Consider the following 72089-nt stretch of genomic DNA (forward strand, 5'->3'; position numbering starts at 1 on the left):
ATATAACAATCAACAAGGAAGAGAATCTTGTCTAGGTGACTTGGAAAATAGAAAAGCCGTGAGGAATCCAGAAAGGAGAAGCTCTTTCTGAAACTTACAGCCTTATCTGCCATCTGATGAAAAGCATGCATAGTGGTTATCCCACCAGACTGAAGAGATCTTCAGTCCCATGCAGTATAACTTCGGCCACGGCCATGCCCCTTCCACAATGTGCACGTTTGGTCCCCACCACCAGCACCCACTGAAGAAGGGCAACTGCACAATGCAGATGACAACAGTACAGCATCACTGACCTCCATGGTGGTCCGGGGTGGGGGAGAAGGTATTTGCCAGCTGCCTTTTCTGCTTTCAGCTCCCTCTTCCTGACCCACCCCATTGCAACCAAGAGTTGGGCAAAACACTTCCAATGACATGAGCCAGCACGAATTGAATTCACATAGAGTGTCCCCAGAGTCACCCCAGTTGCACAGCTCCCAGAGAGGGAGCTGACCAGGAGCCCTCGTCCAGTGGAAAGCGGCAGGGTATGTGGGCACCTGCAGGAATGGGACAAGAGAGGCCTTGAGGAGCCCTGGGCTGGCCCAAGACGCTATGCCTAGAACAGGCTCTCAGGGGGATGCCGAGCCCCACCTCCCTGCCAGCGGGATGCTAGGAAGCGCCTGCAGCAAGAAGAGCTCCTAGGGGAGATCAGCCTCTGAGCCGGGGAGCCTGGGCGGAGCCCTGGAGGGCCTGGGCTCCTGGGGAGGGAGTGGCTGGAATGCCAGCTCTGCCACCCCCGTCCATCCAAGCAAGCCCTCCTGCTTCACTAGGCCTCAGTATCCTCTGCTCTAAAAGAGGGAGTGTAGCTGCACCTACCTCCTTGGACAACTGGGAGGATTAAAAAAGCATCCAGAAAGCGCTCAGCACTGTGCAGGCAACTGGAGAGTGCAAGCTAACAGTTGGTTATTGTCATTCCCATGTGCCCAGCTCCAGCCCTTACACTGACTTCAACTGCCTCTGCCTCTATCATTCCACTCTGATCCATTTCCCCTTAAGAAAAGGAAAACTAAAGTAAATTATTACCCTGCTTATTTAACTTCTATGCAGAGTACATCATGAGAAACGCTGGGCTGGAAGAAGCACAAGCTGGAATCAAGATTTCCGGGAGAAATATCAATCACCTCAGATAGGCAGATGACACCACCCTTATGGCAGAAAGTGAAGAGGAACTAAAATAGCCTCTTGATGAAAGTGAAAGAGGAGAATGAAAAAGTTGGCTTAAAGCTCAACATTCGAAAACTAAGATCATGGCATCTGGTCCCATCACTTCATGGGAAATAGATGGGGAAACAGTGGAAACAGTGTCAGACTTTATTTTGGGGGGCTCCAAAATCACTGCAGATGGTGACTGCAGCCATGAAATTAAAAGACGCTTACCCCTTGGAAGGAAACTTATGACCAACCTAGAGAGAATATTGAAAAGCAGAGACATTACTTTGCCAACAAAGGTCCGTCTAGTCAAGGCTATGGTTTTTCCAGTGGTCATGTATGGATGTGAGAGTTGGACTGTGAAGAAAGCTGAGCGCTGAAGAATTGATGCTTTTGAACTGTGGCGTTGGAGAGGACCCTTGGACGGCAAGGAGATCCAACCAGTCCATCCTAAAGAAGATCAGTCCTGGGTATTTATTGGAAGGACTGATGCTGAAGCTGAAACTCCAGTACTTTGGCCACCTCATGTGAATAATTGACTCATTGGAAAAGACCCTGATGCTGGGAAAAATTGACAGCAGGAGGAGAAGGGGACAACAGAAGATGAGATGGCTGGATGGCATCATTGACTCGATGGACATGAGTTTGGGTAAATTCCAGGAGTTGGTGATGGACAGGGAGGCCTGGCCTGCTGCGATTCATGGGGTCGCAAAGAGTCGGACATGTCTGTGCGACTGAACTGAGCTGACTGAAAATATAAATTGCCTTCTGCATTCAGGAAGGGTTCCTGAAATTACACCCATTGTGAGGCTTCCAGGTCCCCTCTTTGTACAGATAGGATGCTAGTCAAGCTCATGGAGAAAACAGCCCACCAGTCCCCGATTTGGCTACAGAGGGGCCTCCACTTGGTCCACACACAGTGACCCTGGGCCGAACAATAGGACAGCCTATGTCTCCTGCAGAAATTCCATCTGTGGCTCCGAGTAATAGGCTTTGATCTCAGGCTCACTGCCAGTTAGGAGGTGAAGCCTTTTCTGAAATATTTGCTGTTTTCTTGGTTTTCCCCTGGAGAATTAACAATTTCACCTAGAAGCTGTGTGCTGAGAAGCTGTGTATGGAACACAGCCCTGTAAGTACTGAAAAGGTGTTTCATGATCTCCCTAATCTTTACTCTTCTGCACGAGTGGGGTCAATGGCCCCGCCTCTGAAACCCCAAAGTCACCTGAGCAAATGGGGCTGTCCACCTGGCCCAATGTAACTACCCTGACGGCTGTGTTACCTCCACCTTCTTTTGTAACCCAAAGGCCTAAACCACGGATGTGAGAGAAAAAGGGCCATTGTTTCTGCTGACAGGTTTGCATTAAGAATCTGGAAGAGGATGCTGGTTTCCAGGTGAGGACTTCTGGGCAGGGCTGGGCATTAGAAGCGGGGACTGAGGGGGCTACATGGACCTGCCTGCCCCGATTATTGCCAAGAATGATTACAAGCGAGTTCTGCAGATGGTGGCGGGGCCTCCCCATGGTGGGCTTCTCTTGGGCAAACGGCTTGTTTTGGAGCCAGGGAAGAACAATGGGAAATCTTTTCCCATGACCTTCATTTCTCCCTCTTGGAGATCCCATTGTGACTGTAACCTCAGCTGTCTGGGTCTAATGTCTGCAACTCTTCAGGGAGGCCAGCTGGGCCTCCTCCACCTAGCCTGCCGACCTTCCCCTGTCTCGTCAGCAGCAGGCTGGGCTCCTCGGGCAGGAACCAGCCGGCCGAGGAGGCTATAAATACTCTTCTTGGCCGCGGGCTTCCCTAGGGAGCACAGCTGAGGGGCAGGGGAACCACCTGCATCTCTTCGGGGCGCATCCACCACTAGCCAGGTTTGCTGGCCCTTGACCTCTGAGTGCACTTTCCGTGGTTGTTTTCCAGCTCTGAGAAAGCCAGCGGTGACCCTGCTTCCCAGATGAAATCCAAGATCCCAGTGGCCACCCCCTTTAAACTCCAAGCCTGAGCTGAATTTTCACTGGGGCTGATGAAACTGAATAGCTGCAGGTAAAATAAGGAAGGAGCAGAGGAGAAAGGAGAGGAGACTCTTCAAAGGGTGATTTTCTTCTCCCGATTCCACTTACGTGGGGAAGCATGAAACAGCACCTCATCAGCCAGGCCTCTTTCCCCTGACAAAGAAGTGGAAACTGGACAACTGAGAGGTTTTTTCTTTTTAAGTCACTATTTTTCTTTTTTTGTTTTTATTTATAAAGCATGACTAAGAGATCCCTTATGGGCATTTTAAATAAACCGGAAGACAAGTTACAACAACCACAAATGGCCAGTTGTGTGGTTGTCACTCAAAATGAGATGAAATTTAACAGCCAGGTTGTGTATGAGATGAGGCAGGTTAAAAATCAACCAGATGACTGTTCTCACACTTCAGTGAGCTGAAGAATCACCTGGAAGACTTGGTTAAAAGACAGATTCCCTAGTGCCCAGCCCCCAAGACTGATCCTGCATTTGAGCCTGCTTTTGAGTTCCTAAGTAATTCTGAACTGAAATACTCTGGGCGGGAATTACATTTTGAGAAACGATGCCCTGAGACAGTAGTTCACAAAGTGAGGGCCCTGACCATCAGCACCAGGAAATGTACTAAAAGTGCAGATTCTCAGGCCAACTCCAGGCTTAAAGGATGAGAAACTCTGGAGGCAGGGCCCAGAAATCTGTTTGAACAAACCACCAGGTGATTCTGAAAGTTGAGAAATCTGCTCTAAGAGCTCTCTTACAAGTCAGGAGTGTGAACCCTCGAACAGGTGATTTTAACATGCAGCCAGAGAACTGCCGCTCTGGGCCTGTGGATACATAAACACTAAGATTACCTCCACAGCTCCTATTTTTTGAGTGTCCATCTTCCTGAGCCAGGGTCAGAGTTAAAGGCATGAAGGGGGAAAGAATGCTTTGTTTCAGACAGACATGGACTCATGTTGTGGTGCTGAATTTAACTTCCCTGAACCTCGGTGTTTTCACTGTGAAATGAAAGGAACGACACCCGAGCCACAGTGATGCTGTGAGAAACAGTGAGATGAGATCTGGGAAAAGTGTATGTTTGGCACACTGCGAGACCTGGATCCTCCTCTCTGTTTCTCTGCAACCATGATCTCCTTTAGTTTAATTGGGGTCTGGAATAAGATCTTAATCTTTATAGAAATATGGCTTGAGGGTTTACTCTCTAGAGAGCATCAAAAAACTCATTTTAAAATTCATCACTCCTATTAGGTATAAATGTATTAAGAGCTCAGTGAGCAGTCCTGATTTTAAAGGCTGGTGACGCCAGTGTAGAAGCAGCTCTAATGCCACTTAACCTGATTCGACTCTGCAACCACAGGCACGTTCCTTTATTCATCAGTGTTTCAGCAATAGACAAAATCTTATCTTTTTTTTAAATTTAAATTTATTTATTTTAATTGGAGGCTAATTACTTTACAATATTATTAGGTACTTGGGACAAGCATTTAAATTTCTCAGTTGATCTCCACTGTTGACAGTATGTCAGGTGAACTACCACTAGTTTGGTGCCAGAGAGCTATAAAGAAATCATCTTGTGTGTGTGTGTCTGTGTGTCTGTGTGTATGTGTGCGTGCATGCACACGTGCTGCTCACTTTGTAATTCAGTTGGTTGGAACGTCAGCCAGTACTGTACACTCCCCCAAGACAGCAGATTCAGGAAACACTCTGGCATGAAACTATGGTGTCTGTGTTTTACAATTTATATAATACATGGAAATGCTTGAGTGTGACCACTTTCATAGATTCTATAGGTGAACTAGCTGCAAATGTGTCTCCCCCTGAGGCAAGGATGAAAACACATGCTATACGTAGTGGGAAGCTTAGAACCACAGCTGTGGAAGTGAAGGGGGAGTACCTCCATGTGTGACCATCAAATGTTCCACATACTTGCCTTAGGATGGAAGGTCCCTGATGTGATCAGGACCTGGAGCAGCGTGCAGCCCTAAATGGCCAACTAGTTTAGTTCACGGCAAACTGACAGGCAACCCTTAGGGCAGGAAGAAGTGGATATACCAGGGTTCACGGCCACCTGATATTTCAGCATTAGCTTCAACGTGTACCGATGGCTTATAATGTGCAAAGCACATTTACATGCATGCTTTCATCTAAGGCTCACTGTTATCACCATTCACTTCTTACACATGAGGAGACTGAAGTGGAGAGACGTGAAGGCATTTGACAAACATCACGCAACCAGTTACTAGCAAACCATTACATCAACACACATCTTCTTTTTCTAAGACAGTTTTGTTCTATTAAGCCACAGGTGTATCCCTCCAAAAGATAAAATGAATATTCCAACTGTCACTCATTTGAAACTTCTAAATCCATTGCACAGATGAAAAAATAAAAACAAGATACTGGGCTTTAAGGAAAGGCATTACAAGTCATTCAGTCAGTCACAGGTCATTCTAAAATGAAGGCAAACGAGAGACTTGGGCTGGCTCCTGATCTGGGCTCCCATATCAGGGCCATGTTGGCCTTTTCCATTTTCCATATGCATATTTCCCCAAGTGGAGAAGCTGAGAAACAACCTGAGCAGAGAGATACAGAATGTTGTTCCTATTTATCCTAGGAGGGACTTCTGCCTTTCAGTTGCTGATTCACTTATTTGTTCCTTTATTCATTCACCCAGTCTTCCTTCATTCATGATTTATTATAAGTGAGGCACCTATGTTTACTCATGTATCTCCTCAAACATTTCTGGAAAACTACATACTCTCTTAAACTTTTCAAAGATGAAATCTAAAGTTTCTCATCTCTCTCTCATATATATATATACATATACATATATATACACATGTATATGTTCATATATTTTTCTCTATGAAATTATAAAGTTTCTTTTTGCCTAAATTGTTGTAAAGAATGTAATTCTAGCATGTAGTCAATCTAGAACAAAAAATTGTTTAATGCTTTTATATGCATCCAAAGAATTATAGATACCATAGCAATATTTACCACCACCCCAAATTTTAAAACATGTGAATGATCTTTTAACAGTAGGAACACTTAATGTTCTTTTCCCTCCTTAAAGTCATATTTCCATTCCATTTCTCCAAATTTACCCTTCATAATGTGCTTCATGCTTGAAAATCTCTTATAAATCATCCTAACATTATTCTATGTAACAAGAGTAAAATATAAATCAAAATGATTTTTTAATTTCCTGTAATCTTAAGGCCAAGAAGCGTCCAAGGAACGGTGGCTTCCTGGGCGCAGGAGGGCTGAGAGGAACTACTCCACGTTCAAGGTCAGGAGGGGTGGCTGTGAGGAGATACCCCTCGTCCAAGGTAAGGAGCAGCGGCTGTGCCTTGTTGGAGCAGCCATGAAGAGATAGATACCCCACGTCCAAGGTAAGAGAAACCCAAGTAAGACGGTAGCTGTTGCGAGAGGCATCAGAGGGCAGACACACAAACCATAATCACCGAAAACTAGTCAGTCTAGTCACACGGACCACAGCCTTGTCTAACTCAATCATTTTGATATTTGGCAAAACTAATACAATTATGTAAAGTTTAAAAATAAAATAAAATTAAAAAAAAAAAGAGAGAAACTAAGCCATGCCGTGTGGGGCCACCCAAGATGGGTGGGTCATGGTGGAGAGGTCTGACAGAATGTGGTCCACTGGAGAAGGGAATGGCAAACCCCTTCAGTATTCTTGCCTTGAGAACCCCATGAACAGTATGAAAAAGCAAAATGATAGGATACTAAAAGAGGAACTCCTCAGGTCGGTAGGTACCCAGTATGCTACAGGAGATCAGTGGAGAAATAACTCCAGAAAGAATGAAGGGATGGAGCCAAAGCAAAAATAATACCCAGCTGTGGGTGTGACTGGTGATAGAAGCAAGGTCCCATGCTGTAAAGAGCAATATTGCATAGGAACCTGGAATGTCAGGTCCAGGAATCAATGAAAATTGGAAGTGGTCAAACAGGAGATGGCAAGAATGAACATCAACATTCTAGGAATCAGCAAACTAAAATGGACTGGAATGGGCGAATTTAACTCAGATGACCATTATATCTACTACTGTGGGCAGGAATTTCTTAGAAGAAATGGAATAGCCATCATGGTCAACAAAAGAGTCTGAAATGCAGTACTTGGATGCAATCTCAAAAAGGACAGAATGATCTCTGTTTGTTTACAAGGCAAACCATTCAATATCACAGTAATCCAAGTCTATGCCCCAACCAGTAATGCTGAAGAAGCTGAAGTTGAATGGTCCTATGAAGACCTGCAAGACCTTTTAGAACTAACACCCAAGAAAGATGTCCTTTTCATTATAGGGGACTGGAATGCAAAAGTAGGAAGTCAAGAAACACCTGAGGTAACAGGCAAATTTGGCCTGGGAATACGGAATGAAGCAGGGCAAAGGCTAATAGAGTTTTACCAAGAAAATGCACTGGTCATAGCAAACACCATTTTCCAACAACACAAGAGAAGACTCTACACATGGACATCACCAGATGGTCAACACTGAAATCAGATTGATTATATTCTTTGCAGCCAAAGATGGAGAAGCTCTATACAGTCAGCAAAAACAAGACCCGGAGCTGACCGTGGCTCAGATCATGAACTCCTTATTGCCAAATTCAGGCTGAAATGGAAGAAAGTAGGGAAAACCACTAGAACATTCAGGTATGACCTAAATCAAATCTCTTATGATTATACAGTGGAAGTGAGAAATAGATTTAAGGGACTAGATCTGATAGATAGATTGCCTGATGAACTATGGAATGAGGTTCGTGACATTGTACAGGAGACAGGGATCAAGACCATCCCCATGGAAAGAAATGAAAAAAGCAAAATGGCTGTCTGGGGAGGCCTTACAAATAGCTGTGAAAAGAAGAGAAGCGAAAAGCAAAGGAGAAAAGGAAAGATAAGCATCTGAATGCAGAGTTCCAAAGAATAGCAAGGAGAGATAAGAAAGTCTTCCTCAGGGATCAATGCAAAGAAATAGAGGAAAACAACAGAATGGGAAAGACTAGAGATCTCTTCAAGAAAATTAGAGATACCAAGGGAACATTTCACGCAAAGATGGGCTTGATAAAGGACAGAAATGGTATGGACCGAACAGAAGCAGAAGATATTAAGAAGAGGTGGCAAGAATACACAGAAGAACTGTACAAAAAGGATCTTCATGACCCAGATAATCACGATGGTGTGATCATTCACCTAGAGCCAGACGTCCTGGAATGGGAAGTCAAGTGGGCCTTAGAAAGCATCACTACGAACAAAGCTAGTGGAGGTGATGGAATTCCAGTTGAGCTATTTCAAATCCTGAAAGATGATGTTGTGAAAGTGCTGCACTCAATATGCCAGCAAATTTGGAAAACTCAGCAGTGGCCACAGGACTGGAAAATGTCAGTTTTCATTGCAATCCCAAAGAAAGGCAATGCCAAAGAATGCTCAAACTACTGCACAATTGCACTCATCTCACACGCTAGTAAAGTAATGCTCAAAATTCTCCAAGCCAGGCTTCAGCAATATGTGAACCGTGAACTTCCAGATGTTCAAGTTGGTTTTAGAAAGGCAGAGGAACCAGAGATCAAATTGCCAACATCCATTGGATCATGGAAAAAGCAAGAGAGTTCCAGAAAAACATCTATTTCTGCTTTAGTGACTATGCCAAAGCCTTTGACTGTGTGGATCACAATAAACTGTGGAAAATTCTGAAAGAGATGGGAATACCAGACCACCTGACCTGCCTCTTGAGAAACCTATATACAGATCAGGAAGCAACAGTTAGAACTGGACATGGAACAACAGACTGGTTCCAAATAGGAAAAGGAGGACGTCAAGGCTGTATATTGTCACCCTGCTTATTTAACTTAAATGCAGAGTACATCATGAGGAACGCTGGGCTGGAAGAAGCACAAGCTGGAATCAAGATTGCCAGGAAAAATATCAATAACCTCAGATATGCAGATGATACCATCCTTATGGCAGAAAGTGAAGAGGAACTCAAAAGCCTCTTGATGAAAGTGAACGAGGAGAATGAAGAAGTTGGCTTAAAGCTCAACATTCAGAAAACGAAGATCATGGCATCTGGTCCCATCACTTCATGGCAAATAGATGGGGAAACAGTGGAGACAGTGGCAGACTTTATCTTTTTGGGCTCCAAAATCACTGCAGATGGTGATTGCAGCCATGAAATTAAAAGACGCTTACTCCTTGGAAGGAAAGTTATGACCAACCTAGATAGCATATTGAAAAGCAGAGACATTACTTTGTCAACAAAGGTCTGTCTAGTCAAGGCTATGGTTTTTCCAGTGGTCGTGTATGGATGTGAAAGTAGGACTGTGAAGAAAGCTGAGTGCCGAAGAATTGATGCTTTTGAAATGTGGTGTTGGAGAAGACTTTTGAGAGTCCCCTGGACTGCAAGGAGATCCAACCAGTCCATCCTAAAGGAGATCAGTCCTGGATGCTCATTGGAAGGACTGATGTTGAAGCTGAAACTCCAGTACTTTGGCCACCTGATGCAAAGAGGTGACACATTTGAAAAGGACCTGATGCTGGGAAAGATTGAGGGCAGGAAAATAAGGGGACAACAGAGGATGAGATCGTTTGATGGTATCACTGAATCAATGGACATGGGTTTGGGTGGAGTTCGGGAATTGGTGATGGGCAGAGAGGCCTGGTGTGCTGCAGTTCATGGGGTCACAAAGAGTCGGACACGACTGAGTGACAGAACTGAACTGAACTGAGGGAGGCTCACAGAGGTTGGATGAAAGAGATGAAGGTTATTAAGAAGTACAAACCTCCAGTTAAATAATAAATATGTCCTGGGGATGGAATGTACAGTATCATGAATATGGTCAATAATACTGTAATAACATTGGGGGTCAGATCCCCACTAGACTTACCATGGTGATAATTTTATCACGTATGTAAATATCAAGTCATTGTGTAGTACACCTGAAACTAACATATTTCAATAAAGAAGTTACCTCTGGCACCAAAAAAGAATTCCTAATGCACTTAAAATAATTGTTTTCCCTTTCATCTCCCAGTTTAATCGTTGAAGTCAGATTTTTAAAGCTGAGGAAAAGATTCAGGGTTTGACTTTATTATGGAATGCTTCTGTGAGATCATTTGGATTGCTTCCTCAATTTCTACGAGAGACATCGTGCTTAAAAAATCAGCAGCAGATTTTTTAAAACAGATAACCAGCAAGGGCCTACTGTACAGCACAGGGAACTCTGCTCAATCTATGTGGCAGCCTGGATGAGAGGGGAGTTTGGGGGAGAATGGTGGTGGTTTATTTGCTAAGTCGTGTCTTACTCTTGTGACCCCTTGGACTGTAGCCTGCCAGGCTCCTCTGTCCACAGGATTTTCCAGGCAAGAATACTGGACTGGGTTGCCATTTGCTTCTCCAGCAGATCTTCCTGACCCAGGGATTGAACCTGTGTCTCCTGTGTTGCAGGCGCATTCTTTACCGACTGAGCCACCAAGGAAGCCCTGGTGGGGAGTTTGGGGGAGAAGGGATACATGCACATTTATGATTTAGTCCTTTGGCTGTGCAGCTGAAACTATCACAGCGTTCTTAATCAGCTTGACACCAGTATAAATTCAAAAGTTTCAAAGCAACTGTAACAGCAGGAATCAACAACAGGACTGTGCCACTTCCAAGCACTCCAGGGGCACCCACCCCTCTCCCACCCCTCCAGTCACAGTGCTGTATGCTAATACCCCTGTGCTTTGTATCTGTCCCCTTCTCAAGGGTGAGTTCCACGAAAGCAGGAATCAAGCATTCTTACTCGTCTACATAAGCCGAGGGCTAGCCCAGGAACTGGTGTGCCCTCTGCACTCAAGAAACATTTCTTGAACGTCTTGGCTGAAGTATAGCAATCATCTATTCCAGGTGCGGGATGAGACACAAACTGGGTTTTTACTTTTGTCCACTTATAACTGACGTCAGGGCTGATGGTGGTTAATAAGGAGAAAGATGGGAACCTAGGAGACAGGTCTGATTACCCAAAGCATGAAAAATGGGAAATGGGAAGCTCCAGATCAGTCCTCTGGAGATGGGAACTGTCAGAGTGGGAAACAGTCTGGTTTAGAGCAAAACGAGATTGGAAGGGACCTGATGATGTAACGCAGTAGGGATGGCTGGAAGAGACAGAGCAAAGTGTTGGGGCCAGTTAGGAACCCCTCTGCAGGCCCCAGTTGCCAACTCCAGCTTCATGTTAGACCTGTCAGAGGAGACTTAAACCATACCAGTGCCCCAGCCCCACCAAAGAGCAGCGGATTTAGAATGTAGGTAGAGCAGGCATCCGTGTGCTTTTTAAAAAAGTATCCCAGGTGATTCTGTCCTGTGATGAAGATTGAGAACACCCACTCCAGAGCAAAGTGAGAATGGAGGGCTTCTCTCCAACCTTGACCCGGAAGTCTGTGTCAAGACAAGGCTGATTTCCCTTGTGTGCCCTGAGGATGCCACACCTGTGGTAAAGACATCTTAGCAATGACAAGGTTGAGGCCAGAGCATGGAGGGCCTCCAACGTCAAAGTAAGGAAAGTGGATGCTTTACACCGATGGGGTGCACCAGGCACAACTCCACAGACTGGGGAACCAGTTCCTGGTAAGTGGCTTCACCAGTGAGTCAGCCTCAACTCTGAAAGCCCATTATGGATTACATTATTGGCAAGATCCAAAGGAAGTACTAGTTATTTCTGAATATGAGATATCTTCACATATGTCTCGCTAATGCCAGCTTGCATTAGTAACTCACATTTTCCATGTGAGTACAACTGGCATTTGCTGGCCGAGCTTAGGTTGAGCACAGAGAACAAGCAAACTAATGGGGAAGTTTTAAAAATCTGAGGCTTAGAAAGTACACAGTCAACTGCAAGATCCAGCCTGCCTATATAATGACATGGTATTAGAAAAAGCAAGTGCATGAAGTTAGCAGGCATTGTAATTAGTGGCACTGCCCTACACTGAAATCTGGGGGTTTTGTGGCACAAAGAGCCAGCTAGAGAAACTAGCTCTCCAGCCATTTCCTATCCTGACCAAACTCTCTCCCAGCCAACCTTCACAGCTCATGACCAACAAGTACAGATGAGCCACTTCAATAGGTTATTTGGATAAGTCTCACTGCTAAGAACAGTAGACAATATAATCCAGCTGAAGGAGAAAAAAAAAATCCCTTATTTTGGCAAGGGAAAGCTGCTCTTACTCATTCCATAAACATGGATCAGGTAATAACTGTGTGCCAGGCACTGTGCTAGGTGCCAAAAACTCAGAGGAAAGCCTGTGATCCCTGACTTCATGGAGGAAGAAACAGATGTAGAAATGGAAAAGTATGTCAGTGTACAAAAGGGTAATGGCAGAGAAATGTGGAGTGTGTCATGAGTGCGGCCAGCAGGCTGCAGTCAGAGAAGGCTTCCTGGAAGATTTGCTATTCAAGCAGATAAGTGGAGTCAAGGGTGGGCTGAGGCCACTCACACTGGCTTGCAAAGCCAATTACATACATTTCTTCCCAGTTCTGCACTTAATGATGCGACTGGTAACCTGAAATCAGCAATGGTTTGAGTATTCACACCTCAGAAATCAGCAAGCTCTAAAACCAAGCCTTTTCTCTCCTGGAGAGATAGTGGTTAAATCTTTCCCAACAAACCCCCAGGTAGGATGTAGTCAGGGTAGAGGGAAGCACATTTCAGGAAAAGTGCACACCATAGAGGCAAAGGCCTGGAAGCCAGGGGAAAAAAAAGGCAGAGGGGGATACATGCCTTTAATTTTTATAGACTATAAAGTGCACAGCTGTAACAGCAGGAGATAAGACAAAAAGGGAGGCAAGGGCTAGGTAATGGAAGGCACCAGAAGCTGTGCAGAATTTCTACTTTGCCCAGGAAGAGTTGGTAGGCCAAGGTTTAAGGTAGGGTATAATAAGCTAGTATTCTGGAAGCACCCTAGTTACAACCACTGAAGCTTCTTGACAATTATTAACATCTTATACAACATGAATTGAGATTAGATTGAAGAAAATTTGCTCTTAAAACCACCCTCAGAGCCAAAAATAAAATTAAAAAGCAAAATAAGTTTTAGAAAATACAGAAGTTTTGTTTTAGCACCCATGATATCATAATTTGGTATCATGATAGCATAATTTGGTTCAAGTACGCTGTCCTATGGCAGGTTTAGCAGGTTTAGGTCTAATCAGATGATAAAAACCACACAGTACAACTTCCCTGGAGGTCCATGGTTGAGAATCCACCTGCCAATGCAGGGGACATGAGTTTGACCCCTGGTCCGGGATGATTCCACATGGCACGGAGCAACTAAGCCTGTGCACCACAGCTACTAAACCCTCCTCCTGTGGAGCCCATGCTCCGCACCAAGAGAAGCCACGGCAACGAGAAGCTCGTGCACCACAACTAGAGAAAAGCCCTAGTGCAGCCAAAAATAAATGAATAAGGAAATGTTTTTAAAAGGCACAGCGGGTTAAATAGGGAGTTAAACATAAAGAACTATGAAAAATGACTGGAAGATACAAGGAAACTCCATATGAGGCCCTAGGGCTGATGGGGAGTACCCAAGGAAGAACAAACTGGGAGGGGTTCACTCATTGGAGAAGCGGGATTCAGCCCACCATGTAGCAAGAGAGTTTGCTGCAGAGCTGGTCTGAGTTGCCTGGCAATAATTATGATGTGCCACACTCTGGGGTGCAGGCTGGGGGAACAGACCAGCAGAACTTGTGGCTGAGACGTGCAGTGGGTGTCCAGGGTTGTTGGGGTCTGTGGGAGGCACTGGTTTTCATAAGAGACAGTGGCAGAAAAGTGATTGCCAGGCCAAGGCTGCAAGGGTGCAGAAGGACCAGGTTCTGGGCCTGAGGCTGGGATAGGCTCTGTCAGGTGACCTCATCCATGCTTCTGGCCCACCCGGGAGCCACAGGAGACCCACCTCCTCCTGAGAGCCCCTCTGGCTTCCTCTACTAAGTAAGCCTTACACTACAAGGTCACTTATTTTTTAAATTGTTTTTTACTCTATATATGTGTGTGTATATTATAAAAAAATATTTTTACCTATTTTATTATTCACTTTAAAGGAGAAATACTTAAAGGAATCCCATTATTTTTCAGACAGCATGTTGAAGGGTGTGTTTGTGGCTAAGGGGCAATAAAAGGAGGGGACACAGGTCCGATGTTTCAGGGGAAACTGAAAACTGTGGTCATTCTCTTGGCTGTTTTAGCTCCATGGCCCAAAGAAGCGAGCCGTGCCAGGCTCTTTAGCAGCACTAGACGTTGAGGAACTGCTTGCCACTCATTCTGGGTGTCACTTTGGGGCCCTCAGCTAAAGTGCAGCTCTAAGGAGGCTCAGCTCCTCATCCACTGGGCTCACGCCACTGGCAGCCCCACCGGCTCACAGCACTGTCTGGGACACTCACATTTCCTGCAGTTCCAGACCCCTGGGTCACACTACATGTTCCACTTTCCACCATCTCTCTTTGGGGAAAGAAGAAAACCATGTTGCTGTGGCTGCTTAATTTTCTTGATGGTGCAAATAAGCTCCTGTCATCAGAGACCATGATTAAGAGTCCAGGTCCCAGGATCAGGCATGTCCCAGTCTCAATACTTAGTTATCCATTAAGCCTGGAAACCTCAGTTGTCCCAATCTCTAAAACGGGGATGAACAGCACCGATCATGCAGTTGTTAGAGGCACGAGATGAGATCATCTGTATAAAGCACAGTAAATACGTGGTAATAGTCACTGCTTTTATGCTGCACAGAGAGCCAAAACTCAAACTCCCGAGAAATGGTCAACCGTGCCTTGTCTTCCTCAAAATGCTAAAAACTTAATAATCGTTTATACTCATTTTCATTTTGACTATCATCATTACCTAACTGAAAAAGAAATGTTTTGCTGAAAAATTTTTTACTCTCCTGGATTCACTCCCAGTGTAGAGAATGTTCGAGGACTTGCCTATGACTTTTCTCCCTCTTTTTAATACAGTTAATGGTATTGTTCACTATCCACTTGAGATGGCATTAGAATAAATTAATATTAAAATATTTACATTTAGAACAATGAGTTTGAAATGCCATTAGGAAGATTTGTCACCTACGATGAGAACTCGGCACCATTTGCTACAGGCCCCTCTCCAGTAAGTCCAGAGCCCTCTCTCTGGCCTAGATCGATACCTGGGGATGCCCTGTGGATATCTGTTCTTGGGTTCACTGAGGGTTTGATCCACTGATTCACTTTGGACCTCAGACACCTGTATCCAACTGGGTGCTCTTTAATATCATCTGCTTAGATGCCAATCAACACAAGGAAGGGCAAAATTCACTTGCTTCACCAAGTGCTCAGGATAACACGACATATACTTCAGAAAAGTGAAACGACTAATAACGCTATGTCCAACTAGGAGAAAAGAGCTTTGAAAGGGGATCCCACCAAATCTGTGAGGCTGTAGGTATGGCTGTTGAAGGCCCACACTCTGGAGCCCAGCTGCCTGGGTTCAGATCCCAGCCCTGCCACTCGCTGGCCTTGAGAACTCCAGCAGGCTGCTATACCTTTTTGAGCCACAATTACCTTACCTGAAAAATGGAGATGATAGCAACACCTCCCTCGCAGGGGTGCCCTAAGGATTTCACGAGTTAATAAACATAAAGGGCCTCAAACACCTAGCACAGGGATAAGGCTATGGAAGTATTTGCTGTTATCACCTGGCCTTTGAAAAAGACATAAGAGGAAATATAATAACAGGTTCTTTCAATCTATTAAGCGCCTGCCAGCATTCCAGAAGACCCTTATTCATAAGCTCTCTTTCCTTGGCTTGGACTTGTCTCCCTTTGCTAATCTTATTCAAAAGAATAACGACCTACTTTGAAGTAGAAAGCTCTGAGGAAGTCACTTTGAGAGGAAACTTCTCAGGAAATCCCCAAGTAATCTGCTGGGGGAAAAAGAGCAGCATCCTAATCCGCTTAAAAGCCAGCCAGGCTTGAACTCTTGCACTGCATTCCACGTCAGGACAGCGGCTTGGTCATGTGCTGTTCTGTGATCTGAAGCCAGTCCCTGGGTTGCATACTGGGCGAAAGTGGATCCAGCCAAGCACTCATGTTTTCTGCACCACTCAAAAACATATATATTCAACTTCAACACAATTCTACTTAAAGCAAATACCTAACAGAAACATCCCTCCAGATCACCCAACAACCTCTGAATATGTTCTCCCCTTTCTTTGTGGATATTTGAACATTTTGGCAAAGAGCTCTGATCCTTTTGGACCTATGCTGAGGTCTGAGAATAGGTAGCCTCTAAACAGAGTCCCCAAAACATCAGATAAAGAGTTTTCAGTATAAATATGTTCCAGGTAATCCTGGGGACATATTTATACTAAAAAATACTTATTTACATGAAATTCTGATTGAACCAGGTATTCTATTCAGTTCAGTTCAGTTCAGTTCAGTCGCTCAGTCATGTCCGACTCTTTGTGACCCCATCGACTGCAGCACTCCAGGCCTCCCTGTTCATCACCAACTCCTGGAATTTACCCAAACTCATGTCCATTGAGTCGGTGATGCCATCCAACCGTCTCATCCTCTGTCGTCCCCTTCTCCTCCTGCCCTCAATTTTCCCCAGCATCAGGGTCTTTTCAAGTGAGTTAGCTCTTTGCATCAGGTAGCCAAAGTAATACTGCTAAATTCAAATTTTGAGTCTAGGTAGTTTACTTTAAAAATCTGATAATACAAAGCGCTGGCAATGATCCAGATCAATTGGAAGTCTCAAATGCTGGTGGTAGAAATAGCAAAATGGCATAGTCATTTTGGAAAATCATTTGGCAGCTTCTTAAAAGGTAATATACACCCACCATATGACACTACCTACAACATCATCTACCAAAAGATTTGGAAATGTTTAGATTGGATACTGTGAAACTAAAGTCAAAAATAAGTGCACACACACACACACACACACTATACTCTAGATGATAAACTTGTTTGTCACAGAGTCTGCTGCTGCTGCTAAGTCGCTTCAGTCGTGTCCGACTCTGTGTGATCCCACAGATGGCAGCCACCAGGCTCTCCCATTCCTGGGATTCTCCAGGCAAGAACACTGGAGTGGGTTGCCATTTCCTTCTCCAATGCGTGAAAGTGAAAAGTGAAAGTGAAGTTGCACAGTTGGGTCCAACTCTTCACGACCCCATGGACTGCAGCCCACCAGGCTCCTCCGTCCATGGGATTTTCCAGGCAAAGTACTGGAGTGGGGTGCCATTGCCTTCTCCGGTCACACAGTCTAGCATTAGGAATTTCAAAATTGTTTGTATACTTAGAGGAAATACTAGCTAAATATATTGCAAATAATTACAGCTAATTTCTCAGTTTTAGAAAAAAATTGCAAATAAAGAAAGGAAGAGGATTGGAATGAATCCTCAGGTGATAGATTAGAATCAGAAGTATCGATACTGACTTAAGTCTTAAAAAGATACACATACACAGAAAAATAGAGAAACAAAAATAGAGGTGTGTATATGCATGAACTAGTATACATATATGTATAGATTACCTAATTCTCTCTCCTGAGACAGGCCAGAAGCTAATTAGTACACCCACTGCCCAGATGTTGGTTTCTCATACCATTCTCCAGGGAAAGGAACCAAGGCTCCTTGGAGAACTGGTTGACTCTAGGGTTGGAGCAATAAATAAATAAATAAAGATGAGCCTGGAGTATTGTGTGGTGCCAGAAAGTAAGTGCTATTGTTGTTTAGTCACTCAGTAGTGTCTGACTCTTTGTGACCCCATGGATTGTAGCCCACCAGTCTCCTCTATCTGTGGGATTTCCCAGGTAAGAATACTGGAGTGGGTTGCCATTTCCTTCTCTAGGGGATAGTCCCAACCCAGGGATCAAACCCATATCTCCTGCACTGGCAGGTGGATTCCTTACCACTCAGCAGCCAGGGAAGCAAAGAAGTACTAAAAATTATATTAAAAGATGGGTCTCAAAAATATACAAGCAACTCTGACAGCTCAATTCCAGAAAAATAACTGACCCAATCAAAAAATGGGCCAAAGAACTAAATAGACATTTCTCCAAAGAAGACATACAGATGGCTAACAAACACATGAAAAGATGCTCAACAGCACTCATTATCAGAGAAATGCAAATCAAAACCACTATGAGGTTCCATTTCACGCCAGTCAGAATGGCTGCGATCCAAAAGTCTACAAGCAATAAATGCTGGAGAGGGTGTGGAGAAAAGGGAACCCTCTTACACTGTTGGTGGGAATGCAAACTAGTACAGCCACTATGGAGAACAGTGTGGAGATTCCTTCAAAAACTGGAAATAGAATCGCCTTATGACCCAGCAATCCCACTGCTGGGCATACACACTGAGGAAACCAGAATTGAAAGAGACACATGTACCCCAATGTTCATCGCAGCACTGTTTATAATAGCCAGGACATGGAAGCAACCTAGATGTCCATCAGCAGACGAATGGATAAGAAAGCAGTGGTACATATACACAATGGAGTATTACTCAGCCATTAAAAAGAATTCATTTGAATCAGTTCTAATGAGGTGGATGAAACTGGAGCCTATTATACAGAGTGAAGTAAACCAGAAAGAAAAACACCAATATAGTATACTAACACATATATATGGAATTAGAAAGATGGTAACAATAACGCTGTGTACGAGACAGCAAAAGAGACACTGGTGTATAGAACAGTCTTTTGGACTCTGTGGGAGAGGGAGAGGGTGGAATGATTTGGGAGAATGGCATTGAAACATGTATAATATCATGTATGAAAAGAGTTGCCAGTCCAGGTTCGATGCAGGATACTGGATGCTTGGGGCTGGTGCACTGGGACGACCCAGAGGGATGGTATGGGGAGGGAGGAGGAAGGAGGGTTCAGGATGGGGAGCACATGTATACCTGTGGTGGATTCATTTTGATATATAGCAAAACCAATACTAAAAAAAAAGAAAAAAAAAAGATGGGGGCATATCAAACCTGAAGGCTTTCAAGGACCAATGATGGAACCATGTGACCAATAAAGTAAGTGATATGATGGATTATAACTGAAAGAATCAAATAAATGTCCAACAATCCATACTGTTATAAATAAAAACTGAAAAAATATGTGAAGGAGAGTAGACAAGTCGACTTTAACAGAATTCCAATCAACAAACATAGAAAGAAAGAAGGAAGCAGAGAGTCACTATTGGACTACCACTGTGATTACTGCTGAAAGCAAGACCCACTGAAAGATGTTAAAATCAGGAGGCAAGTGATAAAGAATGAAATAATGCCATTTGCAGCAACATATATTGACTTAAGAGATAATCACATTAGGTGAAGTAAGGCAGATACAGGGAAAGACAAATATTAATATCATATGATATCTTCCCTGGTGGCTCAGAGGATAAAGCCTCTGCCTACAATGTGGGAGACCCAGGTTCAATCCCTGGGTCAGTAAGATCTCCTGGAGAAGGAAATGGCAATCCATTCCAGTATTCTTGCCTGGAAAATCCCATGGATATAGGAGCCTGGTAAGCTACAGTCCATGGTGTCGAAAAGAGTCGGACACGACTGAGTGACTTCACTTTCACTTTTCACTTTCATGATATCATTTATATGTGGGACCTAGAATATCATACAAATGAACTTATTTATAAAACAGAAACAGACTCACAGATATAGAGAACAAATTTATAGTTACTAAAGAGGAAAGTGGGGTGGTGTGGGAGGGATAAATTAGGAGTTTGGGATTGGCAAATGCCAGCTACTGTGTATAAAATAGATGAACAAGGTGCTCCTGGGAACAGGGAAGTATATTCAATATCTTCTAATAAACTACAATGGAAAAGAAAAAGTCAGGGGGCAAGAGTTTAAGCACAAACAGGATATTTGCATAGGCTCAAAGTATCTCTCCTCAAATGTTTAATAACTGCAAGAGGAAAAAGAGTGTGTTTATGGTGGAGAATCCTGACAAATACCACCTTTGCCAAGTGATCAACATTAACATCACCAGTAACACATATAAAAATCATGTACCCCTAATATGATGCATGGAACAGGGCACCCTTTTGTGTATCATTCCCCAAACTGCATAACCTCAATCTCATCACGAGGAAACATCACGCATACCCCCAGTGGAGGGACTTCAATAAAATAACTGACGAGCACTCTTCAAAAGCATCAAGTCCATTAAAGAGGATGGGGGAAGGCTAAATGAAATGTGGAATGCTGGAATAGGAAAAAAAAAAAAACAACAACAGTAGTGGGAAAAGTAGTGAAGTACAAACAAACTCTGTAAATTTAATGTATTGTACTAAGGTTGATTTTCTAGCTTACATAATATTCAATAATTTTTAGATGTTAACAAAAAAGGGAGTGGGTAAAGCATACACAAAATCTCTATTTTTGCAACTCTTCTCAGTCTAAAATTACCTAAAAATAAATATATTACCCCCAAACCATAAAACCCTCATTTCTCCCACACAATACCTTACTTTAGCAACAGAAAAAAGCTATTAAAGAGACAATTTTGCTGCAAGAACAGGCTACCACATTTTAGACTACTAAATCATTTCCCAAATCCTCTTTTCATCTTTAAATTGGGTCAGGAATCCTGGAGTCCCTTTTTCCCCCTCTCCTTCCTTCTTCAAATTTCTAAATCAGGATTTCCCACTGACTGCATGCAGCTGGCGCTGTCTCCCGCACAGTTCCACACCCTGCCAAGAGGCAAGGCTCAAGTTGGGGGGCTGTGCCCCTTCTCTGCCTCCACTGCAGGTCGGCGGAAAGTGGGTTCCCCCAGAGGTACTACAGCTGTTAGGATGTCTGCAAACCCTCCTAGAAATTTTGTTGAGTAAAGCAATGCAGAGGAATCTCACCCAGAGCAAGACTTGTGAGGCTTCATGTTAAGGACCCCCAGTAGTCTCATTTTTTGAGGAAAATCACTCCCGTCCCTGAATGCACAAATAAACTATTAATGGTTAACAGAATTAAAGCCATCTGCTGCTGTGTGAACAAGCTGCCAAACTGCGACATTTCATAATGCTGTCTACATCCTTCTATCTTCCCACAAGGCAGAGTTATTATTATTTTTTTAATCTGTAGGCAGATATTTTACCTCATTAAGGTGTTGGTGTTAGCTGCTGTGTGAGGAGACTGTCCTTGGCTTTTCAGTTAGTGCACAAGGGAAACGCCAATTTTTGATTAATATAAAATGCTTGCTGATTGATAATAAGAATCATTGGAAATGATAACTACTCTAAAAAAATAGTCAGGGGAAGAACAGGCTACTTACCGAAAAAAGAGGGACTGAGTGGGTCAGGGCGAGAACCCACAAACCACGAAAACTAGGTACTCAGGCAGACACCATCTAGGTGGGAATACTATTAATAGACTCAAAACACTTTGGAAATATTTATCTTGGAGGCTCAGGGATTCCTGAGACTTTGGGGATGAGAGAATTAGCATCACTGTCCCTTTCTCCGGGCCTTAAGTCAGCTTCTTACAGCATCTGGGCACCCCTCAACCTGGCTAGTCAGCTCTGAATGCCTCTGCCCAACAGCTCAACGCAGAGGCTAAGTCCCAAACCAGTAGCCATCTGAACTTTTGCCCCAGGGGATGACAGACAGCTCGTAATTGTGGATCTGAATCCAAATGAGAACGCTCTCCTGACAGTAAACCACTAGTTACAAAGGCTTCGAACAAACTATCATATCTGGATATAAGATCAGCTCCCTGGTACCTGCCTGTGATTGTCCAGCAAGCCTCTTAGTATCCCCATCTCTCATGGCAGGAGGAAAATGTACACCTAAGCCCTCCAGGCCCAATAGCAGGGCTGTACAATACCTCAACTCACTTCACCCCCACCATGACCCCAAGAAGTGGCTTCCTGTCCAGGGCCTTGTGCTTCTCCTACTGGGCACCTGGCCATCTCCATGGCCAGCGAGTGGGTAGTGGAGGTGGGAGTGGGGGGCTGGACTGGGCTTCCAGGTTGCCATCACGTGGGGTCTTGAGTAGCTACATCTCGATGCCTCTCTTCAGGCAGCTAGGGGAAGCCTCGCCTAAACTTCAGTGTGTTAGATCTCTGCTGCTACAAGTCACCACAAACTTGGGGCATCAGCAATGCCCATTTATCACCTCTCAGTTTCTGTGGGTCAGGAGTCTAGGCACGGTTTGGTTGGATCTTCTCCTCAGGGTCCAAAGGATACAAGTAGGCTGTAAGTTGGGCTGGGTTCTCATCTGGGGACTTTACTGGAGAAAACCTGCTTCTGAGTTTACTGAAGTTGTTAGCAGTACCAACCCTGGTGGCTATGCGACTCAGGGCTCTGGGCTATTGCTGGGAGCCATGCTCAGCTCCTAGAGGTCACACACTGCCCCGCCATGTGGTCATCTCACATCATGGCAGCTTACTATTTCAAAGCCACACAGAGAGTATCTTTCTTCAGTCTTCTAAGTTACCTAAGTTACCTGCTAACATCTAGCACTTTCGCACATACTGTAACCCAGCCAAGGGAGTGACATCATAGCCTCTAACATCTTCCATTGATTGGAAGCAAGACACAGGTGCCACCTGCATTGAAAGGGAAGGGATGTACAATGGTGTGATCTGGGGATTTCTGTAGTTTTTGTCTCCCACACTCAGACACTTCCTTTTGTATTTGATTCAGATTATAGGATTTGATTTCCTTTTCGATCCACCTTGCAGAGTCTGAACTTGGCCTAGATTTCTGTTACTGATCCCTAATTGCTTACCCCCTACACTCTCTCCTTCCAGATGCTCTTATACGATGTAACTGAACATGTCAGTGGCAACCAGCTTTCATGAGTGAATGCCATCTCCAGTCTAAGGATACCGACTGAGAAAGGGTAAGAGTGAGAAACCAATCATCTAAGGTCACACAGATTACAATACAGGTGAAATGTGACCTGGGTCCACTTTGATTCCAAATCCAATCAATGCCTATTAGGATAGCGATAATAATTCCACACATCTCCAGGATCAATAGCAAAATAACGCATTAAATTGCAATTAGTAAATTCAACCATACTATGGAAATATCAACTACAATTTTCATTCACTGAGTTGCCATATGATCCACCAATTTTACACCTGGGCAAAGGGAGGATGAAAATATAATTGAGGGAAATACGCACACCACTATGTTAATAGTAGCAGTAGTCCCAACACACAAGAAATAGAAAAAAAAAAACATAAATTTAACAACAAAAGACGGATGCATAAAGAAGATGTGGCACATATATACAATGGAATATACATGATATTGACTAATAGGATTTGGAGAAAAATGGATGAATAATAATTAAAACTAAAAGTGAAGTCAGAAAATCAAACATCATATGATACCATGAATATGGTATCACTTTTGCCATGTGAGAAAAACGTGTCAGCAATGAGGCCACCCGCACTCCCTATCTGTGTTATTTCAAATCTCTTTAGGAAATGACAATCTCCACACCAAGGCAGGCCTTGAACCAGGAAACAACACAAGTGCACCCAGGGATGGGGGACAGATTGGGCTGGAAGAGCTTTGAAAAGTCACCTGGTCTGCACCTCTCCCCGTGGGGGGTTTCCCACCTCCAGCCTCTGTCTTTAGAGTTGCCTTACCTTTGGACCACAGCACCTTCAGACCAGCAGAAAAGAGGGGTGGGATTGCTTGCTGGGGCAGAGGATATTGGGAAAAAAAGGGAGGAGACACAGCCCCCACGCAGTTTGTTCTGGCTCTTTACACACTCATTTACAGCCATGGAAGGCAACTTTCATGAAGGTTCTCATTCCCCAAGAGACACGTGTACCCCAATGTTCATCGCAGCACTGTTTATAATAGCCAGAACATGGAAGCAACCTAGATGTCCATCAGCGGATGAATGGATAAGAAAGCCGTGGTACATATACACAATGAAATATTACTCAGCTGTTAAAAGGAATGCATTTGAATCAGTTCTAATGAGGTAGATGAAACGAGCCTATTATACAGAGTGAAGTAAGTCAGAAAGAAAAACACCAGTACAGTATATTAATGCATATATATGGAATTTAGAAAGATGGTAATTATGACCCTATATTCGAGATAGCAAAAGAGACACAGATATAAAGAACAGACTTTTGGACTCTGTGGGAGAAGGTGATGGTGGGATGATTTAAGAGAATAGCATTGAAACATGTATATTACCATATGTGAAATAGACCACCAGTCAAGGTTTGATGCATGAGACAGGGCACTCAGGGCATTGGGACGACACTGAGGGATGAGATGGGGAGGGAGGTGGGAGGGGGGTTCAGGATGGGGGGCACATGTACACCCATGGCTGATTTACGTCAATGTATGGCAAAAACCACTACAATATTGTAAAGTAATTAGCTTCTAATTAAAATAAATAAATTAATTAAAAAATAACCCAACATCTAAGGAATATAAGCACTCCTTAAGAAAATCACACTGAGTGAACTGTACTGAAGAAGGCCAAATTAAAGAACCATACAGAACAAGAATTTAAAGTATGTTTATTATACATCCTCAGTGTGATAAGAATTTTTAAAACATGAAGCTTCAGTAAGTTGCTATAATAAAAGAATCAAGTACAAATATTGAGCATGAGAAAGAAAATTTGCCCCAAATCTAGTCAAAGAACGTTTTGTGTCATGTAATTAAAATTTCATATCAAACAAGAAAAAAGAAAGAGTCAGAGGCTCTTCCAGGCTGAGAAACTGACACCTTCACTTTCACAATTATAGAATAGATAGCTAATAAGGACCTATTGTATAGCACATGGAACTCTACTCAATACTCTGTAATATTCTCTATATGGGAAACTAATCTAAATAATAGAGGATATGTGCATATATATATATATATATATATATATAAAACTGATTCACATTGTTGTACACCTGAAACTAACACAACATTGTAAGTCAATTGTACTCTAATAAAAATTCAAAAATAAACTGCACCTGAAAAAAAAAAAAAGAAAATCAAGAAGTGCTGCCACCTTGTGGGCATTTCTCCCAAAACCACAATTCAAATCCAGGCTTCTGGGAACTGAATCCTCCCCAGGCCTTAGGGGCTGTAAATGACACCTGCTCTCAAAAATGGGCCTTGAGAAGGATACTCAAGGAAAATGATGAAAGGGACAGGTTGTCAGGAAGCCTATTTCAGCCAGGAAATTTTACTCACCCACATTATAAGAGGAAAAGTGTAGAATCACAGGAAATCATCCCACCTAGCATCTCTTTCCTGACAAATGCAAACAAAAGGTCATAGGAGGAACCACCTGCTCCCAGGCAAGGCGTCCATCATCACTGAGTCTGCACACAGGTATACTTGGGAGGGCTGACAGCAAGGGGAACATTCTAGCCCACTGGCGTGGGTGTAACTGGAACCAGCCACAGTGGGGACATCATGAGAGGACATAACGCCAAAAGGACCAGACCTAGCATATGGTGCCACACTCTCCCCATGGGGTGTACGCGCTCCACTGAAAAAGGCGTGCATCCCGATGGTCCCTGCTGCACTATTTTAAAGAGGCAAAACATGGAGGCAACAAATTATCTCCTGGACATGACTGCATCCAGGAGATGCGATGCCCAGTTACAAGCTCATGTTTCTCAGCCATAGATCAGAAAGAAATCTTTGAGCTACAGGGATGGGTCCAACTAAATGAAGGAATGCACAAGTGGGAGACAAAAACCTCACCATGGAACCATTCATAGGTGAACTCGACCACCTGAAACAGATGGACTTATTTAAAAAGGAGGAACAGACACAGAGTTAGCAAACAGACCTAGTGTTACCAAGGGGACAAAAGATGGAGGCATAAAACAGGAGGATGCACTTACCCTACACACACTCACATATGTAAACTAGGTCACCAAAGAAAACTTACTTATATAGCACAGAGAACTGTGGTCCACGGCACTGTGTAATACCCTATCCAGGCAAGGATCTAGAAAAGACCGGATATACCTCCACCTATGCTTGAATCAAGGTGTTGTACAAATGCAACAAGCACATCATTGTCCATCAACTATACTCCAAGGTGAATAGACAGTATTTAACTGCTGTAAAAAACGACTACATTGCAAGAGGAGAAGGGGACGACAGAGGATGAGATGGCTGGATGGCATCACTGACTCGATGGACATGAGTCTGAGTGAACTCCAGGAGTTGGTGATGGGCAGGGAGGCCTGGTGTGCTGCAATTCATGGCGTCGCAAAGAGTCAGACACGACTGAGCGACTGATCTGATCTGATAAATATAAATGATATGTAACTACGTGAGTGTGAATTGACTTGTGGTTCATGTGTTGACATAACTATATGGTTCTAGACATTTAATTAAAAATTTATTAATTTTGAAAAAAAAACGACTACATTGAAATATGTATAATATCAAATATGAAACGAGTCGCCAGTCCAGGTTCAATGCACGATACTGGATGCTTGGGGCTGGTACACTGGGACGACCCAGAGGGATGGTACAGGGAGGGAGGAGGGAGGAGGGTTCAGGATGGAGAACACGTGTATACCTGTGGCGGATTCATGTCGATATATGGCAAAACCAATACAATATTGTAAAGTTAAAAAAAAAAAAAAAAGAGACTACTCTAGTCCCCTCAGGCCTGGGGAATCAGACTTGGGTCACATCGCTGGAGCCTGAGCAGCTTCGCCTCCCTCAGCTGGACGCTCCTGGGGCTGAGCACGATGTGCACCCATGATCCTCTCACCTTAGACCTGTCTGTACTCCCTTCTGGAGCAAAGCACAATCTCCAGACCCAGTTTGTCCCCGCAGGATTCAAATAATCCTAGGGCAACCAGAGAATGCAGGACATATTGGGATGGAAGAGCTTTGCAAAGCTGGCTGGTCTGCACTTCTCCCATTGTGGGGGTTCCCACCTCTGGCCTCGGACCTTAGAGTCACCTTACCTCTGGAAGGCAGCACCTTCAGAGGAGCAAATAGAGAGGTTAGAATTGGTCTCAGAGTGGGGATGGATTGGAGGGGCTGAACAGTAATGAGGATACTACAAAGAAAATGCAGCCCACTGGCAGTGTGCTCTGGCACTTATCGCTCACATTTACAACCCAGCAAACCAATTTTCAGGAAGGTTCTCCTTCCCCAAATAGAGGGTTGAAAATCAGGAAGTGCTGCCGTCTTATGCCTGTTTCTCACAGCAACACCACTCAACCTGGGGCTTCTGGGAACGGAATACTCAGAAGGCTTAAGGGGTTGTAAGTAACACCTGTCTTCAAGCATGGCACTTGTACTGGATACAACCACAAACTCCAGGAGGGACAGGCTTTCAAGAAGCGCTTTTCAACTGGGAAATTTTACTCACTCTAAGTATAAAAGGAAAAATATAAAATCACAGGGAATTAGGGCAGCCAGAACCCAACACTTGTCTCTCCACGATGCAAAGAACATTCCAAGGAGGAATCACCTGCTGCCAGTCAAGGTGGCCTACATCAAACACTCTGCACACATTTCATGTTGGGGAGGAATAAAAGAGAGGGATCGCTCCTAGCACACTCTTAGGTGGGAAACTGGAATCAGCCATAGTGGGGAACAGCATGGGGAGACTTAACGCCTGAATAACTGAGGTAACCTTTGATGCGGCACTCCTCCCCACTATATGTATGCTTGAAGACACCTCTGGTACAAAAGACATGTGAACCCCAACAATCCCTGCCACCCTTTTTAAAAGAGGCAAGCTGTGATTCAACCATAATGTCTCTGACAGATGATTGCATCCAGGAGATGAGATGCCCGGTTATAAGTGGGTGTAACTCAGCCGTAGGTCAGAATGAAATGAAACCATCTGCAGCTACAGGGATGGGTCCCACTAAGTGGAAGAAATCAGACAGAGCAAGACAAAGACCCCACGCTATCATTCAGAGGTGAACTCGACCACCTGAAACAGACAAACTCATTCAAAAAGGAGGAATAAACACAGAGGTAGCAAACAGACTTAGTGTCAACCAGGGGACAAAAGAGTAGGGATAAAACATGAGGATGCACTTCCCATGCACACACTCACATATGTAAACTAGGTCCACTTTCTTTAAGGTCCAGCTCTCACACCCATACATGACTACTGGAAAAACCATAGCTTTGACTAGATGGACCTTTTTAGGGAAAGTAGTGCCTCTGCTTTTTATTATGCTGTCTAGGTTGGTCATAAGTGGCAGGAGGAAACAAACAAGTGTCAATTTTTCCCTGCATTGGGGTCTTTTCCAATGAGTCAGTTCTTTGCAACAGGCGGCCAAAGTACTGGAGCTTCAGCTTCAGCATCAGTCCTTCCAATGAGTATTCAGGGTTGATATCCTTTAGGATTGACTGGTTTGATCTCCTTGCGTCCAAGGGACTCTCAAGAGTCTTCTCCAGCATCAATTCTTCCATTCTCAGGCTTTTTTATTGTACAGATCTCACATCCATACATGACTACTGGAAAAACCATAGCTTGACTATACGGATCTCTGTCGGCAAAGTAATGTCTCTGCTTTTTAATTCGCTATCTAGGTTTTTCGTCCAAGGAGCAAGTGTCTTTTAATTTCAAGTGAAAGAGGACAGTGGAAAAGTTGGCGTAAAACTCAACATTCCAAAAACTAAGATCATGGCATATGGTCCCATCACTTCATGGCAAATAGATGGGGAAACAACGGATACAGTGAGGGACTTTATTTTGGGGGTCTCCAAAATCACTGCAGATGGTGACTGCAGCCATGAAATGAAAAGACGCTCGCTCCTCGGAAAAAAGCTATGACCAACCTAAACAGCATATTGAAAATAGAGGCATTACTTTGCCAACAAAGGTCCGTCTGTTCGAGGCTATGGTTTTTCCAGTAGTCATGTGTGGATGTGAGAGCTAGACCATAAAGAAAGCTGAGTACTGAAGAATTGATGCTTTTGAACTGTGTTGTTGGAAAAGACTCTTGAGAATCCCTTGGACTGTAAGGAGATCAAACTCATCCATCCTAAAGGAAATCAATTCTGAATATTCATCGGAAGTACTAATGCTGAAGCTGAAACTCCAATACATTGGCCACCTGATGCAAAGATATGACTCATTGGAAAAGACCCTGATGCTGGGAAAGATAGAAGGCAGAAGGAGAAGGGGCCGACACAGGGTGAGATGGTTGGATGGCGTTACCGACTGGATGGTCATGAGTTTAAGCAAGATCCAGGAGTGGTGATGAACAGGGAAGCCTGGTGTGCTGCAGTTCATGGGGTCACAAAGAGTCGGACATGATTGAGCAACTGAACTGAGCTGATACTTTCCTGTGTACATACACAGGCAGGACAAGCTACAATTATGTTGATGCCCCCAAGGACTTCCCTGTAGCTCAATTGGTAAAGAGTCTGCCTGCAATGCAGGAGACCAGAGTTCGATCCCTGGGTTGGGAAGATCCTCTGGAGAAGGAAATGGCAATCCACTCCAGTAGTCTTGCCTGGAGAATTCCATGGACAGAGAAGCCTCATGGGCTACAGTTGGTGGGGTCGCAAAGAGTTGGACACGACTGAGCGACTAACACACACACACACCACACACAGATAAATATATAGTTTATTATGTGTGATAGTGTTAATCAGTTCTTTTAAGGCCAGTTCTTGGAAGTATGCTAGGCATAGACTCGGGACTGAGAGGGTAACGGGCAGGAGGGTTAGAGGGTCCCCAAGCAGAGGAAATAGGCAGCAAGTGTCAGAATTTCTCCCCCCTCTCTTAAGCGGCAGGAGGAAACAAACTACAAGTGTCAGACTTTTTTTCCTTCTCTATACAAAAGTAAAAGGAGGTTTCTTTTAAAATTCCGCATTTCCGTGATGATACCTGTTACCACCTGAACTTAACTTCTCTCAAACCTTTAGCTAACCAATGTGTTTTTCCTATGGAAATACTTCTCTTAAGCAATGTTATTGAACTTATTTCATTATTTACTTTAAACTCTGTCTTTCTTCAAGTAGGTTCCACCCAAGACTCAGAGGGGATAATGGCTCAACAACCCAGTATGATTTACTCATGGAAATGTTCACTTAAGCTATGTTAATTAAACTATGGATTTGCTTGGAAACCAGCCTTTCTTCAAGATTCGTGTCAATTGTTTTATGGATCAGGATGACTCACCTTGTGCCAAATGCATGTTGTGGGTGAGGGGCCTGGTGCCACTCTCTCTGTTTTGAGGCATTCCTTTCTCTAATGAGCAGCTTGCTGATAAGGCTTCCCTGGTGGCTCAGAGGTAAAGCCTCTGTGTGCAGTGCGGGAGACCCGGGTTTGAGCCCTGGGTCAGGAAGATCCCCTGGAGAAGGAAATGCCAACCCACTCCAGTACTCTTGCCTGGAAGATTCCGTGGGCTACCATCCATGGGGTGGCAAAAAGTCGGACACGACTGAGCGACTTCACTTTCACTTTTCACTTTTCAATAGGTATATAACTTCTTGCTCTAAACAAACAAGGGTACACTCTTTCTGCCGCCTTCCGATGTCTGTCAGAAGCTTTTTCTATCTCTTTCATACTTTAATAAAACTTTACTACACAAAAGCTCAAGCGATCAAGCCTTGTCACTGGCCCTGGATCGAATTCCTCTCTGCAGGCCAAGAATCCTGGCGTCATTCATGGCTCATAGGGACAACCTTTCAGTATTGGCTCAAGATGAAGCATTTTATGGCATGGCTGCAGTCAGGTCATCAGGCAGTTCGCCTTTTCCCTCTGGGGCAGTTACAGTACCTGTAAAACTCAGAAATGTGGGACTTCCCTTGTGATCCAGTGGTTAAGAGTTTGCCTTCCAAGACAGGGACATGGGTTTGATCCCTGGTCAGGGAAGTGAGATCCCACAAGCTATACAGCAGCTAAGCCTGCATGCCACATCAAAAGATCCCACATCCACAACAAAGATCCCATGTGCCACAACTAGGACTTGATGCACTCAAATAAATATTTTTCAAAAAGAAAAAAAAAGAGGAAAAGGGAAAATGGTAGGGAGAGAGATGAAAAGAAATGGGTCATGAGTTAATAACTGATGAACTTCAGTGATGAGCACGTGAGTTTTATTATTCTCTTTTCTTTACTTTTGTGTATGCTTGATCAATTACCACAATCAAAAATTTAAAATATAGACTTAAAAAAACAAAAGGATGCGTGAACTATAATGTCATCTAGCATAGCAGGAAGTCAGCAGAGAATGTCTAAAGTTGAGAACTACATTAAAAAGTTAATATAGATATAAGCACAGTATTTACAAAGACTGAGGCAGATTATTAGACAAACTGAAACTAGAAATGCTGAAAATGAGAAAGGGATGCTGATGGGAAGTGCATAGGACCTTTGATTTGTATTATGTGCCTTTTGTTCTCCCTGACTTTCATTCCGGGTTGAATTGTGTCTGCCCACAACCCGCTGCCCCTAAAAAGATTTGTTGAAGTCCTCATCCCTAATACTTCAACATGTGACCTTATCTGGAAATAGGGCCTTTACAGAGGTAATCAAGGTAAAATCAGGTCAGTAAGGTGGGATGTAATCTAATGTGACTGATGTCCTTATAAAAGGGGGAAATTTGCACACAGAAGGCAGGCACACACAGAAAGAAAATGTCGACCTGAAGATGGAGGATTGGAATAGTGCATCGAGAAGACAATGAATAGCAAAAAATGCCAGTGAACCACCAGAGCAGCTGGATGGGGTAAGGAAAGATCCTTCTCTTACTGGTTTCAGAAGGTGCGAAGCTCTGCAAATACCTTGATTCCAGACTTCCTGTTTCCATATAGTGAGAGAATACATTTTTGTTGTTCTAAGCCATCTAGTTTGTGGTATTTAGTCACAGTAACCCTGGAAAAGAAATACAACTTAAAAACATTTCAAAATGCAATGAGATTGATGAGCTATGCTGAAGGTAGGCTAAAATAGAAAATTACTTGCACCAGTTGGCATAATTCTCTTGGTTTTGTTATTATTCGCTGGGAAGTAGCAGCAGAAGGACAAGAGTGAGAGCAAAGGCAGGGGCTCATGAGAGAGCGGCCTGGGTGACAGTGGTTAAGAGCGAGGGCATGAGAGAACTGATTGTAGTCAGAGTGGGATCCGAAAGTTTAAGATGTTTGAGGGGGAGCAGATCATGAGAATGAAAAGTCGAGAATGTGGCCGTGCAGGTGGGGAGCTGAGGTGCAGAGAAGAGAGACTGTCAGAGGCAGGGGAGAGGTCAAGGAACTATGAGTAGCGTGGGCTGCCCAGGTAGACACTAAAGTCACCCAGGATGATGGCAGGACTCAGGATGCCAAGGGCACCAGTGAGCCAGGTGCCTGAGTCTTCAATGAATGAAGAAGGACCAATAAGTGCTGTGTAACCACAATCTCAGTGGCTGTAAAGACCACCCATTTATTACCTCATAGCTTCTTTGGGCCAGAAGTCTGGGTGCAGGTTAACTGGGTCTTCTGCTCAGGGTTTCACGAAGCTGCAGTCGATGTGCTAGCCAGGGCTATGTTCTCATCTGAGGCCCTGGGTTCTCTTCCAACTGATTCATATTGTTGACAGAGTTCAGTTTCTTGGGGTATAGGACCGAGGTCCTCATTTTCTTGCTGGCCATCAGCCAAGGATTGCTCTCAGCTCCTAGATACCACTTACAGTTCCTTGCCACGCAGCCCTCTTACAGGTGCTCTCACATGGTAGTCTACTTCATCAAGGCCAGCAAGGGGAATCTCTCTAATGCAGGGAAAGCCTGGCCCTCTTTTGTAAGGATCACCTGGTGAGGTCAGAATCACCCAGGATAATCTCCCTTTTGATTAAGTGAAAGTCATCTGATGAGGGACCTTAATTATATCTGCAAAAATTCCTACACCTTCCCCACACACTATTGTTGGCAAACAAGTAGTCCATTCCACCCATACAACATACATTCAAGGAGAAGGGATTATACACGGACATATATACCGGGGGCGGGGGGTGGGTAGAAAACTTGGAGGCCATATAGAATTTGACCTACCACAAACGAGCCCTATCTGGAACCTCGACTCCACCAGAGAACAGACATCTTAATTCCACGTTGCTCCAGTTACTTCTTACTAGTGACTAATTATTGCTATCCAGCAACTTGGGATTTTCTCCTCCTAGCAGGCTATCACCTAAATTCTGTGAGGCTTAGTTTCCTGGCGTCTGGAGAAACAGAGAATCTGGCCCCTGTCACTGGCCACTGTACGCGCCAGCATCCACTGGGCTGTGATGTAGCAGTACATCCCATGTGGCCCTCAAAGACAGCACATCTTCATGCTGGCTTCCAATGAGGTGTCATCATCCTAGCCTGGTTCCTAGCTACACCGTCCACAGCAACATCCTTTGGAGGGTGACTTTTTCTTTCTCTGCCACAATCACTACTTCTTCTTGGGGGCACAGGTAAATTCAGCTGCTTTCCTATGCTACTTTAGTGCCACAGGAAGCACAGGGGGCTGCCTCCGGCAGCAGAGCCATGCTGGTGGGAGAGGACTTCTAAGACTGAACACTGCTCAGGGTACAGTCCAGCGAAGGATCACAAGTTCCTCTGACCCGGGATTTCTATCATCCTCCCACCTTTGACCCTAACTCCTGGGGTGAGGGCATAACACATGGGTCTGCTGGTCAACATCCCCCAGATATCCTGCCACAGCCGAAGGATGAGGATTCAGGGAGAATTCAAGGTTTGTTTCAATCCGATCTGGGATCTTCAGATGGGCACTCCATAAAGTCAACCTCTGCCTCTTCCATTCACTGCTGTATGCACAGGGCTGGCACAATTTCTTGGATTTCGAGGAATCACTGGGATGAGCAGCACAATCAGAAGTACTTGAGTGAGAAGGCAGAGCAGCCAAGATTGTGCTCAGCATGCTGCCAGTGAGGGCTCTCATCCTGAACAGAGCAGCAGGCAGCACCCTTGTCTCTGGGCACATGAACTGAATCTGAGGAGCCCGATGTGGACTGCAATTGCTACCACAAGTGCTGGGCACCGAGGGCCCCGTTCCAGGCAGTGACGGTCTCAGGATGTGCTAGACGGGTCTCTAACTGCCTGGGGAGTGGCTGGTGCACGGATCTGGATCTGGGCCGCCAGGAGGTGGATGATACAGCAGGACTAGCCTGGTTTCTGCAGCTTCCCAGGTGGCACTAGTGGTGAAGAACCCGCCTGCCAATGCAGGAGACATGAGAGACGAGGGTTTGATCCCTGGGTCAGGAAGATCTCCCATGGAAGGAAATGGCAACTCACTCCAGTTTTCTTTCCTGGAGAATCCCATGGACAGAGGAACCTGGTGGGCTACAGTCCATGGGTCACAAAGTGTCGGACAGGACTGTAGAGACTTAGCACACACACAGCCTGATTCCAACTGCGGACTCTTGGAGGGAGTGAAAGTGAATTGAATCACAACCGGAACCTGATACTGCTGAAGTAAAACCCAGTGGAACACGAGGGCACAGAAGAAGGACTGGGCATCACTGCAGCCTTGACATTTGCTAAGCTTCAGGCTTCCCTGGTGAACTGATGTTTTTGAACTGTGGTATTGGAGAAGACTCTTGAGAGTCCCTTGGTCTGCAAGGAGATCCAACCAGTCCATCCTAAAGGAAATCAGTCCTGAATGTCCATTAGAAAGACTGATGCTGAAGCTGAAACTCCAATACTTTGGCCACCTGATGTGAAGGACTGACACATTGGAAAAGACCCTGATGCTGGGAAAGATTGAAGGCGGGAGGAGTAGGGGACGACAGAGGATGAGATGGTTGGATGGCATCACTGACTCGATGGACATGAGTTTGAGTAAGCTCCGAGAGTTGGTGATGGACAGGGAGGCCTGGCGTGCTGCAGTCCATGCGGTCACAGAGTTGGATACGACTGAGTGACTGAACTGAACCGAACTGATTCCTGAGTCTGTAAAAATATCCACCTGATACACCAGCCAGCAAATGCCCGACCTTTCTTTAAAAAGTACTATCTCAACAGATACAAAGAAGAGACTAAATATAGGACTGGAGTATGAGATAGATTGAAACATAAGAATAGCAGATACTCGAACAATTTAAGTATATATATGATGGCTCAATGGTAAAAGAATCTGCCTGCAATGCAGGAGATTCAAGAGACTGGAGTTCAATCCCTAGGTCAAGAAGATCCCCTGGAGAAGGAAATAGCAAACCACTCCAGTATTCTTGCCTAGAGAATCCCATGGACAGAGGAGCTGGTGTGCTACAGTCTGGGCTGCAAAAAAGTTGGACACGACTGATGCAACTGAGCAGAAGCAGTGTAGCCCAAGAATTAATATATAGCTAAAAATCCAAACATACACGCACATATACATGTTGAGTGCATACATTGTGGTTTGTGCATGTATGAGTATATAAGCACTGCTGCTGCTGCTAAGTCCCTTCAGTCGTGTCCGACTCTGTGCGACCCCATAGACGGCAGCCCACCAGGCTTCCCTGTCCCTGGGATTCTCCAGGCAAGACCACTGGAGTGGGTTGCCATTTCCTTCTCCAATGCATGAAAGTGAAAAGTGAAAGTGAAGTCGCTCGGTCGTGTCCGACTCTTAAGCGACCCCATAGACTGGAGCCCACCAGGCTCCTCAGTCCATGGCATTTTCCAGGCAAGAGTATAACCATTTTTCTTTTTTAAAGTCACTCAGTCGTGTCTGACTCTTTGTGAACCCATGGACTATACAGTCCATGGAGTTCTCCAGGCCAGAATACTGGAGTGGGTAGCCTTTTCCTTCTCCAGGGGATCTTTCCAACCCAGGGATCGAACCCAGGTCTCCCGCATTGCAGGTGGATTCTTCACCAGCTGAGCCACCAGGGAAGCCCAAGAATACTGGAGTGGGTAACCTATCCCTTCTCCAGCAGATCTTCCCAACCCAGGAATTGAACCAGGTCTCCTGCATTGCACATAGATTCTTTACCAACTGAGCTATGAGGGAAACATATAATCTACACACATATATACATACAAATCTGACAGACACCTCATAGACATGTGAAATGTATTCACCAATATGAATGAGGATTAAACAGTGAAAAGGACAGCACTCCCACAGGATCAACTCTTATGGCTGAATGGTGAAGAACTGATGCTTTCGAACTGTGGTGTTGGAGAAGACTCTTGAGAGTCCCCTGGATAGCGAGATCAAATCAGTCAGTCGTAAGGAAATCAACCCTGAATACTCATTGGAAGGACTGATGCTGAAGTTGAAGCTCCAATACGTTGGCCACTTGATGTGAAGAGCCAACTCATTGGAAAAGACTCGGATGCTGGGAACAATTGAAGGCAGGAGGAAAAGGGGACAAGAGAGGATGAGATGGTTGGATGGCATCACAAACTCAATGGACATGAGTTTGTTCAAACTCTGGGAAAGAGTGAAGGACAGGGAAGACTGGCACGCTGCAGTCCATGGAGTTGCAAAGAGTTGGACACGATTGAGCAAATGAACAACCACCAACAGGTAATATTATCTAATCATCAAACCAAGGGTTCCCCTAAATCACCTGCCATGACTCAGCCTCTTCACCTAAAACCAAATATTTTATACAAAATGTTTTCCAAGTATGGTGACTGCTGACGGGCCCCCACAGGAAGATGTGTGGTTCCCTGTGCTCCCACATGGTCATGGGCACAGCAGGCCCCCATCCAGCATCTGTCCTGGGACTGTAGCCTTCTCTCGAGTGTTAAGGAGGCCCCCTCCTGAATGAGGATGAGGGGGTCCAGTCACCCCGCAACAGAGGTTCTCATAGAATACAATTCCATTCCTACTGGGACTCCTGGAGACCCCGGTCCGGGCTGTCAGGCCAAGCCACGCCTCCTCCACTACTTCCTCAGTGACTCAGGGAGTCAGAGTCGGTCTGAGGGCACAGTCTCATGTGGACAGAGGGAGGAGCCCACATCCTGCAGAGACTCGAGGTGAGGACCGAGGGTCCCCAAGGGATGCATGTGCCGCCCTCCCAACAGCCATGGGGGACCATGGGGTGTGGCGTCCAGATGTGACGTCACTGACCCCGCTGGGAGGGGAGAAATGAGGGCCTGGGTCACGGAGCTTGCATTTAGGTCAGCAGAGTGAAGGAGCCCAGCTGTGCTAGGAGTCAAGGTAGAACCCTGAGGGGGGCGCTGGGAGTGCAGGACATACAGATCGTCACTGCTTTTAGCCCTGGGAGACCCCGACAGGCTTGTGGGAATGAGCCCCCTCTCCTGCTTGCCTCTCAGGGGTCCTGGCTTAGGGGGATGCTGGCTCTAAGGTGAGCAAAGTTGGCAGCTGAGGGCGGTGCCTAGGTGAGCTGGGAGTCAAGGTGACAAAGAGAAAGATGGTTGAGGAACCCCTGTGGGATCATCTCAGCTTTGGGAAGCCCTGGGCTTGGAGCCGTGATATCATGTCCACAGTCTCCTCCCAGGGTCTCAGGGCAGTGAAGGCCTTGATGTGAGGGTCCTGCTTCGGGTCAACATAGGGACATCCCCGGACCTGCCAGGGCTCAAGATGAGGGCCTTGAGGGAGGACACAGGTAACCCCACAGGTCCTGGCACCTGCTGTCAGCCCTGGGAGAGCCTGGTGGCGGCATGAGCACAGGGTCGCAGAGACACTGGAGACTTGATATAAGGGAGGGGCCTCAGAGGGTGAAGGGGAGGATCTTAGGTTCTGAAAGAGTCTGGGTGAGGACCCTGAGGGAGGTCTGTGGGGACCCTGGCCCTGGGATAGGTTGAGCCCAGCATGCGTGGTCTCACTTCCTGATATCCGGGTCTCAGCCTGGGGTCCTGAAATAAGGGGCCGACTTGCTGACATCCGGGTCTCAGACTGGGGGCTTCGCATATGGGGCGGAGACCCAGGTGGGCCAATTCCCAGGTCCTGTGGTGTGTCAAGTTGAGGACGCTGAGGGAGGAATAGGGTATCGTGGACCACAATCAGAGGAGACCTCAGAGTAGCCCGTCTCTGTTATCAGTCCGGGGTGTCCGTGGGATAGAATGAGCGAAAGAGGCGTGGCCTGACTTCCTGACATCCGGTTCTTGGAGAGGCGGGCCCTGGTATAAGGGGCCGGGGCTTCAGTTGGGGAGACGCGAGAATCCCAGGTCCTGACTGGACGCAAGGTGAGGTGCCTGAAGGAGGACTGCGGGGGTCCCTGCGTGAGGCCCGACGGAACCCCACAGATCCCCGCCCCGGTAGTTGGCCCTGGGAGCCGTTGTGGTGAGACGAGCACACTAAGCCTGTCACACATGCAGGCCTCAGAGAAAATGGGGACTTGGTGTGAGGAGCCGGGCCTCAGGTAGGGAGAGGACAGAGCCCAGGTCCTACCGGGAGTCAAGGTGAGGACACTGAGGGAGGAGGGGAGCCCGACCCCAGAACAGAGGGGACCCTGGTAGTCCCCGGGCGGGATAACCATGTGCAGGATTTCCTGACACCCGGGTCTCAGAGAGCCTGGGGTCCTGGTGAATGTGGCGCAGTTCCAACATGGCGGACGGGACAATCGCGGGTCCTGCCTGGAGTCTAGGCTCCATGCGGGGAAGGACTGAGGCTGTTAGACCCTAAGGCAGGGAGGGATCCTTGCTCTTGCCCAGGGGGCTGGCACGGGGGCCGGTCTTGGAGGCCCCAGAGCGGGGTGAGCAGCTTATTCACCTCTTTCTTAGGGGCCTTAAGGTGAGGTGTTCTGGTGGAGGGCGGAGGCTTCAGGTCTGCAGAGGCTAGACTCCCCGGATACCGAGGGAGGTCTCAGCAGACACCCGCCCCTCTGTTCAGTGCTGGGAGGCCAGGTAGGACGTGAGGAGCGGTGACCCAGCATCTCTCCAGCCTAGGAACCGCGGGAGGCCCTAGGCAGGTGGGGCCACATATCAGGCCCCCTGGAACTTTGTCCAGATGTGGCTCTTGTTCTGAGCTTCCCTGGAGGCCCCCAAAGGGGGAAGGTCCAGGCCATTCCAGTGGAAAAGTGAGCACTACACGTGAGCCCCAAAGGGACTAGCCACCCCAGATCTGGGGGGACCTCACAGAGTCAACCCCTCCTACCAGCACAGAAGGCCTAGGTCTGTGCCACAGTCTACCCCTGAGGTGCCCCCTCCATTTGTCTCACAGGGGCTCCAGGAACCAGGAGGAGAAGACTGAGGTCTGAGGTCTGTGTTCTGAGGTCACAGGAGTACCAGGAGTCAAGCTGAGGTGGGTGTCCTGAGTGTGCACAGGGGTTCCCCATCCCAGAACAGACGGGACCTCAAAAGACCCTAATCCCCCCACCTTGTCAGCCCCAGAATCTCAGGCTATACTGCCTGCACCCTGAGCCGGAATTTGTCTTCCTCACTTGACAGGGGACTGACCACCAAGGAGGAGCGCCCCTGTAACGCCCAAGAGCAGCCCTCAAGGAAGACCGGTAAGTGGACTCAGTCAGAGCCACCCGTGGCGCATTTCAAAACTGAGACCATTTACACTCTCTCTCTTTCCCAGGTCAGTGGTCTCCATTTTCCCCCTGCCACACCCGCACTGGGCACAAGACCCCAGTCATCATGCCTGTGGTCCCAACAAATGAGCTCTGCACTTCTGAGGAAGACCTTCAGGGCCAAATCCAGGCCGAGGGCCCAGTGGAGGCGCAGCTCCTGGGGGCTGAGGCGGAGGATGCCTCAACCCCTCTGGCCTCCTTGCCTCCAGTCTCATCTTCCTCTGCCGCTGCAGATGCGGAGACCTTGCTTATGCAGGCTCTGAATAGGATGACGACTCAACTACTGGAGTTCCTGCTCCTCAAGTATGGCACCAAGGAGCCGATTTTCCAGGCTGAAATGCTGAATATGGTCCTCAGGGATAACCAGGCCCACTTCCCAGTGGTCTTCCGTAAAGCCACACAGTACATGCAGCTGGCCTTTGGCCTGGATATGAAAGAGGTAGACCACAGAGAGCACATCTATGTCATGGTCCCCACCCTGGGCCTCACCCTCAATGAGATGCAGAGGGATGAGCAGAGCATACCAAACGCTGGCCTCCTGGTGATGGTCCTGAGTCTGATTTTCCTAGCAGGGGACCAGCTCAGTGAGGAGAAGGTCTGGGGAGTGCTCAGCAAGATGGGGGTATTTCCTGGGGTAGAACACTGCATCTTTGGGGAGCCCAAGGAGCTGCTGACCCAAGTGTGGGTGCGGGTGGGATACCTGCAGTACCGGCAGGTGCCTTACAGCCACCCTGCTCGTTATGAGTTCCTGTGGGGTCCCCGGGCCTATGCAGAGACCAGCAAGCAGAAAGTCAAGGACTTTCTGCGCAAGATCAAAGGAAGGGGTCCCAGGTTCTTCCCACCCCGGTTTGCAGAGGTGTGAGGGAAGAGGAAGAGGGGCCCTGAGCCAGAGCAGCAGCCAGGCTCCTTTCAGGCCCACATCCAGCAGCTTGTCCTGGGGGTAGGAAGGGAGGCTGATCCTTCCCCCTGTGTTTGAAGAGGGAGCATTCAGCCTTCTCAGTCGTGACGGCTGGGAGAGTTGGGGGAACTGTTGTGTAGCATCTTTGGCTTCCTGTTCTCTATAGTAACATGGAGATCCGCTTCTGTTTCCTTTAGAAATTTTTCAAATGTTATTCCTTTTAATAGAAGGCCTAATGAGCTTCAGTGGCCAGCTATGTCAGTAACGTTGATCACAGTGTGTTTGTGCTCACCAGTTCAAGAACAAGAGTTTTGCTGTTTTGTAAAAGTGATTGTGAACCCTTTATTTTGTCACTCTGAACAAGATTACATGGACTTGGAATGTAACTATTTTGGAAATATGATATTACTTAGTAAGAATTAAGAAATAAAATGTATTTGAGGTGAGTTCCTCTGTACTTCTTGTCTGTCATTTTATACAGCTAAACTATCACTGTTCAATTGGAGTTTTTCAAGTTACTATTTAAGAAATTACAAAAAGCCTGATTTGACTTAATAAGTGTCCCTCTCTGGCTCATTTATTCCACAGACCTTCATGGAGCCTGTGCTCTGTGGAAGGCCCTGTGTTAGCAGTGGGAACACTAGAAGCAGGACACCCCATCACCTAGAGCGATGATCTAAGAGCTGAAGTCACATGAGGAAGGTGGACAGACATCTCCCAGTTCCTAAGAACAAGGCAACCAGGGGCAGGGTCCAGGAGGAGCACTTGAGTGTTGGTGCCTGGGCCAGGGTGGTTTGGGGCTTTGGGAAGCTGGGTTCATTCTGTGGGAGGTGATTGTGATGAGGGTGGATGGTGGTAGCAGCCAGAGTTATACACAGTGTCTTATGGGTGAGAAGAAAATCTGAAATGGGACATACAACACTAGAAGATCCTCTTCTGTCCTAGATAAATTTCCTGGGGCAGGAAGAGATGTTACACTGTGGTCAGAAACAGACACCTGTCTATGCTGCTTGATCTAGGTACACCAAAAATTTGCAAAATGGGGAGGGGTGAGTGGACTTTGGTTTGCTGCACAATCTACTCAGTCTTGGAGAATATAGTTGAAGACGACTTGGTAAGCAGCCCCAAACTTTTGGTAGGCTTTTAATGGAGTGTCTTCTTTGAAACTGGTGGCTGTGCACTTAACCTAATGGAGGAGCTTATCCAGGTGGTCAGGCCCTAAAGCCATAGATGAGGAGGCGTTATGGAAACCACAGTGGCAAAATCTGCACTGAACCTGAATTCACACACCTCAGAATTCTCCTTGGAGGTGAAAAGTGCGGCATTGTGCGTATCCTAGCTAGATTTTATGAATAAAACTCCCACTGCCCTTGTTCTCTCACTGTCGCTTGCCTGATATCTGCCCTCATGAAGCGCATGGCTGTCGCGGAGCCTAAGGGCACCTTGCAGGTGCTCAGGCAAGTCCCATCGTGTGGAGGCAGCCGGGCCTCCCGGGGGAGACTGTGTCTGGCTCAGGAGGCAGGGGCACATCCTCAGCTCGCTGAGACTGGGCAGCATCACTGCAGAGGGAAGGGCAGAAAGAGCACTGGAGGGAGCTGGGGGGACCCCTCCCTGACATTGCCAAGACCCTTGGAAACTAAATCAAATCTTGCATTTGAAAGTGCTGATGATACAGAGTTTTGACTAGAAACAGAAGGAAATTCAAGGCACGTTGGGATTTCTCAAAAACTCCTCAACACACAAAGGGAATCGTCTTCATCGCAGGCTACACCCACTGGCTGCTGTCTCTTGAGCACCGAGCACACGGCAGGGCAGGGGAGAGACTCCAGGTCCTTGTTCAGGTCTCTTCTCCCTCTGCTTCCTGGAAGCTGCCTGCAGGGAACATGGGATCCTAGGTAAACCTCCAACAGTTTGGGAATAAATACATGACCAACTCACGAATTTAAATACAAAGAAAAACACTTTCTATATAAGTAACAATAGCATGTTGTTTGGGAAAAAAGCATCCCATTTGTGCTGATATCTGGGGTGGAAAGATATTCTGGAGGAAGGCGGTGCCACTTCATGGGTGCCACTTCATGGCACTGAGGTCCCAAGAAGCTGGAAAGGCTCCTTCCTGACTGACTGATGGAAGCTCTGTCCAGGCGCCGTCCATGCAGGGCCAAGGTGAGGACCTGGGCTCCTCCCAGTGGCACTGATCTCGTGAGGCAGCAGTGAGTGGTTGAGTGAAGTGACATCTTAATTCCCTGCCCAGGAATTGAACCTGGGTAGCCTGGATGAGAGCCCGGAATCCTAGCCAGGAGACTAGCAAGGGCTAGAGGCTGAACGCTATTGTTTCATGGATCATTGCCTCCAGTGAAAAATGCATTTATCACAGAAGCAGAAACTGTAAATGCAGGCACGAGGTTTATTATTAGAAACATAGCACGACAAGTGGGAGAGCACATAAAGAAATGGCTTAGTTGAGACAGAAGCAGGCAGAGACGCAATCCTGGAGAGAAAGAGTGTGGATGTCACACCTGGTGAGCAGGAGCACAGTCAGGAGGCGGTAAAACCATTTATATGAGGCAGTCGTGGATTTTTGTCTTCCTTCAGGCCTATCATCTGGTTTCTTTCTCTACACCTGACCTCCCTGGGACACTCCCCTGCATTCGTACATACACCCCTCAGCCAAGACGGACCTCGAAGTGAAGGTTTCCCTGAGGAGCAAGACGCATTATGGTCTGGCATTATCCCTTGACTTTTGAGCCACAAGGAGCCTTGCTTCACATGTCTGATGTCTCCCTTGGTACAAAACATGGAGGAATGGAGATCCTTTTATCCTTTACTCAAACAAGGTTTTGCCCCTCTTTGTCCTTGCCATGACTGTTACATTTAGGTATTTATAAGAGACAAACACTGGCTATTTACTCTATCTATATTGTTTTATTCATTTCAGAGAGCAAAGAGGAGGCTGACTGTAAGTGCCTCAACTGTAGGCATACTATCTCTTGGCACAGGGAATACTAACATTTGTAAGTATCCCGCATGAAGCCGACTTCTTTGTGCCCCATGAAATGCAAACTGGAGGCCAGTTGAAAATGTCTAACTTGGAGCCCATCCATCCATATTCCTCTGCCTTACCGTGTGATGCATAAATACTTTCTTCTTTTTTTTTTTTTTTAGCTGTAAATTCTATACGATTTTATTTATTTATTTATTTATGTTTTACTTTACAATATTGTATTGGTTTTGCCATACATCAGCATGAATCCGCCACAGGTGTTCACGTGTTCCCCATCCTGAACCCCACTCCCACCTCCCTCCCCATACCATCCCTCTGGGTCATCCCAGTGGTAAATGGTTACTAATTCTGTTCCATTTATTCACTGGGACAAGATGATCTGACTTGCCAAAATAGCCATCAAGGCACAGAAGCCTTGAGATATATATAGCTTTGTGATTGAGTCCAACACAAATACTTGGAAGTCATAATCCTTGAACTTCGGACAGGGCACAGGGATCCCCCATGCCCATGACTTCAACCTCCAAAGGCTAAGTCTCTGTGCCTAACTTGCCTTTCATTCGGTTGTTCACTTCTGGTGCCATTTCAGAGCATGATGATCATAGTAATTTTAAGAAGGCAGACATGAAAAGGGAAGACACTGCAGAGATCAACCTAATCAAGGTGAGGGGGTCAGGCAACTGTATGCTCCCCACATTGATCCCATGAGTAGTCTCTCACAATGAGCTTCCCCCAGGGAGGCAGCTCCTTCAGTGGAGGCCCATTCCAGAGAAGACTTTTGCTCTGAGTCCTCCTCCACCAACACCGGTGGCCCTGAGCAAATGAGTGGGCTAGTGACAAAGAGGAGATCTGGGTGGCACCACACATCCACTGTAATCCACCCCTCCTGACTTTGACATGCACTCTCTTCATCTGGAGAGATCACCTCATCTGAGGACAGCTCCTTGAGCATTCTGGTTGGCTTCCTCTCCTCCTAAAGAAGCTCAGAGAGAAAGACTGGACAAATGCTGGGCCCTCACAGATGCAGCAGCTGCTGCACCACAACTGATGGTCACTCTCTCTTGCCCGAGATCCGTTCTACATCCCCTGTACTCTCAGCCAGGACCTCGGCCATTTCCAGTGGCTTCCCTGGTGAGGTAATACAGACTTTGTCCCTCAGGGTTCTGAAGCCCTGGGCCCCATGCCCTTCTCAGACCCTTGCTCTTGGGCTTGTCAATTCACCACTGAAACACAAGAGAAGACTCTTGTCTTCGCTGCAGGAACACAAGACACATCACCTGGCTGTTAGAGATGTTTCCTTGCTGTTCCCCTGTGCCAGAGTAACCTGCACACTCCTTAGGATCAAGGTCAGCTCTACCTGCCAGGATGGGGACAATTCTCTGTGTGTGCTGGTCCCCTAGCAGGAGGACCCCAAAGTGCCCAGGTGGCAACCACAGCTCATGGGTCAGTAGGACTGCTATCATGTCTCCTGGGGGAACCTTCTTGCTTTGGAAACAGCCTGTCATGTGTCACCACCTGCAATAGGGTAACCAGTAGTCACATGAGGCTGGGTATTGTAAACTCAAATGAGCTTAGTGTGTCCCAGGGCCCGGCCTTCTACCTTAACATAATGTGAAGTGAAGTCTCCCAGTCGTGTCCGACTCTTTGCAACCCCGTGGACTGTAGCCCACCAGGCTCCTCCATCCATGGGATTATCCACGCAAGAATACTGGAGTGGGTTGCCATTTCTCTCTCCAGGGGATCCCCCTGACCCAGGGATCGAACCCAGTACTCCCACATTGCAGGCTGTGGCTCAGCTAGTAAACAATCTGCCTGCAATGCGGAAGACATGAGTTCAATCCCTGGATCGGGAAGATCCCCTGGAGAAGGGCATGGCTGCCCACTCCAGTAACATAATGTGAAGTCAAATGTAAATAGCTACATGTGGCTACTGCGGACATCTGTGCTGTGGAACTACAGAACTTACTCTTAAGAACTGGAAGCATAACTTCCCTTGTGGGTCACTGGGAGTGGTGGCAGGTGGGGTCATGAGTCACTGGGAGTGGTCATACGGGGAGTCATAGATCTCTGGGAGTGGTTGTAAGTGGGGTCATGGGTCAGTGGAAGTGATGATCAGCGGGGCCACTCTACCCTCTGGTTCAAGGACCATGCATCTTACCTCGTGGGGAACTAAGGATGGCAGATGTGGAGCATGTCCAGTCCCTGGAGGGTGACACCCCAGTACCACGGGCTCTCATATCCCAGTGAGCATGCCATGTGTGCTTTGTAGAGGTCATTCCATTGCTCCAGAAGACCAACAGCTTCTGGACGGTGGGGGCTGAGATAGCGACTTTGGATCCCATGGCCACTTGCCCTCTGAGCCCCTGGTGTGCTGTTAGAGGGTCTCTTGGTCTTGGATGGCTTTGTGAAATACCCTGTGTCCGTCAGTTCTGCTTTCTGTGAGCCCTCAAATAGTGGTGCCAGACAAGGTGCTGCAAGCAGGAAAGCGAAACCCACATCTAGAATGTGTACCTATCGATTTCAGTAAAGATGAACCTCTCCTCCTACAAGGATGGAAGTGAGATGTTGTGATCAACTCACCATTAGTGGCTCAATGATCTGGAGGGACGGTGCCACTGAGGGATCGGCATCACTGTCTGTCATGGTGGGGCAAACCCCTGGTAGGTGCCGTAGCTCTTCTGGCCTGCTGGTGGCGCCTGTGCTGCTGAGCCCAGATGCAGCATCATCCTTGGCCCCACGGCTCCTCCACGCATGAGAGCACTGTGCAGCCCTGAGGGACCACGGACAGAGGCTGGGCGCTCTCACTTCTTCAGGCCCTGGGTCTTCAGTGATGTTTCTTGCCTCTTGTATGCTGCATGCTTTTGTGAGTAGCAAGAGGCAATGCAGGTATCTTCCTTTTTGGTGTCCCTTCCTATAGGTTCATTGATGTACCCCTTCTCCAAACCTACTTGTGGCAATCTACCAAAATTTCTCATTCTAAGTACCTGACTGGCTGGCTAATCCATTTTCCATCGTCTTTAAGCCCATGTCTATTCTTGGCTCGGGCCATTTCCTTTATCCATATATAGTGGATCCCTAGAGTCACCATCTGAAGGTGCATCCACTGGGAGCGGATTTCTGCTCGCCCCTGTCTCTATGGCCAATGTGGTGGAGGTGGTATTGCAGCAGGAGTCCATTTCCACCTGCAGTTTCAGTTCAGCCAACCCACCCCTCATCTACGCTCAGCATTTCTACACCCCCAGCAGCTGGTCAGGAAAGAACTTCCTGGCCCATTAATCTCCAGGAATAAACTGCGGCAGAGGTGCTTGTGACACATTTGCAGGTCATATTGGCGTTTAGCTCACCTTCTTGTAATCTATGGCCCTGCTTGGGTCTGATCTCCTCGGGGACGCCACTTCTGTTTTGCGGTGGATTACTGTTGCAGTCGCCTCCCTTTGTGGGTCTGACAGAACCTAGCTCATGAGGACCAATGGCTGCATGCTGTATGCCGAGGAGGTGGCCATGTGTTCCAGCAAAGATAACAAGCCTGGCAAAGCAGTTGCTATCGAGTGGATGGTGGTCCAGTGTCCTCCTTAGGAGCCTAAAGGTTTAAGTAGGGTCCAGACCGCTGAGGAGGTTCGGTGGGGACCACCTCCCTGCATCCTTTTGGTGTTAAGGGTGTCATTAATGTTTCACATCTCCCAAAGCAGAGGGAATCTTGGTTTGTATTTACTCTCACAGTCAAGGTGCAGGGAGTGCACTTGGTCTCCCTGCTCTGATAGCTTCTATACTAATGGGCTTGTGTGCATTCAGGGCTTGTGCCCATCATCAAGCACGTCTGTTCTAATCACACATCTGGAGGTGGCAGGCAGGAGCTCTCTGGGTCAGATCTAGGCCAGACCTCCATATGTTCCTGGTGCACACATGCTCCCCCTCCACTGTGGACATTGACGGAGTGAAGGCCTGACTGTCACTTCCCAGAGCATCCCGCTTCTAGACGTCCTTACAATGTTTGCGTCTTTCCTGTCTCGCCCGCGTCCAGTCACCAAGGTGAACGATGTGGGTCTCTTTGTGGGACAGACTTGGGGAATGATGGCTGCATACGTCTGCCAGAGTGTTGCAGAGTCTTAACTCATTAGGATCCCTCCTTCCCTTTGGTCAATGGATTCTGTGTCTGGCAATTGACTCAGGTCTGGGAACTGGGGAAGATGTCATGACTCTTTTGGAGCACTCTCTGCATCCTCCTGCTCACTCATCCTTGTTGTCTATCAGACAGTAAGGAATCTGCCTGTAATGCAGGAGACCTGGGTTTGATCCCTGAGTGGGGAAGATCCTCTGGAGAAGGGAATGGCAACCCACTCCAATATTCTTTCCAGGAGAATTCCATGGACAGAGGAGCTTGGTGGGCTACAGTTCACTGGGTTGCAAAGAGTCAGACAATAACAATTGATCCATCCATCCATCCACCCACCCCATCCATCTATCTATCTGGGTCCCCAATAGAAAAATGCATAAAGGAGACAAAAGGCAACTAACAAAAGAAATAGAAATGACTAAAAACCTTGAGAACCTCAATGTTTCTAGAACTCAAAGAAATGTATATTAAAACATTGAGAACAGCCTGTGAACGTGGACAGTAGTTAATGTCGTGTAGGAAAAAGGAAAACAGACTCGCTCAAGCATTACTGATGGTGATGCACATTGATCTGACCTTTCTGGAGGCGAATCTGGCAATAGGTAGGAAAAATCTAAACAGCCATACCCTTATACAGCAATTTCACATCCAGGAATTTATTGTTAGGAAATAACTGGACAACTCCACAAGGACATATGTACAGGGATTTCCAGGGAGAACAACCTAAATCTCCTCAGTAGAAACCTGGTTAAATAAGTTATGCTACATGGATATCATGGAATTGTCTTTAGCTACCAAAAATGATATAAAGCCATATTTAATGATATAGAAAGAATCCCACATTATAATAAGTACAAAAGCTAGACTACAAAAGTGTGCAGTGAGATACTTTTTTTTTTTTTTTTTGGAAAATTCTATGTGAAATGTACCAAAAAAAAAAGTCTGGAGAATATATAGGCCAGAAAAAATATTTTTGGTTACCTCTGAATTATAGGATTTTGTTTGAGTTTTACTTTTTCATATGTTTCTGCATTCTCTGAATTTTAGGTAACAAACATGTATAACTTTTGAAATCAGATAAAATCAGCAATGCTGAAATGCTCTGAAAAGTGGAATGAAATGCTTGGTCAGGAGAGCACTGAGCACTGAAGCTCAGGTCAGGAGACTTCAGTAGAAAGGTGATCACTCTTCCCTTCCATTCCCACCTGAAGCCAGTGCGTCAGAGCATCTCCAGATGGAATTATGCTTCAACTGTCTCAGGCAGATGAATATCTATCCTCTTTCTTAAAGTTTCCAGAAAAAGAAGCTTCAAAATTTCCTATGGCAATCCATTCCAGAGTTTATCAAATACGTCTGAAAAAGAAATTTCACCTAATGTTTAATCTGAAACACCTGTTCTGTGATTTAAGCCACTGCATTTACGCTTCAATTTGCAGTGAAAATAGGAACTGGCGGCTGCCGTTGGTTCTCAATCAGTTCAGCTCAGTCATATCCCACTCTTTGCAAACCCATGGACTGCAGCATGCCAGGCCTCCCTCTCCACCACCAACTCCCGGAGTTTACTCAAACTCATGTCCATTGAGTCGGTGATGCCATGCAACCATCTCATCCTCTGTCATCCCCTTCTCCTCATGCCTTCAATCTTTCCCAGCATCAGGGTCTTTTCAAATGAGTCAGTTCTTTGCATCAGGTGGCCAAAGTATTGGAGTTTCAGCTTCAGCATCAGTCCTTCCAATGAATATTCAGAAGCGATTTCCTTTAAGATGGACTGCTTGGATCTCCTTGCAGTCCAGGGGATTCTCAAGAGTCTTTTCAAACACCACAGCTCAAAAGCATCAATTCTTCAGCGCTCAACTTTCTCTATGGCCCGACTCTCACATCCATACATGACTACTGGAAAAACCATAGCTTTGACTAGATGGACCTTTGTTGGCAAAGTAGTGCCTCTGCTTTTTAATATGCTGTCTAGGTTGTTCACAACTTTTCTTCCAAGGGGCATGTGTCTTTTCATTTCATGGCTGCAGTCACCATCTGCGGTGATTTTGGGAGCCCCCCAAAAGTCTCTCGCTGTTTCTATTGTTTCACCATTTATTTGCCTTGAAGTGATGGGACTGGATGCCATGATCTTCGTTTTTTGAATCTTGAGTTTTAAGCCAGCTTTTTCACTCTCCTCTTTCACTTTCAGTAGGAGGCTCCTAAGTTCCTCTTCTCTTTCTGCCATAAGGGCGATGTCATCTGTATATCTGAGTTTATTGGTATTTCTCCCAGCAATGTTGCTATGCCCCCAGGAAGCTTCTTAAAAACAGTTCCCTGAACCCCAGAGGGACACGACTGCAGGCTGGAGACAAGGTGGCATGGAGCACTTTTTTCTGCCCTTGTCAGCCAATGGTAGGTCCCAAAAGCAGATGAAAGACCCTGGCATAATTTTCCTGGTTCCCGTCCCCATAACATCTTTGCGCACCAAGTTTATCCCAGCCTTTCAACTCATGGAACCCTCCCTGCTGTCCCAGCAACTGTGCACTGTTACTACACCCAGCACACAGATGTGAAACCTGAGGCTGGAAAAGGGTCATCACTGGCTCAAGATCTTAAACCCTGGCCTCTGAGCCACGACACCACAATGTCAAGGACAAACCCAGGCAAGGACACTGATCTGGGCTGCTCAGCCCTGCGCTGTGAGGCTGATGACCATATACCCTCACGGGTAACCGGGGTACCTGGAGGGTGACCAGGGCACAGAATCCAGGGTGAGTGAGCAAGAGACAGCTTCCAGATCATGGGCTGACAGAAAACCACAATTTTGCTCAGGGAAAACATGGCTTTTGCAATTTTGGGTCCAGGTCAATCCTAAGAATATGATTAGCTACCAAGCATGTTGCAAGTGAGGGCCAGGTGCCACTCCCTGAAGGCAGCTTTCCATCCTGTCCAAAGTTAACGCACAGGTTTCTCCGAGACAGAGGGGGCCGCCCAGCAGGGCAAGCAGCACCAGCAGCAGCACAATGCCATTTACGCCATCTCCTCTACCTGCATTTCCTATCAGCGCTTGAGAAGTGTGCTATGAAAGCAAGTCAACGAGGCGAGCTTAATGCTGCTGAGCTTCCGGTGTCATTGCCTGTATCTCAAAACCAGAGACTCCTGAATCACGTTAACACCCGAGAATTGTGTGGCTGGACCCAGGTTTTGTGAGGCTGTAGTGGGAGACCGCACCAGGCTCCAGATGTCCTGAAACAAGATGGTGTATAGGTTTCTGGAATTACAACCTAGTGAATACACGTGCTTGCCAAGGGTCCCTCCTCTTTTTAGCTCTGCTAAGTCACTTCAGTCGTGTCTGGCTCTGTGTGACCCCATAGACGGCAGCCCACCAGGCACCCCCATCCCTGGGATTGTCCAGGCAAGAACACTGGAGTGGGTTGCCATTTCCTTCTCCAATGCATGAAAGTGGAAAGTGAAAGTGAAGTCGCTCTGTTGTGTCTGACCCTCAGCGACCCCATGGACTGCAGCCTTCCAGGCTCCTCCATCCATGGGACTCTCCAGGCAAAGTACTGGAGTGGGGTGCCATTGCCTTCTCCCTTTTTAGCTCTAGGTTCCTCCCATTTCTACCACAGAAGACCGTGGTTGGTACCAAAATATTCCACATCCTGAGGCAGTTTGGCAGATGGTGGGGTGTGTAGTCATCCAGGTTGACCTGGGGCTGGCCCTCAGTCCTGCCTGTCCCAGGAAGGGCATCCCTGCAGGCCGAAGGCTGGAAGAAGGTAATGCATCCAATATCCCTGGGTCTCTGTCAGTCCTCTGAAAGTGTTGGCTCTTATTGGGGCTGGGGTCACGTGTGCCTAATGTTTTGTCCAAAAGCCTTGGGGCCCACGAGAGTTTAGAGATTTAGAAATCATTAATAGGGACACAAAGATCATCAGCACCCAGGCAGGGGCTGGCAAACACACTGACATGGCTGCAGTGAACCATGAGACTGTTAATACCAAGTGGGATACGTAGAGAAAATTCAGGATACTATAAATAGCTTCTTGGTATCATCCATTTTTGGTGGGACTACCAAAAGGGTTTAGATCAAGTTGCTGAAAACACTTGGCTGCTGAAGTGTTCTGGGTGATGAAATGGTGAACAGCAGATCATGGACCTGAGGCAGCAGGCAGATGTTGACTCCTGCACAGTTCAGGGAAGAGGCTTCCAGCTTTATGGATTCCTGGTCATGGTACAGCCCCTAGTTCACAAAGCCTGTCAGTTTGACTCAGCTCACACTGCCTTCTGTCCCCAGGGGCCACTATATACATCTTTGCTCAAAAACCACCAATGGCCTTCAAGTCCCAATCCAGGCCACATCCTATAGGACCTTTGGCTGGGAGCTGATGGTGTCCATGTTCTCCTCCTTTCCGAGTTGGAGGCTCTTCACTGTCTGCCTGTCTCCCAGCTGCAGGTTTCAAGGCACAAGCCTGCATTCCCACTCATTCTGGGGAAAGTTCTCTTGGGAAAAGAGATGCCTCTTCAACCGCTATTCGTAGTAGGTGCTTTCTGGCTTATAGATTGCTTTCATGTGCTTTCATCTTGTGACCTCCTCACTCCTATCAGATGCACCAACAAATAGGATTACTCTTAATGGGGACATTTCACACTGTGCTCATCCTTCAGATAAAGAAAGGGAGTCTCAGAGAGGGAGTGATTTGCTGAGACTCACACTCCAGCAGTGGTGGAGCTGGGGACAAATCCAGGTTTGAGATGGCAGAACGGAGTGTCTGCTTCCTCCCACACTGCCTCTGTGGAGGACCAGAGCCTGCCCAGCCTTCCTGGGTAGTGCTGCACATACCAGCACACAGCCTTGCCTCTGCAGGCAATGGATGCAACTTCACAGCACATCAGAGTCTCTAGAAATCCTTTGCCAAAAATCCCTTGGGGGACCTGAACTGACGGTGTCAGCCTGGCGACCCTACACAGACTTGCCTGTTCCAGCCACACACCTGGGCTCAGTTCCCTCCATGGGTCTGGCCTATCGGGGGGGCCTCCCCCCATTTCCCAGCCAAGGAGACCCTCTTCACTACAAGGCCTGATCCAGATGGCCCTCCCATCTAAAAACCCCTCCATGGTCCTTTGATATGAGTCAGTGGTTGGTTCCCCACTCTTAATACTCCCCAACCTCTGCCTCGTTTCAGGCTCTGCACTGCACAGGTCTGCCTGGAAGATGCACTCCAGTCTCCCAACACTCCAGCCCTGAGTGATGCAGGGGTGAGTGGACACCTGACACCCTGCACGGTGGAGGAGCCTCTTGCAGGACAGGTGTCCTTGGGCTTGAACACGCTTTGCCTCGTGAGGTCTGGCACACAGACCTGCCCTCTCCCATCAGGCTGTGCTTACACCAGAGCTAGCAGATGGCTGGGTGGCCAGTGCACTGGAAAGAGTTCTCCTCCCCAACCCAGCAGCTATCTGCTGTGAAAGACACCAAGGGCCCCTCCCACCAGGCTGCATGCAGGGCAGAGCATGGCGCCACCCAGGCAAAGCACTTGGCATCCTGTGTGTACACACAGCCACCACTTAGGTACCAATTCTTTTTGTCAGTTCTCCTGCTCTGTCAGTAGTGATCATGAGCCTCAGGCACTGTGAGGGCCCAGCCACCAGGGCCCACTGTGGACACCTCCAATGCCTGTCTGTGCTCTGCACCTCCCGACCGGCTGGCAGGAACAGTCAGGTCAACGTTGCAGGTGAAGGGATGCCCTGCCCAACTCTGCCTACTCCCTGTCCCCTTCGTGGTGAGTCCCCAGCCAGCCTCTGGTACCAACTCCCCCCCCCCACCTCACCCCCGGGAATAGCCTCACGAAAGACCCATCCCAAGAAGGTTGGCCTGAGTGAGAGGTAGTGAGATGGGGCCTTGCTACGGGGTTGACATCCCCTGTCCCACTGTTTATGAGGACCCATCCTGGGGGTAGTCAGTGTGTACTCAGCCCTGGGCTCAAGGCCACAGCCCAGCTGCTAGAATTTTGCTGGGCTGGCAGGGGGAGAAGAATTCCCTGGCAAGTGAGAAGATCCAGGCCTGTGGATCATGGGAGGAATAGAGGGAAGTGACGTTTTTGCTTTGCTGTCCTCAGGGGATGAGCAGCTCAGGGTGAAAAACAATGAGAACCAAGGGGTGGCCCAGGGTCTCCCCGGTAGCTGACAAAACCTCAGGCAGTGGACAAACATCTGCCCAGGATTCAACAGGAATGGCTGAACCTCAAAGATACTGAGCATTCCACCAAGGTAGGCCTGACCCGCTGGCATCAGAGGTCCTCTTGGGAAAACCTGCATCCCTGACATGAAGGCTGGGAGACCGGGAGGCAGGCCCCTGAAGACCAGGACTACCCAGACGTCTCTGAACTTCTGAGCTTGTGGCAGCAGGCCACCCACCCCACCCCACAATGAGCTGGAGAACCCCTCACCCCCACCCCCAGGGAGCAAATGGGACTGGAGGCCTCCCTCACAGGTGCCCTCCGTCCCAGGAAGCAGGGGAGCTCGCCGCCCCGAGTTGTGGCAGGACCCACAGAACTGCCAGCAGGAGAATCAAGGAACCATGGGAAGAGGTGGTCACCTACTGCCCGGCAACCAAGCAGAGCGAAGTCACCATACAACATAGGCTGAGCTCGCCGGGCCTGGTGATGGAGGAGATGGACAACACCTCCTTCCCACCATTCCCACTGCCCAGGGACTGCAGCAGAGGTCAGGGAGTTGTAATGAGTGGCCAGGAGCCATGACAAGGGTTGCCACTGTCCAGGAGGCCAGATCCACAGAGTGGGGAAGGTGATCAGTACAACATGGCCTCCTTGGGGCTCGATGGGTGGGCAACGGATCAAGGTACAGTCCAAAACAACACTGAGGCCAAGAGCAGCCGCCCCAGTAAACAGGTCAAGATCCCTCATTCAGGTTTGGCCCCTGAGCCAGTTCTCAGATCTGGAACAGGGATGGAGTGGGTCCCAGGGGAAGGACCACAGCAAACAGACACTGGAACAATCCCAGCCCCTCTCAAAAGGACCTTGGGCTCTGCGTCGGTGACCCCACGCAGGGAGGTGGGACCACCAGAGGGGTGGAAGTTGCCGGACCCAGGGTCAACTTGACACCGATGTGAGATACCCAGGTAATTCTGACTCTGCAGCCACTTCGGGAAGAACCCCTGGGCTGGGGTTTCTGGGCACAGGGGGTCAAGGGGCAAGGGACACAGGGCCAGTCCCGAGGATTCATCAGTCTGTCTTGAGCTGGGAGAGCCTGGAATGCAGTATCCCCCAGAGCCAAGTGCAGGGCTTAGTGAGACATCTGTCGAAGAGTCCTTCAGAACCTGGGGGCACATGTTATGTGAGGGAAAAATGGTAAGGCCAAACAGAAACCCTGCGTGAACTCCAGTGATTAAGAGAGGAACGCACAGAAAAAGAGGGGGAATACATGCCCCACTCATGAACTGGAGATCCTTCTCAGCTCTGATGGTGCCTTATGGGCATCCTCTGCTCCTGACTTCTCACATCCTCCTGGTGCTTTGCCAAGTCACCATGGTGGGCACGCAAGTACTCAAAGGGTAGCTCGATGGGGCTCCCACCCAGAGCATGAGAGTCCACTGACTAAAGTCCTCTCACCGTGAGTATGGGATGGCAATGCACACTCGAGACCAGCCTCCCTGCTTCTCGATCTCTCAAACAAAGCACCTGGACCCGTTCAGTGGCCCTCAGCCGGTGTCCAGAAGCCCCCTCCAGTGCTGGGAGGGCCTGGTGCCTGGGTTGTGGCCAACTTGCCCAGACAGAAGACAGTGAAGGGCCCATAGACTCCAGAGCTTGGGTGTGATGGAGATGCACAAACCAGCATCTCCAGGTCCCAGGTCAGATGTGATGTAAAGGCCTGTGATGTGAATGCAAGCGGGTCAGTGCCAGAGTCTCACAGAAGGTCCTGAGGTCCCTCTGGGGCAGTGTCCCATCCCCTTGGCAGGCAGCACCCTGAAAAGTGGCAACAAAGTGGCCACTCATGTCCTTTCAAGATACTGTGGTAAAACTGAGATGAAATAAAAACATGTCCAGTTCTCAGGCTGGCCCCTCGATCTGGGATGTATGGAGAGGGATGCAGCCAACAGGAGCTGCCCTGGGGACAGAGGGGAAGGCTGGTCAACCTCCTGGAGCTACATGTCCATGCCTGGGCTTGTCCAGTGTGTGGGAGTCCAAGGCCCAGAACTATAGCTGGGCAGGGACTGAGGGACTGACATGGATATGAAGGAGCCCTCTCTCATGGGCAGAGTGCTGGATGCCAGGGCAGAGTCTCCTCGGGGACTGCTCGGCCCAGGTTCCAAGCCTGGGGGTGGATGGCGGCCCCCAGTGGGAGGGCCTGAGGGACACGCACTGACCTCTGGGGCACTTAAGGCTCCAAGAGACCAGGTGAATACTGAGTCTGCCACTAGCCTGCAAACAGAAGAGGATGAATCTGAAACACAACCAACCAGGGCAGGATGAGCATCCAGACCCAAAAGAAGTGCCCAAAACTCAGCACACAGAGGACACACAGCTCAGTGGAGAGATGGGCAACAGGCATTTCAGAGAGGAAACCACATCAGCCAAGGAGGACACGAGGGAACCCGAGAATCTGGGTCGAGCCTGTTCCAGGTCAATGCTGCCCTCAAACACACAGCAGGAGCAATGTGGAACCCTCACCAAGCCTCAGAGACCCAGGTGGGGTGGGAGGCAGCACTCCCTGTGGCTCAGTCCCACATCTGGGCACGTGAGGAGAGCTGGGGTCAGCAGCAGCGAAGGGATGGGTGAGGAGAAACACCATGGAGCAGGTCCTCACAGCTGCTCCCATCAGCAGCCACACATCATAGGTCTCCAGTTCACTGGGCAAGGTCTCGTTCAAAACCAGGATTTGGAGGAACAGCAGCAGCCCACAATCTGTTCACAGGACCCTCCCTCATGATCTGAAACCACTACCAGGAGGTTCTGGGGTTTCTGGAGACAGCTGGTAACCACTCTTGGGGCGAGGAGCAGGTTGCCACCATGAGGGAGTTGGGTGTGGTGATCGCTCGGGTTCCTGCAATGCTGAGGCCTCAAATCCAGGAGGCAGCCTCTACCCCTCAACTTGTGCCTGGGAGGCTTATGCAAGGAGAGAGCAGGCTGCATGCTGGAAGAGAAGACTGCTTCACCACTCAACATTCCCATGGCAGCAGTTGTGTGGGTGCCTGGCTAATGGGAACCAGGGAGACACCGACCTTGCCTTCCTGGAACTTGGTGACCCTTGGGGGGGTCCAGACTCGTACACAGCAGCCGCAGCCTGGGAGGAAGAGAGGGGCAAAGACAGGCAGCAGGAAGATGCAGAGTGTCCCAGAACTCCCAGATGAGAGCATCTGGCACCCGAGTGAACGGAGAAAAGAATGTTACCGTCGTACCTGGAAGGAGGACAATAGGTTGTCAGGACAAGAGGAGCCAGTGGTCCAGGGACAAAACTGCACGAGAAAGTGTGGGGTCCCGGATGTGCTCTGTGCAGAGTGCAGGGCCAGCACAGCTACCCAGAGTGTGGGGTGATGAGGAAGGAGACCTGAGACCACTGGAAGCCTCCCCCCAGGGCACCACAGACAGGTTGGGGCTTAAACAGGAGAGGGCTCCGCTGCACTTTCAATCCGGGGTTGACAAGGACATAGTGTGTGGTTTGACACAGAACCGATGGTGTGCGACTGGAGGAGAAGAGACAAGAGGGGTCCAGGCAGGTGGGGAGACTAGGCTGACAGCACTGGCCCCAGGCCATGAGGCCTGAGCTCAGCTAGTAGCAGTGGGGACAGGAAGAGGAGCATTTACTCTGATCAGGCACTTGGGAGGCAAGGAGACAGTAGGGAGGGCGGTGGTCAGGAGCAGAGTCAGGTGGCTGCCCTGGGTGGGCTGAGCCCCCGGATGAGAGCAAGAGTTCAGAAAATAGTTTTGAAGGTGAAGCTGTCTTTCTCTGAGACATCTCAGGTTCCAGGGGCAGCAGGAGACACAGTGAGGATTTTCCTTCTCATCTGCCAAAAAGACAAAGAAAAAAAACAAAAAACAAAAAAAAACCAGACTGTTGCTCAGCACTGGGCCAGCAGCCCCAGGGTGGCTTGGAGGGGAGCTGGCCTGGGCTTTCAGCCCTGAGATGGGGGATTCCACCCAGAGGCCGTGCCTCTCATGGCTTCCCTGGCCCCTGGGGTCCAGTCTGAAGCTCAAATGTGATCGCTGTCACTTTGACTCTCGCCAAGTCTCAGGGAGTAGACACCTATGGCAAGGGCTCCAAAGAGCACGGTCTGGCGTCCTCCAAGGAACTGGACAGGCCCAGCCTCCATGGGTTCCCCGGGCCCACAGCTCCATCCCTGTCAGCTCTGCCCTGCTCTACCCCAGCCCAGCTCCCCAGGGGCACCACCCCGCCCTACCCCAGCCCCGCCTCCTTCTCCAGAATCTGCTCCTCACCCTGGTCTTTCTCACACTTCAGCCCCAGACTCCTTGCCCTGCTCCTCCCACCTCCGTCCTTCTCTTCTGCCGGCTGCTCACTTCCTGATCCTCCTCCAGGTCTCTCTCCAGGCTGCGGGTCTCGAGGCTCCTTCAGGCCTAATCTTCCAGGCTCCTCAGAGTGTGGAGGCTCCTATTTTGTCCCCTAGCAGAGAGGGCGAGCAAGGGAATGCGCCTTTGTTCCTACGTGCATGCCTACATGAGTATGGGAAGACATACACACTGGAAATCAGGGGCTTCAGTGTTTGTGGGCAGGACGTGACCAAGGCCAGCTTGCGCTTTCACCTGTCAGAGGTCTCAGGTGTCAGTGGCAGATCACTGTCCTGCCTGGTGGCTGCATCCTGGCCATCCCAAAGCGCCCATGACTCGTTCTGCTTGCAGGAAGGCGGGACCTGCTTCATATGCAAAAGGTACCTCCTGGCAGGCTTTCCAGGCTCTGCGGCCAGGAGCGCCTGCCAGGCAGCCAAACTGCACCTTCTGGTCCCCTCCACGGCCACAGTCCCTGCCCACCATCCTTCTAAGCGTGTGTCCTGGCACTGTGTCCTCGACTTCCTTCCAGCCTGCTGCTTGTCCCTGGACTGTGACCTCACGCAAGCGCCACCTGACCACGGTGAGCCAACCCCACCAGGCCCTGACCCTGTAGGGCTCAGCTGCTTGTCCATGGTTCCCCTCCTGGTGGGGCCCAACCACGAGTCCATGGAGGACGACGGCCCACTGATTTGGTGGGCCCTCAGATCCTTCCAGAGTGGCAGTGTGAGGGGAGAAGTCATTTTCTCTTGTTCCTTGTGGAGTCTCCTGGGCTGTAAATCTCCATCACTCCTGGGGGATGGGTTTCTGTGCTGTGGGCTGAGACATCATGGGGTCCCTGTCCCAGCCACATGAGGACAAGCCAGCTGCTGTGATGAGCAGAACCAACCCTGAGGGAACCTGCACGTGTGTTTCACATTGGTTGGGCCCTCCTGGGTCCCCATGGTCTGAGGCCACTGCCCAGAAGAAAAATGTGGTGGCTTGTTGTCCAACATTGCTGTCTGGTCACAGGTGATTTTCTCCCTGTTCCAAGGGTGCAGGTGAAGACGCCCAGACAAGCAGGAGGAAGAGTGTTTTCTCCTCTGGCTGCCAAACAGGCACCCTCTGCTTTGAAAGGTAGGAGCACTTGCAGCCCCTTCTTACTCAGGGATCCCACCCATGCAGTTGAGATTTGGTGGCACCCAAGAGGAAGGGGTTGGGTTGGCTGAGACACTGAATGGTGGGAACTGGGCAAGCCAGGGATCCAGTCACATACCCCAGTAGAGGACATAGCAATGGCTAAACCCCTGGCGAGAACAGGGAGCGCTCCCTTCACAGAAGTTCCTATTCTCCTTCGTTCTTTCTCTAGGCTCTGGGCAGGGCCCAGGGCATCTGCTGACAGTGGAGTCAGTGGTGTGGGAAGGGCTGGGAGGAAGGTGCCTCCCAAAGGCTTAGGGAAGACACCTGGCAGGGCCGTCCAGTGTGGCCCCAAGGCCAAGGCCAGATTGGTTAGCACAGATCTGCCCTCAGCAGGCCTAGAGTAACATGGGGGATCTTCAGAGCATGGGCAGTGATGGGGCTGGGACCTGAGGAGTGGGGTGAGGGTCGGGGGGAAGCCAAGCCCAGGACTGTGCCTGTCTGTGCTGAGAAAGGACCAGAGGCAGGCTATTAGGCTGCAAAGCCAGCGGGACCCTTGCCCCCTCCTCAGTGCTCCCAGAGTTTCAGGACCCTCTGTCTTGGAACTCACCAAGTGCCTCTGTCCACCTGTCCTGCCCTCCTTCCTGACTTCCCCACAGACTGCATGTGATGGACGGGTCCTCTGGGTCACCACGCCCCTGTCAACAGACAGCGTGGAGACAGATGGAAAGAACCAGACCTCTGTGATCCCCTCTTCAGTGTTACCAGGCTTGCAGGATGCTTGGGCACTTGGGCCTATGTCCGGACCAAGGGGTGTGTGTTGGACATGGTACCTAGATCCTAAATACAACTCTGAGGGCAGAGCAACAAGGGCTGGTATTCAGCTTGTGGAAATCTTGTACTTGTCTTTGGGTTTGGGGTCATGTGTCTGCAAGGCCCGTGGCAGGTGGAGTGACCCTGCTTTCCAGTGGGCCTCTTGGGCATGCCCCTAGATTGGGAGCTGGAGACACTCAGCTGCTGATCAGAAACTTGTGGCATCATCGGCGGACCCAGGAGGATCCCATTCTGCTTCAGGGTGCATGACTCATGGAAGTTGACACTCCCATCATCAGGAGCAGGACTGGGTCTTCTGCTGTGTGACAGGCAAGGCCCAGGGACCCACCTGTCCTAGGCTGGCCTTAGCGCATGGCTCGGGAGCCACACTCTCGGCCAAACGTGTGAAATGCTGCTGCTTCAGATGAAAAGGGACCATGGGGACCAGACTGAGGCCTGCTTGGGGCGTGGGCTTCCAGCCTCACTGGGCTCACCCAGTGCCGTTTGTGAATAGCATAGACAGACAGAACACAGACTCACACTTCTCATTCAATTCTTTACTTACTCCCATGGAGTTTTGCTGTACTTTATTAGAGCTAGAAATAGATTTTTGCTTACAAGAGAATGCTTTTGAGTGTCCCTAGGGACCTGGCAGCTCAGGGATTGGGATTGTCCTTGAACTGCTCACAGAGGGCACATGTGTAATCTGAGGACTCCTGCTCCTCCTCGTCCACCTCAGGGGCCTCATTTGGGGCCACGACTGAAACGGCCACCTTCACGATGGAATCATAGGTGTTGTACAAAGTCATCACCGAACCATAATCTGGGTACCTCGGGGGACTCTTGGGCAGTTGCCCTGCGCCGTCCCTTCCAGCAGTAGGCGAGGATAGAGACATGGAATTGCTGGACATGCCCTCTCCACTGGGGCCACCCAGCTCACTGGGGAGATGGTTTTCCCTGGCCTGCCCAGCTACACTGCCTATAAACCAAAGGCCACAAAACAGAAATGAGCACTGGCGGGGGATTCTGTGAACAGTTGGGGTTCCCTTCTGGACCTTCTTGTCAGCCTCTTGGGTGGACTCATTGTGATGAAATCGAGGAGAGTGTCTGGTCATCACCACTTGCTTCTTTCTCTTTGGGGATGCTGTTGCGCTGGTGGCGGGCTGAGCAGTTGTTCTGGGGTCGCCTTTCCTCTAGATGTTCTGCAGGAGCAAAGGCTTGTCTCTCTGAAACTTGGAACTGCGATAGATCTGAAAGGAAATGAATCACTTTAGCCACCGTGGGGGAGAATGGCCATTCCTCGCCGCCCTCCTCCCCACCACTGTCCTGGCCTTGCCTAAGTATGGAGATAAGGTCTCTTCATTCCTGGCAGGTTATGAGGCCCTAGCAAGTGCACTCCCTAGAGCTCCCCCAGTGCTGGGCGCACTTGATGTGTTACCGGCACTCCCTGACATCAAGCGGCCCCTCAGGGTCTGGAGTCACCCCTGTGGATCCTGTCTAGGGGATGGTGGAACACGACAGGCCCTACTTTCTCTTCTTTCCTTAACCACCCTCTCATGAGAAAAAAATCTCTCCTGGGAAATGAAACCTGTCCAGCACTCAGCTCCTCGAGTCTAGTCTCCCCAGGGCTTTCTACATTACCATCATCCTCTTCTTCCCCGCAGAGCGGCCTGAAGGGCAGATTTTATTGAACATACAGGTTCAGTTTGTGAATGAAAGTCTTAATGCTGTCTGTCTCGAAGATCCTGTCTGCACCTCTGTGCTGGAAGACCTCCGTCTGGAAGAGATCTGCCTTGATGACCACCGTGTCTCCCTCATCGTTCCAGTGCACAGAGGTGAAGGCCGCGTTCTCCATGATCATCCAGAGCTTTCTTGGGAAGGACAGCCTGAGGAAGGCATTGTTCTCTTCCTCATTGGCTGTTTCTGGATTCAGGCCCTGTCGGGGCAGGTTGTTGGGAGCCCAGATCTGGACTTTCAGGTTGGTCCCATAGCTTCTCCAAAGCCTCCCCTGAATCCACGTTTGGATCTGGGGAGACCTGCTGTGGCCTCTCCATCAGTTGATGGGGCCAGCGGGGCTGCACATGTCTCATCAGAACTCTGACTAACCATGAAGCCAGTGTAGCTTAGGAGCATTCACTACCTAAGCAGTGAACGCTCATGGCAGAAGGGCCTCAGACCACGGTCAGGGTGCCCAATAAATACTGTCTGGAGATTCTAGAATCTCGGCTGTGGGCCATGCAGCCAATTAAGTGGTCAGCTTCCTTAATTCCTTCCTGATATCACAGAGGTGATGTGGAGAGGCAGCCCTGGCCCAGTGTGGGGGAGGGGGGATGGGAAAGGAGATGGGATCCCTAGCTTGTCTCTTCACTGAAAGTACAGAAAAGTATGTTTCAGGTTGCCTGAAAAGGCTTCCATCTGCTGCCAGGTGCCTTGTTTCAGGAGGCCAGGCCCTGGATGGGTTGACAAATGTGCTCCTGGCTTCACTCCCCTCCCTAGTAATGGGCAGGCCTGTGGCTGGCTTTTCTTGAAGAGCCAGGCCCTGATGAGTCCTAGCTCGGCTAACACCAAGAGACACCCCAGGAGTCAGATGGGACCCTGGCAGCTGTCCCTCCCAGAAGATGGGGTCCGTAGTGTCCTGGTTGGCCTAGCCTGAGTTGGTGGCCCCCCCATCCTTCCTCCTCTTCTGGCTTTGGCCTCCTCCATTTGGTGCTGCTGATTGGCAGGTTGTGTTCAGATGGCCCCAAAGTCAAGAGTCCTGTTGTCTTGCCCCCACCGCCCCTCAGGTTGAATTCTCCCCAGAGTAGGGCTGTGCTCGAGCACAGTGGGAGCGACTTCACGTTCCATTTGACTGTTCCCAAGCACCTGAAACACAGACTCCCAAGGAGGCCGTGTGGGAGGGCATAGCCAGGCACTCTGCTTAGCTTGCAGCCTCCCGGGCTCTGCCCACCCCCAAACTTCATCCTGCTGCAGATCACAGACTGTTGTCTTCAGTTTCCATTTGTTCCCATAAAGACTGCTCTTGTGGCCCTAGAGTGCTCAATATGGGAAAACCTGTGTGTGTGCTTTCCCCATCCCCTTCCCAGAGCCTCGGATTCAGCCTCCCTTGAGGCTGCCTCAAAAGCCCTATTTCCTTTTGTCAATGGGGTGGTTGGGCTTCTGCTACCTCCAGTCCTGGCCTCCCATGTACAGCTTGGGTCTCCATGGGTACTTGCCCTTTGAAGGACTTGATTGAGGGCTCAGGGTACAGCCTGTTCTGTTGAAAACAAGCATTTCACTGGTCCTCTTCTCTGCCCCTGCCCCTGTCCCCACCACCACTGTGGACCTGTTCTCCCTTAGCCAGATCCGGGTCCATCAAGTGATTTTTCTGGCTCTCGGGTTAGGCGCTTTTCAATGGGCCTCCTTTACATACACTCAGTCTCAGGGACATGTGTGACTTGTTGAGTTAGATGTGACCAAAGGAAACCCGTCTACCTGTATTTGAAAATGGGTGAGAGTCTGGGTGTGGGACTGGAGGAAACCCTAATGAGAGTCACCTGTCTTCACTGTAAGTGGACAGTTGAGCAGTGGGTTTGGAGATGCGTGTTCTCTGGCCTTTGTGGGCCACTGTTCTTCAACGTCACCATGTAGGGGACAGACTGGTACCTTGGAAAGGCCTATGTGCAAGGACCCTAGGGCACTGTCCCTCAGTTCTTCCACTCAGCAGGCTCTTTTGCCCTGTGTGAGGGCCACAGCCTGGTGTCTAAAAGGGGACCGCTAAGAGGGTGTGAAAGAGGCTCTCCCAGGGGTCATCTGGGCTAAGGACTGGCAGCGTGGATGGAGCTCCAGGCCTTGACTTGGGCTTGCTCCCTGGCCTTCTTGCTTCTAAACAGGCTTACAAAGCATTCCTTCAGGTTGGTTACTCCGGTTGGGACACGACCCTGGAGGCTGTGAATATCAGTGGGGGCCCCTGGTGACTCCTCAGAAGGGGACGGAAGGCCATGGCATCTGTGGGCAGCCTGGCTAGGTGGCCTTTCCTGCCACTGCACTGTCCCACCCCCACACTCGGGGCCCCTCCTTGTCCCCTGGGTCCTGAGGGAGCTGCCTTTCCTGGTTTCCCTCCCCGAGGCACCACCCAGACCCTCGCAGTGGGTTTGTGTGTCACCGAGGGGTCTTTGTCAGCCATGGCTCAGAACACTTGTGTTGTGCACACACAAGCCCTCACGACATTCAATACCTGCCTTTCTCAGCCTGGATTTCCTGCCCTTGTGCTTGGTGGCCCAGCCCCGGTGTCCCCAGCCCAGAGGCCCTCCAGCTGTTCCCCTCCCTCACTGCGGCTGGGGAGACCTGGAGCCTCAGGGGTCCACCCGTGTTACCTTCCCTCCCGTATTGGAGGAGGCTCATGTAGGGGCCTTATCCAAGTGGGCACTGGGACCATAGAGTCAGATCTTCCCTTCCTCCTGCTCAGTGAGGAGCTGGCCAGCCTGGCAGGTTCAGTTGGGCAGGAGGCCCCATGGCAGCAGCAGGGACAGGGCACCGCCCTCATGTGGGAGGCGCTGGGACTGGACAGAGATGCAGGCCCCCAGCAGAGTCAGTTCTCAGCAAACCCCAGAGCAGCCCCACAGTGCTTCTGATTCTCCTTGTCCCCTTCCTTCCCTGGGCCAGCTTTTGTCACACGGGCCAGAGGCATCGTGTGGCACTGAGAAGAGGAAAGTGTGAGAAGTCGGAAGGTCAGGCCTTGGCATGGGGTGGGCGGGAAGGGCAGGGGCTCCAGAGGAATTAAGACCAGGGCTCTGAGCCCACCCCAGCCGCCACTAGCACGTGATCCTGCAAAGAAGCCCAAGCCCCAAGGCCTCAGTTCTTCATCTTGGAGGTGAGCAGGTGTGAGGAGCCCCGTGTGTTCGGCTGCAGGATGTGCTCGAGGGATGAGACTGAGCTCACAGGGCCTGAAGGCCATAGACACTGTGATGGTGGGGCAGGAATCTCTCAGCACTGTTGCCCCCAGACACTCGTCCACTCTCAACTGGATGGGGTTGGCATCTTTGTGATCCAGGGCGTGTCAAACAATATGAACCTCAATAGGATGTGGAATAGCTAATCAGCCAAACAAGATGTTTCATAGATAAAACTATGTAACTTTTCCAGTTAGACCATTGTGGACCATAGTGTTAGTCCCTCGGTCGTGTCTGATTCTTTGTGACTCTGTGGACTGTAGCCCACCAGGCTCCTCTGTCCATGGAATTCTCCAGGCAAGAATACTGGATTGTCTGCCCTCCTCCAGGGGATCTTCCTGACCCAGGGATTGAACCCAGGTCTCCACATTGTGACCCGATTCTTTATTGTTTCAGCTACCAGGGAATGCCCATTTGCAGTCAGAGGACCTGTTAAATTTGGGTGTGGAAGAATGTTCCAGCAGGACATGACAAGATGCTCCAGGAAATAGAACAAGAACCTCTCCTTGCCTCTATCCCAACTGATTTTCCATCCAAACCCTTACTTTCCGTAACTTCAGCCCCAACCAATGTCAAGTCCTTGATTACAATGGCCAGTTACAGTCTATAATTAAAAACTAATTAACACCTTGGGTTCTGGCTCCCTGGAACCAGGAAAGAGAGAGTCAGTCTATGGATTTCTGGGCATCACTTCAAGGGAGTGTGACCGGAGTTCTGCAGGTTTCCTAGCAGAAAGCGGGTAGAGAAAACTCCTACTTTGCCCCTGGGGTCAACAGCAATGTGACAAGAGCCAGGACCCCTTCCTCCCCCAGAAAGAGATCCCTCTGGGGTTTAACCAAGGCGCAAAAGGACGCCACACAGCAGTGTCCCATTTCGGTTTCTCCTCACCCCTAAGACACAATTCACATGATTCTGGCTCCTAGACCAACATCACTCTAGGTGTGGGGGTCTTCTGATTCCCCTAGTGTCCCCACTGCTAACACAAGGCCTTTCACGGAGCAGAGGCTCCATGAAGGTCTTGGGAATTAAGGAGCCAAGGAATAGGGGCTATTTGACCCAAATTAATTGTCTGCTATTTCCTTAGATATCCCAGGCAAATCCAAATAAACAGAGATCCCTTAGCTTTACAACATGACATGCAAAAAGTCTAAGAAGCAAGAATTCCAACTATCACTTTTTATTTTCTAATTCTTCCAACAACCAATGTGCTAAGTAAGTTCACATTTCCAAAATTGTTCTAATTACATACTATGCTGTGCAGGACCATGAAATAAAATGAAGAGTCCCCAGTCTCTTTTATAAAACAGCAAAAACTCTTGTTCTTAAACTGGCTAAGTACAAACACACTGTGATCAATGTCACTGAATTGTTAGATACTGGAACGCACTGTCTTCTATTAAAAGCAATAACATTTGAAAAATTCCTAAAGAAAAGAGAGATGAGTCTCCATGTCATTGTAGAGAACAGGAACACAAAGACGCCACACACCGAGTTCCCCCAATGGGCTTGGGCTCTCACTGCTGAGAAGGCTGACTGGTCCCTCTTCAGTCATGGAGGAAAGGATAAGCCTCCTTTCTTGTCCCCTAGGACAAGCTGCTGGACATGGGCCTGGAAGGAGCCTGGCTTCTGCTCTGGCTCAGGGTCCCTCTTCCTCCACCCTCAAGCCTCTGTGGGTGGGGTGGGTGGAAGGAGCTGACCCTTTCAACCCACTCTTTCCAGATACTCCAATACCTTAAACTTGCTGGTCTCCACATAGGCCTGGGGACCCCACTGGAACTCGTAGTGGGCAGGGTCGCTGTCAGGCACCTGCTGGTACTCCAGGTACACCTCCTGCACCCACACATGGGTCAGCAGCTCCGTGGGCTCCCCATAGATGTAGTGCTCCCTCCCAGGACACAACCCCATCCAGCAGAGTTCTGCCCAGACCTCCTCAGGGGCACAGTCTTCATACATGACGATCAGGCACAGGATCACCACCAGGAAACTGGCCTTGGGCAACCTCTGCCCATCCATCAGCATCTCATTGAGGGTGAGACCCAGGGTGGGGACCAGGACATATCTGTGCTCATTGGGGTCCACCTCCTTCACCTCCAAGCCAAAGACCACCTGAAGGCTCTGCCCGGCTTCAAAGATTACCAGAGGGAAGTGGTCCTGGTAATCTTTAAGGACACTATTCAGCACTTTTGCCTTTGTGATCGGCTCCTTGGTGATATACTTGCTGAGCAGGAATCACACCAGCTCATTCATCTTCACCGTAGTGTATCTTGGAGTGAGGACCTGGCACCTTCCTGGTCACACAAGGTGCCTGGCACTTCATCTTGCCTGCTGAGACTGTGCTCTTTCGATTGGCTCTCCAGAGTGGCAGCCAAGGCCTGGGAGACGAGCAGACACCCAGAGGGCTCTGGGGGAGACTGGCTGTTGCAGCCGCAGCCACCTCCCCCAGGGTGCCCCGGACCAGGAGAGAGGAGAAGGAGGAAGCTGCATCTCCTTCCTCTACCTGCTCCTCCTCCTCCTCCACCTACTCCTCCACCTCCTCCTCCTCCTCCTCCTCCTCCACCTCCACCTCCTCCTCCACCTCCTCCTCCTCCTCCTCCACCTTCTCCACCTCCTCCACCTCCACCACCTCCTCCTCCTCCAGCTCCACCTCCACCTCTGCCACCTCCACCTCCGCCACCTCCTCCTCCGCCTCCTCCTCCACCTCCTCCTCCTCCACCTCCTCCTCCACCTCCACCTCTTCCTCCTCCTCCACCTCCTCCACCTCCACCTCCTCCACCACCTCCTCCTCCTCCAGCTCCACCTCCACCTCCGCCACCTCCACCTCCGCCACCTCCTCCTCCTCCGCCTCCTCCACCTGCTCCAGCTCCACCTCCACCTCCACCTCCAGCTCCACCTCCACCTCCACCTCCTCCCTCACCTCCACCTCCTCCTCCACCTCCACCTCCTCCAGCTCCAGCTCCACCTCCACCTCCATCTTCACCTCCACAACGTCCTCCACCTCCACCTCCTGCACCTCCACCTCCTGCACCTCCTCCTCCTGCACGTCCACCTCCTGCACCTCCACCTCCTGCACCTCCTCCTCCTGCATCTCCACCTCCTGCACCTCCTCCTCCTGCACCTCCACCTCCTGCACCTCCACCACCTCCACCTCCTCCTCCTGCACCTCCACCTCCTGCACCTCCACCACCTGCACCTCCCCTTCCTCCTCCACTTGCTCCTCCTCCTCCACCTCCTCCACCTCCTCTTCTTCCTCCTCCACCTCCTCTTCTTCCTCCTCCACCTCCTCTTCTTCCTCCTCCACCTCCTCCACCTCCTCTTCTTCCTCATCCTCCTCCTCTTCACCCCAAAATAATTGTGCCTGTATCAGGTCCTCATTCGCTCTTGGATTCTGAAAGACTCTCTCAGGCCGGCGGAGCTCATGCATCCCAGGCATGATGACTGGGATCAAACCACAGAGAGGAGTGAGGCAGGAGGACAGATGGGGACCACAGGCCTGCAGGAGAGAGTGGGTGGGAATGGCCTTAAATGAGAAACGCACCCTGGGCAGTCTGATACAGGTCTCCTCTTGAGGGGTGCTCTTGGGCCTCACAGGGGTGCTCCTCCTGGGCAGGCTGTCCCCTGGCTACCCCAAGGAGAAAGGGTGGTGGCTCCCTAGGGTGCGGTCAGCAGAGCCCTGAGTTCTGGGACTGACACGGTGGAGGGATTTGGGCCTTGTGGGGTCCCCTCTGTTCTGGGATGGGGTAACCCTGGTGCATGATCACGGCACCCTTCTCACCTTGACTTCTGGCACTGCCTGGACCTCCTCTGCTCTCTGACCTCAAGACAAAGGCCTCAGAACTCCACCTTTGCCTCCTCGTTCCTGAAGCTCCTATGAGAGAAATGCAGGGATCACCTAGGGTACACACTGTGGCAAAGCCCTAGGTCTTCTGTGCTTGTTGGAGGGGTAGACTCTCTGAAGTCCCCCAGCTGTGGGGTAAGAGGTTCCCTAGGGGCTCCCTTGTAGTGCTCCCCTAGTGCTGCCAGGTCCAGGGTCCTGGCACAGCCTGGACCCTCCCCTTTGGGGGCTGCCCAGGGCCTCCTGCGGGTCCTAGGCAGGGGAGATGCTCAGTCCTCAGCTCCTCCTCACGTCCTGCCTGGCCTCCCAGCACTGACCACAGGGGCGGGTTCTGCTCAGGCCCGGGAGTCCAGCCTCTGCCGACCTGAAGCCTCTGCTGTCCACCTGAAAACCTCACCTCCCGAGGCCCCAACACTATAGGTGAATAAACTACTCACCCTGCTCTGGGGCCTCTGAGACCCCCAACAAGGGCTAGCAAATCTCCCTGCCTTGCGGTCCAATCGCCTCAGTCCTTTTTCGTGTGGAGTCTGGACTCCAGGCAGGACCAGGAATTTTCCTGTCCGCCACTTTGAGGCCCCGCCACTCTCACAAGGTCCTGAGTTGAGGCCCAGATGTCAGGATATGCTGCACGTGGTCTTCCCTCCTGGGGACAACCCGGGTCGCCTGTGTTCTGGGGTTCAGCTCCACTCACTCCTCCCTCAGGATCCTTACCTTCACTCCCGCTAGGACCTCGGCTCCGTCCTCTCCCCAACTGAGGCCCTGCTCCTCACACCAGGGCCCCAATCTCTCTGAGACCCAGATGTCAGGAACTCCGCCTCCTGTACCAGGACCCCAGTCTGAGACCCAGGTGTCAGAAACTCCGCCTCCTGTACCAGGACCCCAGTCTGAGACCCGGGTGTCAGGAACTCCGCCTCCTGGTGACCCCAGTCTGAGACCCGGATGTCAGGAACTCCGCCCCCCCGTACCAGGACCCCAGTCTGAGACCCGGATGTCAGGAACTCCGCCCACTGTACCAGGACCCCAGTCTGAGACCCGGATGTCAGGAACTCCGCCCCCTGTTCCAGGACCCCAGTCTGACACCAGGGTGTCAGGAAGTTAGACCATGCCTGTTGCGGTCATCATATCCCAGGGTCTCTCAGGACCGACAGCAGGGATGGGCTTTTCTGAGGTCTCTTCTCATTGGTGTCCAGGGTCCCCTCAGTCCTCCCTCAGGCACCTCACTTTGCCTCTAGTTAGGACCGGGGATTCTCTCCTCTCCCCAGACGAGGCCCTGTTCCTCTTAACTGGGTCCACAGTCTCTCTGAGACCCGAATTCCGAAAGTCAGGACCAGCCTAGAACACTAATTCCACACCAAGACCTCCCAGACCACCCGAATGTAGGGGGTGGGGGTCTGTGGGGTCCCCTCAGATTGGGGTCCAGGATCCCGCAAGTATATCAGTGTATGCCCTTTGAGTCCCATGAGGACCTGAACCCTTCCCTCTGCCCACATGAGACCCCACCCCTTATCCTAGGTCCCCAGTCTCTCTGAGACCCTGATGTGGAAGTCAGGACACGCTGCCAAGTGCTCATCCCAACGCCAGGGATGCCCAGGGCTGGCAGCAGCAGCGTGAACTGTGGGGTCACCTGTGATCTCCCTCTGGGTCCTCATCCTGAGCCCTGGCAGGTCCTGGGATGCCAGACTCCTCGGCAGAGGCCAGACCCTCACACCAAGGGCCTCACTGCCCTGAGGCCCCAGGAGGAGGCTGTGGACATTGCAGCAGGGCTCCAAGCCCAGGGCTTCTTAGTGGTTGAGGACGCCATGGCATGAGATGATGTCCCGGGAGTCACTCAGCCTTCCCCGTGTTCTTTGCCTTGACTCTCAGCTAGTCTGGGCACCACCCTCTGCCCACCTGACTTTGTTTCCCTTGAGACCCAGGCCCTGTCGAGCCAGCACACCCGAGAGGGAAACCGGGGTGGGGGACTCATTCCCACAACCCTGCCAGGGTCTCCCAAGGCTGAGAGCAGTGATGACCTGTATGTCCTGGGGCCTCAGAGCCCCTTGCCCCCAGGGTTCTACCTTGACTCCTAGCATGGCTGGGCTCCTTCACTCTGCTGACCTGAACCCGAAGTCTGTGACCCAGGCCCTCACTTCTCTCTCAGAGGAACCAGTAACGTCACATCCAGACGCCATGCCCCGTGGTCCCCTATGGCTGTCAGGAGGGCAGCACATGCATTCCTGGGAACCCTCAGTCTCCTCTGGTCCTCACTTCGAGTCTCTGCAGAACGTGGGGCCCTCCCTCTGCCCATCTGAGACTGCACCCCACAGACCAAACCTCTGGCTCCCCGAGTTCACTGAGGAAGTGGGCATGGTGGACGGGTTCTTAGACTGACAGCCTGGCCCGGGGTCCCCAGTAATGGTGGAGTTGCATTCTATGGGACCCTCTGTTCCGGGGTGTCATCCTCACTCAGGAGGGGGCCTCCTTCTCCCTTGAGAGAAGGCTGAAGTCCCAGCACAGATGCTGGATGGAAGGTAGCTGCACCCATAGTAAACACGTGGTGTTTACTAAACTTGATTGTGTGGTGGTTATTGTCAAAGCTGGGAAATGGACTCACATTGTGCTTTGCGTGTGGGGGGAGAGGTGACGCTTTGTGAGTAATAAATCGTCGAACCAGGAAAGAATTCTTAATCTGTAGGTGTCCTCTAGTTCCATTAGGTGTTCCTACTTTTCAGTCAGGGAAAGCAAGGGAATTGGACGTTAGAAAAGTACGACAATATATAGATGCCAACTTTATTTTTTTTAATTTATTTTAATTGGAGGCTAATTACTTTACAATATCATATTGGTTTTGCCATACATCAACATGAATCCAACTTCAAAAAACTGAAACAAGCAGAAAAGGACTCTGAGCTGCAGAATGGTTTCCAGAGTGTCATGTGGATGCTGTATCTGAGCCAGAAGAGACAGCATCGCCTATGGGACGTTTAAAATTTCACTCACACTGAAAACTGTTTCTTCCTGAAATCTGGAAGCATCACATGGGTGGATGACACTACAATTGCAGTGAGGGTTACTCCACTAGAAGAGAAGCCTCACTAGCAAGAAGGGATGGAGTTCAAACAAAAATCTTGCCACGTTGATATGATACATTTATAAATGGTGAAATGATTACTGACACAGTATTAGCTACCACCTCCATCCTATCACATTTCTTTTCTGGGGTGAGAATGTAGAAGTTCTACTCTCTTTGCAACAGTCAAGTATTTGACAAAGAATTGTGAGCTATAAGAATCCTGCTGTACATTGGATCCCCAAACTTGT

At 49.1% G+C, this 72089-nt stretch overlaps 1 protein-coding gene and 1 pseudogene across 1 annotated transcript; one reads left to right on the forward strand and one right to left on the reverse strand.

The window, feature by feature from the left end:
• Positions 1–37301: 37301 nt before the first annotated feature.
• LOC112582263 (melanoma-associated antigen 10) lies at positions 37302–40938 on the forward strand. The gene is made up of 4 exons (XM_025276718.3): positions 37302–38263; positions 39240–39320; positions 39467–39528; positions 39603–40938. Exon 4 carries the CDS (start codon positions 39662–39664, stop codon positions 40454–40456), a length of 795 nt encoding a protein of 264 aa, XP_025132503.2. The 5' UTR covers positions 37302–38263; positions 39240–39320; positions 39467–39528; positions 39603–39661; the 3' UTR covers positions 40457–40938.
• A 19503-nt stretch (positions 40939–60441) lies between these two features.
• LOC112582364 lies at positions 60442–62258 on the reverse strand (annotated as a pseudogene).
• Positions 62259–72089: the final 9831 nt, after the last annotated feature.

This window comes from Bubalus bubalis, chromosome X, assembly GCF_019923935.1.
Source record: "Bubalus bubalis isolate 160015118507 breed Murrah chromosome X, NDDB_SH_1, whole genome shotgun sequence".
Classification (NCBI taxonomy): Eukaryota; Metazoa; Chordata; class Mammalia; order Artiodactyla; family Bovidae; genus Bubalus; species Bubalus bubalis.

Bases quoted from the DNA above. Each gene is read 5' to 3' on its own strand.
- LOC112582263 (XM_025276718.3), top strand. From the start codon at position 39,662: ATGCCTGTGGTCCCAACAAATGAGCTCTGCACTTCTGAGGAAGACCTT.